The sequence below is a fragment of the Corylus avellana genome, chromosome ca1, assembly GCF_901000735.1.
Source record: "Corylus avellana chromosome ca1, CavTom2PMs-1.0".
Classification (NCBI taxonomy): domain Eukaryota; kingdom Viridiplantae; phylum Streptophyta; class Magnoliopsida; order Fagales; family Betulaceae; genus Corylus; species Corylus avellana.
In genome coordinates this window covers 46,426,817-46,497,110 of record NC_081541.1, presented here as the reverse complement: position 1 = coordinate 46,497,110, position 70,294 = coordinate 46,426,817, and the positions used below count along the sequence as shown (strand labels likewise).

The 70,294-nt window shown below is 34.8% G+C and overlaps 8 protein-coding genes and 1 non-coding gene across 14 annotated transcripts in view; 4 read left to right on the top strand and 5 right to left on the bottom strand.

Moving 5' to 3' along the window:
• Positions 1-842, top strand: part of LOC132161639 (transcription factor MYB83) — a 2,952-nt gene extending 2,110 nt beyond the window's left edge. The window contains exon 2 of the mRNA XM_059571802.1: positions 1-842. This exon is cut by the window's left edge and continues 506 nt beyond it. Coding sequence (XP_059427785.1) covers positions 1-185 — 185 coding nt within the window. The 3' untranslated portion in view covers positions 186-842.
• A 1,469-nt stretch (positions 843-2,311) lies between these two features.
• On the bottom strand, positions 2,312-2,393 carry TRNAS-GCU (transfer RNA serine (anticodon GCU)). The gene has a single exon. It is a non-coding gene; the product is annotated as a tRNA-Ser (tRNA).
• A 2,708-nt stretch (positions 2,394-5,101) lies between these two features.
• Positions 5,102-8,428, top strand: LOC132167740 (uncharacterized). The gene is made up of 3 exons (XM_059578765.1): positions 5,102-5,678; positions 7,395-7,580; positions 8,058-8,428. Exons 1-3 carry the CDS (start codon positions 5,118-5,120, stop codon positions 8,343-8,345), a joined length of 1,035 nt encoding a protein of 344 aa, XP_059434748.1. The 5' UTR covers positions 5,102-5,117; the 3' UTR covers positions 8,346-8,428.
• An 11,687-nt stretch (positions 8,429-20,115) lies between these two features.
• On the top strand, positions 20,116-30,736 carry LOC132164133 (protein DETOXIFICATION 43-like). Of its 2 annotated transcripts, XM_059574574.1 has the most exons (14): positions 20,116-20,172; positions 25,283-25,465; positions 25,573-25,694; positions 26,165-26,587; positions 26,860-27,056; positions 27,293-27,428; positions 27,912-28,008; positions 28,097-28,197; positions 28,838-29,001; positions 29,120-29,191; positions 29,460-29,576; positions 29,680-29,775; positions 29,899-30,020; positions 30,443-30,736. In XM_059574574.1, exons 2-14 carry the CDS (start codon positions 25,383-25,385, stop codon positions 30,495-30,497), a joined length of 1,785 nt encoding a protein of 594 aa, XP_059430557.1. In that variant the 5' UTR covers positions 20,116-20,172; positions 25,283-25,382; the 3' UTR covers positions 30,498-30,736. The 2 variants fall into 2 exon arrangements, with proteins under 2 accessions (XP_059430557.1, XP_059430549.1); XM_059574566.1 differs by lacking the exon at positions 20,116-20,172 and having other exon boundaries at positions 25,188-25,465.
• Positions 30,737-36,592: 5,856 nt separating this feature from the next.
• Positions 36,593-40,537, top strand: LOC132173641 (protein DETOXIFICATION 43-like). The gene is made up of 13 exons (XM_059585197.1): positions 36,593-36,735; positions 37,107-37,228; positions 37,419-37,643; positions 37,883-38,067; positions 38,666-38,801; positions 38,901-38,997; positions 39,085-39,185; positions 39,298-39,461; positions 39,653-39,724; positions 39,829-39,945; positions 40,045-40,140; positions 40,250-40,371; positions 40,483-40,537. The coding sequence occupies exons 1-13, from the start codon at positions 36,593-36,595 to the stop codon at positions 40,535-40,537; spliced, it is 1,635 nt and encodes a 544-aa protein (XP_059441180.1).
• A 2,408-nt stretch (positions 40,538-42,945) lies between these two features.
• LOC132183558 (zinc finger CCCH domain-containing protein 30-like) lies at positions 42,946-47,205 on the bottom strand. 3 transcript variants are annotated; one of them, XM_059596903.1, is made up of 3 exons: positions 46,967-47,205; positions 43,442-45,537; positions 42,946-43,145 (listed from the first exon to the last, which is right to left on the bottom strand). In XM_059596903.1, exons 1-3 carry the CDS (start codon positions 47,011-47,013, stop codon positions 43,138-43,140), a joined length of 2,151 nt encoding a protein of 716 aa, XP_059452886.1. In that variant the 5' UTR covers positions 47,014-47,205; the 3' UTR covers positions 42,946-43,137. The 3 variants fall into 3 exon arrangements, with proteins under 3 accessions (XP_059452886.1, XP_059452874.1, XP_059452877.1); XM_059596891.1 differs by having other exon boundaries at positions 42,946-45,537; positions 46,967-47,203; XM_059596894.1 differs by having other exon boundaries at positions 42,946-45,556; positions 46,967-47,201.
• Positions 47,206-56,467: 9,262 nt separating this feature from the next.
• On the bottom strand, positions 56,468-58,243 carry LOC132162130 (UDP-glycosyltransferase 89B2-like). The gene has a single exon (XM_059572392.1). It carries the CDS (start codon positions 57,993-57,995, stop codon positions 56,619-56,621), a length of 1,377 nt encoding a protein of 458 aa, XP_059428375.1. The 5' UTR covers positions 57,996-58,243; the 3' UTR covers positions 56,468-56,618.
• Positions 58,244-58,425: 182 nt separating this feature from the next.
• LOC132167298 (uncharacterized) lies at positions 58,426-59,961 on the bottom strand. 3 transcript variants are annotated; one of them, XM_059578218.1, is made up of 4 exons: positions 59,825-59,961; positions 58,963-59,190; positions 58,693-58,859; positions 58,426-58,568 (listed from the first exon to the last, which is right to left on the bottom strand). In XM_059578218.1, the coding sequence occupies exons 1-3, from the start codon at positions 59,885-59,887 to the stop codon at positions 58,704-58,706; spliced, it is 447 nt and encodes a 148-aa protein (XP_059434201.1). In that variant the 5' UTR covers positions 59,888-59,961; the 3' UTR covers positions 58,426-58,568; positions 58,693-58,703. The 3 variants fall into 3 exon arrangements, with proteins under 3 accessions (XP_059434201.1, XP_059434200.1, XP_059434202.1); XM_059578217.1 differs by lacking the exon at positions 58,426-58,568 and having other exon boundaries at positions 58,581-58,859; XM_059578219.1 differs by lacking the exon at positions 58,426-58,568 and having other exon boundaries at positions 58,581-58,847.
• A 1,251-nt stretch (positions 59,962-61,212) lies between these two features.
• On the bottom strand, positions 61,213-69,544 carry LOC132166915 (cellulose synthase A catalytic subunit 3 [UDP-forming]). Its single transcript, XM_059577773.1, has 15 exons — positions 69,097-69,544; positions 68,639-68,795; positions 68,037-68,232; positions 67,465-67,685; positions 67,231-67,348; positions 66,944-67,142; positions 66,311-66,577; positions 65,824-66,169; positions 65,596-65,733; positions 65,281-65,406; positions 64,965-65,177; positions 64,513-64,777; positions 63,943-64,145; positions 62,490-62,840; positions 61,213-62,090 (listed from the first exon to the last, which is right to left on the bottom strand). The coding sequence occupies exons 2-15, from the start codon at positions 68,660-68,662 to the stop codon at positions 61,506-61,508; spliced, it is 3,252 nt and encodes a 1,083-aa protein (XP_059433756.1). The 5' UTR covers positions 68,663-68,795; positions 69,097-69,544; the 3' UTR covers positions 61,213-61,505.
• Positions 69,545-70,294: the final 750 nt, after the last annotated feature.

Below are 70,294 nucleotides of genomic sequence, written 5' to 3'. Positions count from 1 at the left end.
GCAATATTAACAACCACTTCAATAATGGTTGCTTCAACAATACTGATCAGAGCTTTAAAGTAGAAAACATGTTTGGGTTTGGAAATCATGCACAAGGAGAAAGCTTAAAGATGGGAGAATGGGACTTTGAGGGTTTAATGCAAGATTTATCCTCCTTCCCTTTTCTTGATTTCCAAGTTGAATAAAACCCACCACTCTTGACCGACAGAGATTCCTAACAATTTTGCTGCTTAAATTGTTAGCAATTCGGACAGCAAATGTGCGAGAGTCTCTATAGAGCCTACTTACCCGAGACTTGTTGGGACAGGTAGGCCCAATAGAAACTCTTCATATTTGTTGTCAAAATTGCTAACAATTCGGACAGTAAATTGCTGGGATCCGGATCCACCCTTGACTACCCTCCCTCCCTCCCTCCCTCTCTCACAAAACCACCCAACAAGCCAAACCCTAGGAAATTTTTGGGGAAAATATTCTTTCTTTCAAAACCATCAACTCATACACATAAGTCCTTTATCTTGCTTAATTTTTTCTTTTTGTTCCACCAATATACCTTGTTGTTTCTTTTAGCCTTCGAGAAAAACGTATCCACCAATGGTCCTTGGTATTTCAATTTCCTTGTGAGGCACTTTGGTCGATTTGCGGGAACAGATTGGTGCAATAATCATCGTCCCATGTATTATTAGTGAAGAGAAATGTGAATAGACATATAGCAGTCGAGAGGAAAATAAAGATTAATAATTAGATGGTAGAATAATATTGTAGTTTTTTGTGTACAAAGGAGAAATAATTTGGAGCTACATCAAGTGTTATTATATATAGTTTAGTGGAAGAAATATCATGTAACACCAATTATGTGAAGTACTCATGTTAATAAGAAGCAAAATAGAAACTTCTATTGTTTTTATACACATGTATATGTACATGTTTTGTTAATTAAACTAGTATATATCAAGACAACATGGCCCAACTGCATGCATGTGTTTCGACAATCTTGTTTGGCATTTAGGAAATCTATAATTTTTATCCCACTTAGCAGCCCAATTAACTCTTAATTTTTTTTTTAATAATGAATAATTTAAGAGTTGGTTAAAACAATCACATCAACATTATGAAATAATTGTGTAATAAAAATGTGGCATATAATATTTCTCTTAATCTTTTCATTGGCTACTTGGGATAGACTTCCCACCATGGATTTCTTTAGAAAGCTGGGCTCTCATTCGATGTGGGAAAGAGGACTAGTCCTTTTGAATATCTCCTTTAATTTGTCTTTCTTCATTTGGCTCTTTCTATACAAACGATTCAATATTCCAGTGCTTGCTTTGAGTTGGGAGGAAAACCTCTGCTACATGGCAATCAGGAATATTAATGGTAAATAGTGATGGCCATTAACAGGGAATACAACGAAAGTTACAGAAAATATATAACTACAGAATTTATTGAGAGAGAACTGGTTCGTCTTCTACAGAGCAGAACCTCTAAAGCTCATGTTTGTATTGAGATTATATATATATATATCGTTGCATGGATTCCTTTCCTTTCAGGAAAATAGTGGTTTCTCGAGATCTTCTGATAACTTTAGCTCATAATTAAGCTCATGGTTGATATCTTTTTTCCTACAATAGGAATTAATTGTGGAGGAAAATAATTATATTAGAATATATAATATAATTGGAATATGAAAGAGGCCATGCATAATTTGATGATTTAACGTGTATTTTGAGGTTACAATAAATTAATTTGCCTCCGGCCGGCCTATCCGTTTGGTGCAACAAGAAATCAATGTCTATCACTTCTTGTTGCGTCTTTTGGCAGCAAAATCCCCAGCAAACGGTCTCTAACTAATTATGCCTTTAATTAGCTGTTGACTTAATGACTAATCTATAACATCTTCATTCATATATATATATATATATTGGCTTCAAAAGTAATATATATGTTGGTAATGGTGACTTAGCTTGAAGTTTATTACTTTTTAAAAAAACTCAAGCCGACAAAAAATAATAGTATTTATTTTGAAACGATTTTAAATTATGACTTATTTCAAAAGTTAAAATTATTATAAAAAAATGATAAATTTAGTACTTAATAAATACTTTATTAACTTATTACCTATCATTTGCATGAAAGAACAAACAGTAGTCATTTACACATTAATTCTCTCTTCATTTCCTTGTCAGAAAACATCATGTTCACAACTTCTTGATCAAGAAGTGTGTAATGATTTGCTAAAAGTTATATTGGATTGGATGTGAATTTTATCTGTTGCAAAAACTAGTGAAAAAAAAAAACAAAAAAAAGACTTTGAATGCGTCGCCTGAGAGATTCGAACTCTCGCGGGGAAACCCCATGTACTTAGCAGGCACACGCCTTAACCACTCGGCCAAAGCGACGCTGTGTGACAGGTTCTCGTTGTTAGTACAATTTAACAGTTATATGACTTATATCTAATTCATTTCCATCCCTTACATTATTTCTTAATAGATAAAAAGTACACAAATAACATGTATTTTATGAAACAAAAACTTTTTAATCTTTCTGAAATGCACCAAACAGAAAATCAACAACAACGAAAAACCAAGAGATCAGGGAAGGAGATCGAAGAGAGGAGAGGAAAGGAGGAGGAATGAAAAATTATTACACGTGATAGTTTCTTCGTTAAGATTTTGGATTTAACAAAAAAATTTGAAGGTGAGATATTGCAATCTCATTGGTAGATTGGAGAGTATATTACAAAAATTGACAAAATATTGCAAGTAAAGTGGCTTGGTAGAGAGATAAATATAGTTCTTTTTCAAGAATGATATCCACAAAGGCTTTAAAAAAAACTATGAGCGAGGAAGCACTGAAAATGCAGGCCAAGAGGGGGGCAGCCGGGCAGGATTTGTGGAGAAGGTGTAGTCAAATCCATTTTACGGCTCACTCCACGCCCATAAATTCTCTCTACTTTCCCATTCCCCTTTTGGTTGTGCTGCTTTACCGTTATATATAGTAGGCTGCCCTCCATCCTCGTCATTCCTTTAAGAGGTTGACAAATTTCTTGTCCTTTCTCCTTTCTCATACAAATTACAGAATCCAAGATCACAAATGATAGCAAAATGGTACAATCTTTTCTTCAGTCTTTCTTGGTCTTTTTCTTTTAAAAAAAATAAAACATTTTGGGTTGAATAATGAATTAGTCTCATATTTACCATTAAACTATTAAAGTAGTGATAATCTTAGAGATGGACCGTCGGGATTAAGACTTAGTCTATTTTAGCACAAACCTACTTAATGTTTAGAAATGTTTTGTAAAGGTGGTAATTTGTGTTCGCATATCGGGTTTAAGTAATGTCGAAGGAGGCAGACTCATAATCTTATTTTACGCCGTTTGAAAAGAAGAAATAGGAAACATTACTTAAATTGGTGATGAGTCTTGAAGTTTAGAAGTCCCTTTCTAATGAAAGGTGTTGAGCTGTTTTATGCATGCGTTACTTAGTGCTTAGTCTCAAGGACCCATGCTAAGGAATATATAGAAAACAAATTGGAAATGGCCCCTGTGCAAGACCCAGTTGGGAGCAATAAAGGAAACGTAATTGGTGATGATGCTATTGTGAGAAGTGCAGTTCATAATGTCTCTTTGCATAAAAGCGAAAGCTATATATATTCCCCTTACATTATTTCCCAATGGTTCACATTGTTTCCTTTAATCATGACCATCTATGCTCACCCTTGTATTTCAATCTATCACCTTCTTCAAAAGCAAGCAATATTCATATCAAATTGCATCTCTATCGCTCATTATAATTAACTCTCTCTCTCTCTCTCTCGATCTATGAGCATCAAGTATTTTAATCTTGTTTGTCACACATTACTGATCAATATACAGCCAAACAAAGGCCCAAATAAGATCTAGTGCGTAAATCTAATCGAATCATTTAAAATTCTTAAATAATATAGCAAGATAATATACTCATCGCCACCATTAATAGATCTGTGGAGATGAATATTTTACATGACATGGTCTTGACTATGAAATAACTCTTCTCCATTTCAATCTATACTTCTCTAGGCGAGTTAAAACCGGCCCATTAATTAGCATTTAAAAACTAAAGTTGAACCATTCTTTAAGACAATTTTAAGGATTAATTACTGAGACCAAGAGAATAATAAGAAGGGTAAACACAAAACCAAATCAACATTAAAGTACCTTTTGGGCTTAGATATGAGTCTTTTGAATTGAAAAGAAATCAAAAGAGGGAAAAGGAATTGCTAAAGCGTGCTTAGTTCGTTATCATTCCTCGGATGTAAAAAGAGAGACAATTCGGTGTAAAGCATGTGCTGGTCTCTAGGGATGAGAGGCTCTTCCGTAAATATCGGATTAAGATTTAATGTAGTATATTCCAACCCGGCTCGGCTTGCACAAACAAACTCCTAAGTGACATGGGAGGTGGGAATTTTGTGCTGTCAAAAGAAATAAATAAGGAAATTTTTAATTAGATAGATTATGTCGCGTGTTGGGTTCAGATTATGTTAATATTTAGTCAATCTTAACTCGAACCATTTAATTAAATAGATCAGACCCATCAACCCTAACCCACTTATTTGACTGCGGGTAAATTTAATTATTCATAGTGACTGATGTAATAAATGTGATCACTATCATGTCAGTTTGTAATTAATTTATAATGAAAGATGTAGTGTCATAACAACACTATTTGTAATAAAAACTATTTGAGAAATGCTATACACACTCTCACTCCCACTCCCCCTCCTACTCCGTCTAACGTACATTAAAAATCACTATTAGATTTAACTGCCTCATCAAAAAATATATATAGAATCAAAGTGTTTGTAGCATTTCTCGATCTATTTATTAGTACTAGCAATAAAAAAAGCAACTTAATTAATACACTTAATTAATTAATATGGTCCCTAATAGAGAGTGTATTTATAGACTAATAGTGCATCAAAGCTTTGGCTCTAAATGGCTAAAAGTATAGTCATGGAGGCAAGCCAGCTTCCTCGTCTCAAAAAAGCAACCTCTCTTTTCCAGTTTAAAAACCCTACCAAGTTCCTTTCCCATGTCGTCAGAGAACTCTCTCTCTCTCTCTCTCTCTCTCTCTCTCTCTCTCAAAATGTTGAACCCTAGAATGGATGACGTTGAAGAGCAAGAAGGTGGATTTCATTCCTACCCTTGCGCATACTACGTCCAAAGCCCTTCCACTATCTCCCACGCCAACAGCGCCGATATCCGAAACATCAACAATGAGTCCCCTCCCCGCTCGGAAACCTTCCTCGCCAACGGTGCCCCTCCGAACCCCAACCACGTCGAAGCCTCACGCTTCACTCTCTCCCGCTACTCCTCTCGCGGATCCAACAACTCCTTCCTGCATGAAAAGAAGGTTCCCTACGATGCTCGGAGCCACGGAACGGGGACGGAGAATGGCGAGAACCCTTTGATAGTGGTTGATGGCGGAGTACTGCTTGGTGGTGATGATGAGGAGGATGATGATGATGACAAGGAATATTATGGGAGAAAAAGAGGGTGTTGGAGAAGGTACTGTACTTATCGTAATTCTGATTCGTGTGTGTGGATTTGCTTGCAAATATGTTGGAGAGCATTGGTGAGCTTGGGAGTTGCATTGATCGTCTTTTACCTTGTTACAAAGCCCCCACCACCCAATGTCTCTGTTAAGGTATATATTTCTCTCTCTCTTTCAAAGATGAGACCTTTTTAAGATTATCATTCTTTGCATTTATATGAGTTGGTAAATTGATACACTAGTAAGACTTCCTAGAAACTATTGTGATATAGTTGAGGTGAAGTGATAATAAAAATTAGTTTTTATTTTTTATTTTATTTTTATAATTGTTAATTTAATAATTAATTTTTACTATCGTGTCATCAAGTTGTATATCGTATATTAGACTACTAAATATTATTATTCTTTTTATCTCACCGGTACTAGCACACATGGTTGATGTGGTAGTGCCAATTAATCTAATGACTAATTAGCACTACCACATGTACGCTTACACTTTTCTTGCCACGTTTTTTCTCTTTGATTAATAATATATGATATATGCTAGGAGTTAATATTTTATTCATATTTGATCCATCTCATTTTACAAATCAACCATTAAATTTGTAAACTTATGTAGACTCTGGCCTACATAAGTCAATGGTGAACCCTACAAATCTAATGGTTAATCTATTAAATTTGTAAGAGAATATAGGTCAAATATAGAGAACTTATTGACCGCTAACATTTCTCTAATAATATATATGATAAAGTCATTACTAGTTGTTATGAGCTTTGATACTTTGCTTCGCATGCTCTCAATAAATTCTTTTACTTAATTTATTTAAGTTTCATTGTTAGGAACGTTTGATACACTTGTTTTAGGAAGTGCAATTAATAATAGTTTCATGTGCCTTTTCTCCACCTTGAAGATTATAAAGGGTTCTTATAAAAAGCATCGGAATCTACCTCGGATTTACGAAAAGTAAATATTTACTTTTAATGCGGTGGCGTGGTGGTGGGGAGTGGGGTTAAGCAAACATATATATAGTAATAAGAAAAAAGAAGGGAAAAGAACACACACATATATAAGCTCTCTCTTAGAGATCTCAATAGTTTTGCTTTATTGAACATGCGATAAAACTCTTATGAGATCTACATGTTGGAACATGTCTCGGACAGTTTATCTACTAACTCAGATAACTTGAATCTATAGGAGCTCTCTCACTAGCAATTCAGTAGAAAATTATTAGGGATCTAGCTCCCTTTCTCTGTGTAAGAAGTTAGGATAGAAATTTTAAAATTTTTGTTGTTCGAATTGCTAACAATTCAAATAACAAATATAAGAGAGTTAATACAGGCTCTACCTGCCCAATCAAATAAGAAACTCTACAACTGGAGATTTGAATTCAAAAAGTTATAGACCAAACATGTCTTTTCCCCTTTTCTCCGTTGTAGAGCAAGGATCAGCCCGTTCCTAACTATGGGCCTAAATTGAGATTATATTGCAGCACACCTCCTCCACAGTAGACACTCTAGGGACCCAAACTTTAGGCTGCATGAGTAAGCCTTGTGCTTTGTGGCTCAACTAGGCCTAAATGCTATCATCCAATTGTGATAAGTTGACAAGCGACCCAAATACCCAAGCCCCATGATTGAAATGCTTTTGGTTGTAATGATCAAAAGAGGAAATGTCCAAGGCCCTAAGCTTGGCAACCCCAAACCAATTCGACTCAGGTCTCCTTTCAATTGAAATTAGATTTGTTGAAATTGACACACGTATTTTTTTTATGTCTTGTGGGACATATATACCAATTCTCATGAATCGAAACTGGACCTAAGCCAAATCCTTTCCTTATGATGAATTTACTATATATTTGCTCTATACAGATCGCTGGCATTGGGCAATTCGTGCTAGGGGAAGGAGTGGATGCCTCAGGTGTTTCAACAAAGATACTCACCTGCAATTGTTCCATCGATTTGGTGACAGAGAACAAGTCCAAGCTCTTTGGCCTTCACATTCACCCTCTAATACTCGAAATGTCATTTGGTCGCCTCCCCTTTGCAATGTCATATGTAAGTAATTCATGTAAAAATGATAGCCTTTTTATTTTTATTATTATTTTTTTTAAGCATATAAGTTACCACATCAGCCCAATTTGATTGGGGTATACGAAGTAGTATATAACATATTTTAATGAACAAATTTTTCCTTCAAATTGGGTCAAGGGAATTTCTTGTAACTCAGTCTATTAAACTGACATATATTCTTAGAATATGTGATATTCACATACTTTTTTAATAAAATTAACAGAACATGTGAGAATCATGTGCTTTAAAAACAAATGTCAATTTAATAGACTGGGTTAGAAGAACTTTCTCCAACCCAATTTATAAGAAAACTTTGTTTGTTCTAAATTGTTGTTGTGCATTTCTCTAACAAATACCCACCAATAATTAATATATATAAGTAGTATAGGGTCATATATATATTGTTGTTGTTGTTAATATTAATGTGGCTGATCAAATATTTTATAATTGGATTATATGTAGAGTCCAAAGCTATTTGCTGAGAGGGGCTCAACATTGTACAAACTCTCTGTCGGGACAAGGAATAAGCCCATGTATGGTGGGGGAAGAAGCATGCAGGACATGTTAGAGTCTGGAAGGGGATTGCCACTAGTGATTCGCATGAGCATGAGCTCAAGCTTCCGAGTTGTTTGGAACCTTGTCAGGCCCAAATTTCATCATCAAGCTGAATGCCTATTGGTCCTTCATAGGGCATATGATAAGAAACATAGAACCCAAGCATATAATAGCAGCTGCACAATTACTTCTTAATCAATATATTCTTCATCCTTGTTGTGCATTTTTCGAAAGGGGAGGGAGAGTACAACAATGGGGAAAGCACAAAGCTAGCTACTTCATGTATAAGAAGACAATCTGATAGTACTAATGCCTTTGCAAGATCTCAATATTGAAAATTTAATGATGTATCCAAAATTTTCTTAGGTCTTGAAGGTATCATGGTTTATTTTTTTTAACCGCTACAATAGAAGGGGGCGGGGGATCCCATAATAGTGCAAAAAATAAGACATGGATCTAAAAGTTCCAGTCCCATAATTTTATGACCAAAAGGCCGAGGAGAGGGCCGCCATGATAGCAGTATGTGCTGAAAACAAAGACAAGAACAAATCCGTCTGAACAATAGAATTCACAAAAGCCAAAAGAATATCCACTGTCCCTCCTGTCAAGCACAACATAATTAAGAATCGGTTGGCCAACAATTAGTAGGAATTAGTAAAGATCACTTTCACAAAGAGGCAACATGATATCTTGTGTTGTTTATATGGTAATCCTTAAAAGAAGAAGTATCCAGCTAGCTAGCCTCTTTTCAAATAGAACTTTGGGGTTGGGGGCGGGGATCTAAAAAAGAGTGATTCTCTAACTTCTTGTGAAGAAGAATGGTGTCCAAACAATTTCACTAGAGACAGAGAGGAAAGAAAACACAAAGAAATTAATATAGTAATCTCACATTGTCGAAACAATGCAGGAGGTTTTTGTTTGTACTGTTATTTGGTGCGTTTTAATTAGTCACGAGTAAATGTATAAATATATTCACACTTGCATGAAAATATATAGAAGTTAAAGTAATAATCAACTTGTCTTGTGTTTAGCATGGAGGGACCAATTGGTGAGTGGGCAATGCGCACGCCTATATATCATTAATTATTAATTAATTATCCAACTAATCTATTGTTATAAGCACTACATCTCATTAAGCATGCACTTATCGTATCATATATTATTACTTATATTCCAACAATATTGTACGTCACGGCTTATTTAATTTCGTTGGGGGTTATCTTAAATCAAAAGTGCGCTTTTAAAATAAAATATCTAAAAGTCCGCTTCATGAAGCGTGATTCACAGCGGATTGAGCTATCCTTCGAGGACGGTTGATCAAATTTTCTAAATGCAGCTAAACACGAGAAAATACTGAAAATGCTATAGAGAACAAATAAAATGAAACCCAAAATTTTCAAAATCGAATAATTAATGTGATCCAAATGTTTCAAATTAGGGACAACATTATTTTGTATTAATGCTTAAGAAAGGAGACATTTGAGGGGATTCCCATCTTTTCATATGGCTACATCGTACGTGTACTCCTCAAGTACACGAACGTGGAGTCCAATATATTTATTTTCTTTATCGAAATTGGAATGATGAAATCGTGCATTCTAAACGAAAGTGGACTCCATTTTCTTATTTCAATTATTACACCCTAACTCTCTTTACTGAATCCTGTTAAATCATTCAAGCTCTTGTCGAGTGAGTCTAGAAGAGATTGCTACGTATCTTTCAACACCTTTCTTTGAATTAGGGTTACACAAAAGCTTATTCTAGAAGATATGGTGGTTGTACGTACGTACAAGCTTATGATCAACACCTTTTTTTTTTTTTTTTTTTTTTTTAAAGAGAAATGCTATAAACTGCACATTTTTATCAATCGGCCATTGGATTAATCATTGTTAAAAAAAAAAAAAAAAAAAAGGACGAATAAGCATTGTCACATTAGCTCAGTAAGATGAAAGTATAGTATATATATAGCATTACTTTTCTTTGAATTAAAAATTAAAGATAATAAAAATAGAAAGCCAAGAGAGTACGAAGCCGTCGCTAGTTATCTTATCATGAAACAAACAGGAATAGCCACATTCAAATTGTTGAGATGAAATCAACAAGTTTATTGCTCGGAGATCTGTTATTGTGGTTCAAATCGACTGTGAAGATTATAAAAATGGAAAGAACTCAATAAATGTTATAATTCTTCTTGCAATCTTCACGGTCTATTTAAACTAACCACAAGAATCTCTCGTTCTTTAATCACATGAGGCAAGTTGATGTAGGGCAAAGGAATTGAGGAGAAGAAAAACGGAGAAAAGGGAAAAATATAGGAAGGGATAGAGTCACACAATTCAAAGACCCCAATTAGGGTTACGATTTTATCTTAAAATATAAAATTAAATACCTAGATTAAACTAAAAGACTCGGTTATTTATTTTTCATCCTCATCGTTTTCTCCTTCTTCTTTGACAAAACTCAACCTCGAGTTTTAAAAAACTCGAAAACTTTATGCTGCAAATTAATGCTTAGGGTTTCATATCAACTTGATTTTCAATGGGCTCTTCTCAACTCAACTTAACTCCCTCGAACATATCTATAGTTTGAAAATCAATTAATTAATCATTCACCACTATACTATTTTTTTCCTTTTACATATATTACCCAATTGTATGGAGGCAATGTGTCGCACATTCAGGATCATCTCCATGCCAACAGGCCCACTACACCACCAAAACCATAAATGGCGTGCTAGCTTCACGTACTGCATTCCCACTAGGTGTTTGATGGAATTTCTATGGATTTCCTGACTGAATCCATCAAAGAATAATAACGCCCCAATCGATAAAACAAGCTGTACAGAATGAAAGCTAGGGAGACAAAGTCCTAACAAAATCATAACACAAGAGCCTTCACCTATTACTAGCACGATCAAATTTATATATACAACACTCATGATTCGTTGATTTGCATGGCCCTATATAGGACCACGGCTAGATCGTCGTATTGTAAGTATAAATCCGTTAATTGTGTTTGAAAAGAGAACTCTTGGGCTCCAATACCATCTAGATTCATCACCAAATTGTAGGTTAAAAAAAAAAACAATAGAAGAATGTATATCTTTCATGGCCGACAACAAAAAGGGAATTATGAGGATCACTTTCTAAAAGGCTCTAAGATATCCAAATTCCAATATACTCATTGTACGATCGTCCGTAAAAGAAAGTGCATGTTTTTCTTTTGAAAATAATGGTACGATCGATCCATTTGAACTCTGAAAAATCATAGAATTCATTGAATATATACATATATCACGTCTCGATCATGAAATGAATGAAGATATTAATTATTGTCAATCACCAATCGCGCAAACTTACAAAGTGATAAATATCTAAGAAGTAGATTCTTATAGAATGTAAGAATTATATACGCATAAATTTACTCTACTTTTAAAATGGAAAGTAAGGTTGATTATGAAGATTTTTGTCCACTTCAATTAGTCGTTGGGTTCGTACAAAACAATTAGGAGAAGGTCTCCGGAAAGACGGGTAGCCTATGATGCTTAAATTGGTCAAGTATTTTCAAAAAAAGAATGAAATAAAGAGAGTTTAGGGTGAAATAAGTCATTATTTGTTTTTAAAGACAGCAATCCTTTTTATGTACGTAAGACTCTCGAGAGATAGTCTCTAACATGTCTTGAATGATTCTTTACCACGTAGTGGGCTTGTAGCTATGCAATAGCCGTATGATTATTTGCAACGTAGTGGGCTTGTTTGAATGGAGTCTTTATCTCCATCTCAAAAAGTAAAAGTTATGTTATCATCAGGAACATGGAGAGAGCAATAACAACAGAATGCACAAGCTTGGAGTGTGTATAATATTTTCTTAATTAGGCTTCAATTGATTGTGGGTTTTGTTTTGCTAAAACGGATTGGACACAACTTAGAATGATAGGTCCAAAATGTTATTGAGTAATCACTGAATTATTAAGCTTTATACACCTTAGCTGAGTAGGATACGATAGAAATTATGTAAGCATGTAACCCTATTAGGGTTAGGAGTCTGTGATGAGTAGACTCCATATATATATATATATATATATATATATAATAATGCTAGGTACTATCTTTTTATTCTCCTAAAACCCTCTTAAAGTTGATGTGGCTTTTAAAATTACCATTTAATGTTAAATGAATCGTACTTGAATTTTGATCCAATGTTGATTTTGAAAACCACATCAGCTTTAAGAAGATAAAAAGATGGTACCTAACATTATTCATATATATATATATATATATATATATATATAAGCCTTGTTGTTTGTCATGAAACGTGGCATTGATCTAAGCATGCACTTATCGTATCATGTCACTCAGATGATCACAACAATTCATTGACATCCTTTTTCCCCGATATACGGTTGTGGCTTGCGTTCTTTATATATACACATTAATTAAAGTTTTAATTATTGAAGCATCACATGCAGCTTCTGCTCATAATTTAATAAATACAACCATGATCGTGGGGAATATATATGCTGATGCATCACCGAAATCTCCCATTAACTATTTTTTTTTTTAACAAAAATATTGTTAAGTTGATCGTGATTTGAGGTTGTGACAAAATAACTTATTGGGGTACTTTTAAAAGTGACAAATAACTCTGGGATATGCTTATGTAACAAATAAATTTTTCCGTAATATTTTTCTGACATGGTTATTATGAAATGATAAATTTACCCTCAAAAAATTATAAAAAATAAAAATGAAAAGAAAAAAAAAGGGCTAGCATTGGAATGGTCGGCCACCCCAGATAATAATGATAATGATAATGAACCATTCATACTTTTTGAGTTGGTTGAATGAGATTTCTTATTCAATTGGATTAATATAACATAGGCATGATAAAGACACAATTTTTTGGCACAACTTTGATCCAACCTTTTTTAAAAAAAATAAAAAATAAAAATAAATAAATATGAAGCAATAACATCCTATGTGGTCCTTTTTTTATTTGGTATTTTTTTTAAAAAAAAAATGGTCATTATTAAGAAGAAAAATACCATTTTTTATTAAAAAAAAAAATACCAAATAAAAAAAGATCACATAGGTTGCTATTGCTTAAGAAATTTTTTTTTTTTAAAAAAAAAAAAAAAAAAAAAACCACATAAAAGAAAAATTGAGTTAAAGTTGTGCCTTTATTATTTCTCATCCAACAATTACCAACCATCTTATACATCCTTAAAAAATGATTAGTGTGGCCGGCTATTAAAAATAGCATTAAAGGAATATCACTTTCTAGATATTGGAAAAATGATATCTGGAATTGAATATTTGAATACCTTTGATCTCTCTGATTAATGTTATTTCATTATTATTTAATACTACTGAAGTAACTTTTATTAAAAAAGAAAAAATCAATAATTGATTGGCAGTATTGCCGCATCAACAGGGTGGCGTAATGATGAGACACAAGTATGGTTTAGTATTACTCTCTCTTAAATTATCGATTGCCCTAAAAACTTAAAGTCGACACTTTTATCTAATGCTATGTTAATTTACAAATTGTCCCAAAAATTTAAATTGATAAAAAAAATAATATATTTAATTATTTAATTAATATTCTAAAACACATTTCAAACAAAAAAAGTGATTGCTTTCCATCCAATTCTCATATATTTCCAAATGGCCTTGCCCTAATCTTTTGGGAAGAATAGTGTAGCTGACGAATTTTACTAGAAAGTCATGTTAAAAAGTGAATAACTTTATCTGTCAATTTATGACTAATTTTCCATGAAAATGCCAATTAAAGTATTAGAATAATGTACTTGTACATCATGGAAGGAGCACTAGCTACTACTTTGTTGTGTTTCTTCCAGGATTTAATCAAACTTTTCTTGTTAAACATCAGTTCATCTCATTTCCACTGCTCTAGCTTCTAGCTAGATGGGCCTGCCTTGCATCCCATGATATATACACGTTAAGCATGTAAAGCTTTCCAAGCACCATTTGTTCTTCATCATCATATTTGAATATTTAAGCTGGCTGGCCGGTGATCGATGCTGACTTGGGGTAAAGCCACATGGTGTCATGGATCCCAAAGATAATGTATATAGTTCCATTGAATACTTGATAATCTTGGTACAATAATTAAGGAAAAAAATAGCAGTCCACATAATTGGATGCATTTGAATTGAGAAATGTTATTCTTCACATTTATTTATCACATTAATATTATATTGGTTGACATAACGTATTTTAAATGGTTTTTTCTTCTTTTTTGTAAGTATCTGACATGGAAAACCATTTAAAACACACAACGTCAACCGATACAAAATGGGTATGATGAAAGAATGCTAAAAGTATCATTACTCATTTGAATTATTCAAGACAAAATTTTTTGCCAATTTAGGAAGAATAAATTTTTCATCTAATTTGAGTTAGCTAGAAGAATTAAATTGACATATGTTCTGATCGAGGACAAATGTCATTAATTTAATAGTTTGGGTAGGATAAAATTCTTCCAACTTAATTTGGAGAAAGTTTTTGTCCATGTTAGTACAATGACCACGCGCCGCTCACTAGCTAAGGGGAGGGTTTGCAAGAGAACAAGGAAGTTAGAGGGTTCGCTGCTGGTGGATTTGACGAGACCACGCTAATGCTCAAGTCAGTTTAGTGAATGTAGGAAGAAATTTTGACAAAGTGAAGTGATAGTAAGGTTAACTAAGCATATATTAGAAAAAAACTAAGCATACCTAATTGAAAGGCCCCATGTTCTATTTAATTATAGGCCGACTTCCCCCCTCCCACTCCCCCCGCCCCTCCTCCTTCCTTCTAGGGTTTCGGGAATCCTCACCAGTAATTTATTATTGACGTTGAGATTCATTCCTCAAAAAAAAAAAAAATTTTGGGGGGGCGGGGAGAGCGCATGGCGTGAGCACTCTATTTGTCTTTACTTGCAGGCCATTGAGCCTTCCTGGTCCCTTGATGGGCCACTGACTTCCATGGCCCTTCAACTATGGCCTACAAGGTCTTTTAGCAACATCGGTGGATGACCTACTAGAAGCCCGTCTTTTCAAAGTATATGGGGTGGCAATATTATAGTGGCCTTAGTGCCGCCGTGGAATCCATCTTCTTCTTTAAATTGCTAAGATAATAATTCATGCAAGTAGGTATATATGAAGGTATGATCCGAAACGTGGCTTCCACACAAAAGTGCATTTGATCTTCTTATTCAAATATGACACGGCATTAGGAGACCGTGGCCTCCACATCAAAGTGATCAGCTCCATCATCATCTTTGAAACTTCTTAATTCTTTAACTTAGAAGGTTGCTTTTTCTAATTAAGCCCATATCTAAAAAGTTGATGACCCTAATTTTGTTCTTATTTTGTGTTTTAATTGGTTTTTTTGTTGTTTCTCTACGTACAAAGATCCCACTTGTAAGATGTCTTCTTCTTTTTTTTCCCCCCTCTTTTTGACAATTCACAATTTAAAAAGAAAAAGGTTAAATAAAGTTGCAAGGAAAGGAAATATGCCATTTGGATGAATACTAGCTGAATATCTTATAAATTATTGATGCAAGGTGACTATCATGGGCCCTCCATTTTCGTTTGCTTTGTGTCCCCGCAGTACAAAGAAAAGTACAAACATTAATGGGTTGGACAAAGCTGGCCAATATACCATCCAAAGACTCTCTCTCTCTCTCTCTCTCTCTCTCTCTCTCATGCTAATATTCAACCAAACACATAGAAAAATGTATTATATATTATCAACAATATTAATTGTTCACTTTTGTTGTGAGAAGCTCTAATGAGAATGAATCTTATATACTTCCTTGTGATATTATAATATTATTCAATATTTTTCTATCAAAATTTTGTATTTTGTCAATTGCTTGTTAGATTAAATGTCTTCCATATGCTAAATTTCATCTTAATATGACGTCATTGACTATTCAATCAAAAACCTATTTGCTTAGTAGATCTCTAAAAAATAATTTTTTTTAAAAATGGAATTTGATCGTTTCAATAATTATATTGTAAACTAATCATAAATTAGTTTAATATTTGGTGAGTATTGTAACATTGTAAAAGAGTTACATAACAGAAAATCTAATGTAATATTATTTGAGTGCGCGCAATTTACTGTACACCGATAGGTCAACAAAATTGACAAAAAGTAAGCAAAGAGTCTTGCTAAGTGTGTGTGTCAACGGGGGACTTATGTGATGTCTAAGTCAGTAAATAATTTTGAATTGAATAGGAAAGAGAACGCAATGCATACAAGTGATGAAGAAGAATATTTGTGATTATACCTACTACAGTGGTTGCTCTCGTTATAGAGATAATTAAGAGATTTTGTTGTCATGTAACTGCCTGGCTACATGGCACTCTCTGGTTAATTAGGGAGTGCCCTAACATGCATGAAATTCTCTCGGCGTACATGGGTGTGGGTAGTGGGCAAGAAAGCCAAGGATGCGCACAAAATTGACAAAAACTAACAAAGAACCTTGCAAAGTGTGCCGACAGGGGACTTCACTAATGCCTAAGTCAGTAAATGGTTCTGAATTGAATAGGAAAGAGATCAAAAGCAAGCAATAAAAGCGATGAAGAAGAATTGTGATTATACCTGCTAAGGTGGTTGCTGTCATTATTGTGCTGCCTAAGAGATTATCTTGTCATGTAACTACTGCTACATAGCACTCCCCGGTAAAGGGGTGCCCTAACATGCACGAAATTCTCTCGCACGTGGGTAGTGGGCAAGAAACAAATTAACTTTCTGTTTTGAGGGTGACCGGTAGCCTTGTCCATTAGCAAGTAGGTATGATGACATGGTGGGGGTAAATATATTCTCTACTATGTGAAGAAATTCGTGAATCTAATTCATCTCATAAAATCGTCAAAGGTTTTGTCCACAAGCAATGTAGGATTATTCATCAACACCCTCCCTAACGTGCAGGCCAAATATTTTTTCTGATCCTTGTCAAGGGGTAAGTAGTGTGGGACCCATTCATCTTGTCTTATGGTAGGCTCTGATACCGTAAAAAAATTTGTGAGCCTAACTCATCTCATAAAACCGATTCAATAAGAGAGGGTTGCACATTCCTTATAAACATGTCTAAGATCTTGTTCACAGGCAATGTAGAACTATTTCTCAACACTATGCTACTCCATATGCCTATTGTATGTCTTCCAAGGGTCACTGGGCTCAGATACATGTTTGGATTGATTATCAGCTTTGGGCGTTTTCCCCTTATTGGCCCATCTTGGCCTAAGTGCGCTTGGGCCCTCTGTAAAATGATCCCTACCATTCTTACATTTAACGATGTAAATGATACCATATCATTTAAATTTTTTGAATGTTGTGCCAACAGATTTATATATCATGTGACATTATCTACACTATTAGATACAACAATATTAAATCGTGATCATAATGATAAAATATGCATCGATTGACTTAGCAAGCTCGGGGGTCTTACTTCAGTCTTTGGTGAATTTCAGTCATCAAAAGACGACATGAAGGGGTCCAGTGACATAACTACGTACATTATGATCAAGGGGAGCCATGGCCTCCTTCGGTTTTCAAATTTTATTTTAAAAAATTATTATTAAATTAAACATATATGTATTTTTAGGCTTAAAAATTAAGCTTGCTTCTATCAAAATTAAACTTGACTGACTCCTCATTCATATTTTGGCGCCTTCGAATGAAAAAATTTTCGTTTGGTTCTTGCTAATGTTTTTTCAAGTATATTATAAATTAATCTTCGAAGGCTTTCTCCAATAAAGAAAGAACTTGATCTTAGATGTTAATCTCGAGCTTACAATTCTATACCTCATGGATTGCTAATAGTGCATGAGAAAAAAAAATAATAATATGGAGAAAAGGACCAAATCTTCATAATTAATTAATCAACTTTCTCCACACGAAAGGTGCCTTCCTTTGATCCTTACTTAAATTTTACATATCTTTGATGAAACTCTTTAAATCTAAGAACATGACCCAATTAATTGCTCTTTACAACTATACATTAAAGATTCCATCCTTTTTTTTATTATTATTTTTTTGGGGGGAGGTCATGCAAAATAATGCATGCACCATAGATTTCCAAGGTTTAATACCCTTGAAAACCAGAAGAAATCTGGCCATATCTACAGTAATGGTGCCCCTATTAAATAACTTATCATTCACAATCAACGCAAGCATTGGTCCCTCCATTTTCAATTGCACTCTTTCTTTCTGATAATATGGAAAGTTACTTTGTCATTATGTTAAGTAAGCTATAAAAAGTTGAGACAAAATTAAAAAATATATTTAAAGTTTGTTTTTTACTGATAATTGACTTACTTTTTTCAATTTTATTACCTACAATTTGATCAGACTAACTCTGGCTCTCTCTGAGAGACACACAAAGAAATGACCTAATTGGTTTGAGTGTTCTTATCAATAAATGCGACAGGCCAAATAACTAAACCGATCACAAAATTAAAAATTATGGTTAATTAGGAAGTGACAGTTGACGATCACATTCTTTGTGATTTTGACAAGATTAAAATTCTTGTGTCAACTTCGGTTGTAAATCAAATAGTGTTGAATGATTGTGTTTCACCAATTTTGGCTATAAATTTTGAAGAAAGAAAAGAGTGGATGTTAAGCACAATCTTAAATCCACTTAGAATATATATTAAATGACTAAATTTACCTCTTTCTATAAGTTTTTGGGACAAGTGGTAATTTACATAGTATCAGAACAGAGGTCTTGAGTTCAAACTCTGACTCCGTTAATTTACCTCACATTTTAATTAAATATTCCAAGTGTGGAATAAGTGGTAATTTAACAGTACTCTAGTTCCCAAGGTAACTTACTCTTTAGCATGACGTGAGGCTTTGCCCGCACACTGAGGGTTTTCTTTTTTACCCAAGTAAATATGAGGTAAGTGGATGATACCCATTAGGTATTATCACAAGTTCATTTCTCACCTTAGGTTAGATACTTCATAATTTATCATCACTGTCAAAGAATTAGCTAAACGATTAAATTCATTATTTTTTATTATAACTAGCTAGTGGTATCAAAGCAAAAATCATAAGTTCGAATCCTAACTCCACGTAAGGAAAAAAAAAATCAAGATTTGTTGATCTATAAAGGATTGAGTGCCCCAAAATAGGGTTTTCTTCAAATCAGTCTTAGGAGGTTTCAAAAGATTGCCGAAATTAGGGAAAACATGCATCAACTTAATTTTTGCTCTTTTTGTTGGGAGAGGCCTTCATGATTGTTGGCAGAAAAAACTTTTCTCAGGGATCTTTTTCTAATGTTGACAACATTATTCTAATGTGATCATTCTTTAATACAAAACTTATGTCATACATATACGGCCAATAGAGTTGTGATGAGCAATCTATTGGCCATGCATTATGAAAATTAACCAATTAAGATCAAGTTAATCCATGACACCAATATCCGACCGGTAATAAAATTAGGTAATGATTAAACTGCAATGGCTTATTGGGAATCCTACTCAGCCCACGTTTGCAAAAGTTTGATCGCTACCTACTTAAAAGCACTTAAAAATATATGTGTAGGACAAAGTAGAACAATATTATCTCATACAGGTTATAGCTTGTAATTGAATGGTGGATTTCCACCTTTGGAGACCATGACAAAAACGACAACCAAATCCATAGATGTTTCATGCAACCTTTGCTGAAATTGCTGTCGTGTCAGTGAGGTAGTGGGGAGTTTTCTTTGTATTCTTTAGACTTTTGAGGTCTAAAGTACTATTTTCTTCTTATGTGTCGCTTTTGGATCCCAGAGGGCTGAAAATTCTGTGCATCTCTCTCTCTCTCTCTCTCTCTCTCTCTCTCCTAGCACAGTAATTGAACTAGTATTTGAAGGGTTTGTGTGAGGTGTGAGGTGTGAGGGTGAGGAAAGAGTACTTAAAAGGCGAAGAGTAGGACGTTGCTTTTGGTGTATGAGCAAAGGAAGTTGGTGGAAAGAGCTTGGAGTTTGTTTCTTAGAGAAAACAAGTGCAAAGGTATGCTCATTTCCCTATCAATAAACATTTCCAAAATTAGATGAGTTGTTGGATATTCGTACGTTCCTTTCATTCTTCAGGATATACTCTATATGCATGCTTTCTCTTTTTCTCATAATACACACAAACACAAACATGCACGCACGTATCATGAGATATGCATATATATATATATATATATCCATGGATATATATGGGCATGCATGCGCTAGTTGATAGTCATATGTATGCATATGTATTATATATGTATATTTCTAAGGTGAGTGTCTCAGTCACACGTCAAACTCAGTAACATACATCCAAAAATTGCTCCCCATTCATGAGAATTTCTGTGAGTTATGTTTATGTTTTTTCTTCCCTTTCAATTTCGTAGTGTAATTGCAAAATGTGGCTCTTTTTTAAGTTATCTTCTTGGATTCCTCACAAATCTCTCTAAATCTAATTAATGAGAGATCAGAAGATCAGAAGTACGTTTTATTGTATTAATTAATGTTTTCTTTATAAATATATGTGTCTTTTTTATTTTTTTTATTATAAGTGAAAATTTATTGAAGAAATTCAATGAGAATAGAAAGAATTTAAACCATGAAATCCACCTATCGCAAACCACTTTTTTACATATTTTATTTTTCTTGGTTATTTTTGTAATATTTAAGTGGGGTGTTGGATGGATAGCATTATAGCAATTAGCTCTCACCTTTTCCCGACAAAAATAAACGTTATATGTTGAGATAATTATCCACAACTCAACCAACCGAATGCAAGAGCAAAATGTGAGTAGGCTTTGAAGCCCTCTAAGAATCATTAACTCTATGAATCATAAACAAGTACAGATAGTTATAAATATATAAGAATAGTAAAATTCAAGTGACTATCTTGTTAACGTTTGAGTCATCAATTTAACAAATGATTTCAATTAACGAACATTTCTTAATTAAGCCGACTTTATTTGAGTACTTCAAGCTCTTGAGACTCTTCAAAGATAAAAAGTAAAATGAATTGAGGAGTCTCTTGATCAAGCTTAATCTCATAACTTTTCAATTTAAGTTTAGAGCTTTTATAATTAAAGCTAATTAATTAAGTTGGGTTTTTTTCGATGTAAAATATCAATATATTTTTCAATATTTAATTAGCATTATAAAACAATTGACCTCCGCAATCCGCATTGAGGATTAATGCAAGCCACACACACGCACACACACATATATATATATATGGGCTACCCCTTCAAGAGTTTTGGAAATAGTCCGACCACCTTAAAAAAAATTGGTTTATATATATAGGAATTAGTAGACTATTCTTTGGGTGGCCAATCACTTATCTTTGGCGGTTGATCATAGAAATTGTTTTCCTATGATAACATTTTAGTTATTTATTTTAAATAAACGGTCACAATTTTATAAGTTAGGACATGATGTCCGTATAGTTTCTAATATGTCTATATATACCCGTTAAGAGTTTTGAAATAGTTTAACCACCTTCGAAAACTTGAAGAGAATAGCCTATCTTCCTTCAAAGCTTATGGGAATTAGATGATCATTTGTTTGATATATAATATATAGAAGTCATTTTCTGTGACAATTATTTATTTTAAAATGAATGGTCATAATTATAAGAATTAATTAATTAAGATATTACGTAATTAAGTATGTAATATAATTTGTGATAAATCCACAACAAAAGAAGTATACCAACTCCCACTTGAAGGGTTGAAGCACTAAATTAAAAGTATTAGGCCTTCTAAATTGAGTTGGAAGGAAGAAGGACGACGTCCGTACAGGGGCCCATATAATTATACGATGAACTAAAATATTAGACAGATTGGCTAATTAACACCACAGAGAGCAGCAGCTTAGAGTTGGGTGGGGGAAACGCTGTCAGCACTGACCACGCTGACGATGGTGACTGGACTTTGCTCCACCCAGATAAACACATCCCCAGTTAATCATCACAACCGACCTTCAATTCTATATTATATAATTAATCGTTGATGATTTGGTCCCAAAATTCCATTCTCTTTCATGTTTCTAGATAATTGTTTTACTTCTTTCTTCGATGGTGCCAAAACTGCAATACCATGTTCATGGAACAAATTACCATGTTCCACGTGGTAATTTGTTCCGATTTTACTTATTTGGACGATTATACCAAAAACTCAAACTTTATTTATTTAAATTGTCTAAACACTTATTCAAACAAACATGCAAAGAGAAATTCAAGCAAAGCAAACTTTTATATATAGTGTAATATAACGATAGTGTAATATAACGTGTACTCTTCCAAATTTTGATGCCCCACCACTTTTCATATCACATGTATATATATCTATATATTGGTCAAAGAAGTAATAATCTCACGATTGAAAATAAAAGAAGAGTAGTCGTCATCATTATTGTATATATACAAGTTCTCTTTAACCACCCATGTATGTATTATGTATAGGTACTATATATATTTCACGTGAAATATTTAACTAAAAAATTAGGGTAATTTATACAGTCAAGATTTTTAACTCAAGGTAATTAGGGTAATGTCAACTTAATTTTATAGTTTTTGTCCCAAACATGTTGTTCTTAACGTCCTAATTAACCTTCTTTTTTATATATAGGTAAATTAATTGATTAGCCTTTATTTTCAAGTTTAAATAATTGCATGAGTTTTATTTATTTATTTTAATTAATTACTAAAATACAAAAAATGTTCTAAAGAAAAACCTATATAATATTCCTAGATTATTTTAAACCAATAAGAGTCTATATATTTTTACTTTTTTAACTTTATAATTTGGTTCCTAATTATCATTTTATCTTTTCTTCTAATTAAGCTAATTATTATTTTCATCTGAAAATGATGAAATACAACGCATGGTACGTTGTTTGGTCCCTCTACGTACGGTTGTATGTGATGATGTGATAACTAAACAAGAATTTAAATTGTAAACAAATATTATATATAATTCGTAGAATTAATATCCCCCAAAAAGAAATAAAAAATCCTATAACATATTACTGTTATTGGTCATTGTTGAAAAGGACTAACAACAGTATTCAAAAAGTAACTTTGGTGTTGGTTGGCCGGGGCCTTCAATTCATTATTCCACGTAGAAAGTCTCCTTAATTAATGCTAATGAAGAACAATAAAATAAGGGGGGAAAATTCCTAAGGAAACATCTGTAAGATTTCTTGTTAGATCGACCCGAGGATGACAGTGAAGTTTTAATTGAAGCATCTTGGACTTAAGGGGTCCGGTTGGGATAGTTCCAAATCTTACCCATAAAATAAATATAAATATATATAAAGTATGAGGACTAATGAGAAATTGGGGTCAAAAAAATGGTCAATTATCAAAGTAAAGTACAAAAAGGAGGTGGGTATCTCCAAGTCAAAAGAAGGGGCTGGATCTTCGCATCAATTATTATATATAAATTAAAATAAAGTTTTAACAGTATTTGCAAAAAATGCTACATATATTATATGGAATCATTAGGTCTAATACCACTATTTGGGAGATTTATTGTATATTAGGATATGGTTCAATTCAAAAGTTTAAGCCAATATTTACGTTATATTAATCAATTATTCTTAGGATATATTTTCAATATTGTAGGACTTAATTATTTTTCACTTGCACATATATAGTTTACTAATTCTAAGTTTCATTGGATATGCCTTGCATTGCTTTTTGGACAACGTTATCTGTCGCGCCCCATCTCAATAATACAATATTGTCTATTTTAATTCTCTTGAACAAGACTTTTCAGGAGGTCACTCATCCTGATATTATTTTTTAACTAGACTTTATGGACATCACAGCTAATTTAAAATGCATTATTGTCAAAAAGAGTATGAGTATACATATAAGCATATTCACATCCATGCATTCTCAACAATTAGTAGATTCATCGGAGATCCCTCTTCTCCCTATTGAATTAAAAAAGAGAGAGAGATTCACTGGAGGGACACTAATTGAAGTAAGGAGCCTACCAATGACACTCCCATTAGTTTGTTTTTTGGGAGTTTCAGCGGCCAATAAATTCCCATCCCTAAGGCCCGTGATTGATGCTCAAGTTTTGCAGAGAAGTACTATTCTCTTGAGGAGAAAATGAAATATAATGTACACAAGAAACAAATTAAAACAAAAGGGAAGTTTCTTAGTATCTCTAGGTTGAGTTGTTTCAAATTCCAAAAACAGTCGGTGATGTTTCCATCCATTTTCCCACCTTTTGATGTAATATTTTTTTATATAGTATGCTAACTATTAAATCCTCTTGCATGCATGCATGCGCCGGGGGTCCATAAATTAAACCCTATATAGTTTTTTAATAGCTATTTTTGCTTCACCTGGGGAAGAGACGGGTCGAATCTTGTCACAAGAAAGTGTTCATACAGACAAAGACATAGTGGGCGTATTTCTTGATGAAGATATGTTCTTTTGTTTTTACATGAATTTATAGATTCTTGCTGTACGTAACATGTTATGTGGGAATTGTTGTACTAAGGAAGGTTGATCCAATTCCCTTAGTCTCAATCAGTCACATTATTTGTTTAACACATTTGTTGTCTTTTAGTAAAAAAAGAGGTTCATTTCGAGGAAATAATACTTGTTCGTACGTTTAATTTCTTCATTGACTATACTACACTGAGGGAGGCTCCAGCTTTGACAAGGAAATAAGAGAAAAGAGAAAGAAAACAAAAAAAGTGAAAAGCGAAAGTAACGTAAAAACAGACGAACTAAGGGAGGTGTCAACCGTCACTGACTTCAAGAACTTTTGTTTAAATTCACTCTGACTCCTTCGTAGACTGTGGCTTTTCTTCATAGGTGATCTACACACTTGGCTTTTCGATATACATTGTGAGATATCGGAAACAATTAATGCTAAGTGTCTAGGTTAATTGGTAATTAATGTTAGTACTTTTTCTTCTTTTTTTTTTTTTGAATGAACTTTGTTCTTATATAATGCATGTTATAATCGCTTGAAAATTAAGTTTTCATTTCCGTAGCGGTTCTTCCGACAATCGATCATCAGAAACGATGTCTTGGGATCACTACTTGGTTGTTGAAAAAGTTGTTCTTCACATGTTGACAGCTTAAATTATGTTGCAATCTGCAGATTATAAAGCTTGCTGGCATCTTGTTCTCTAGATCGACTGAATCAACTGCACCAGAAATATTACAGCATCTGAGGTTATAATTTGTGATCACTTGATATCATGGATGAGAACAGGAGTTTGCATGTAACAACTTGGGGAAGATGGAAGAAGAAGCCAATGTTTGTTTTCTTTAGAGATTCAAGGTGAAGTACTTTGAATAATACTGTGCTGCATTTGCAAATGTTTGTGTGTTGGAGAAAAGTATATGTGTATTATATTGTGTTTGACAAATGTGAGTACATGCATGCAGGCTTGTTTTTAAGCTGGATGCTCTTGGTTGGGAGATCCTAGGCATTGCATTGCCCGCTGCCCTTGCTGTAGCTGCTGATCCAATTGCTTCTCTGATTGACACTGCATTCATTGGTCATATTGGTAAAGTTTCTTCCCTCTTCATCTTTTATGGCCCGACGAAATTCAATGTTGTTGTATCTAACGAATGTAAATAATATTAAATATTATTTCAAAAGTTCAAATGATATTACATCATTTATACATTTAAATGCAATATAATAATGTCTAATACTTTGATGATATTCTTATTTTGACTCGAGACTGTTGTTGTCTGAAATTCTCGCTTTTCGTGAGAATCTTAGCATAATAAAATGAGATCCGACCTGGTGGAGGAATATTAAATTTGAAGGATAATGTTGGCCACCAGGCCAACCACTGCCTGCCTGCAGCCATCTCCGGCCGACGATCCAAAATAATGAATGATTTTTGTTTTAACTGAAAGAGAAGTTTGTGATAATCAGTTGCCAATGTACACACTTTGCAGTGTATTTTTTTCTTCAACAATTACTAAAAAGGAGATTTTTTTTTTTTTTTTTGTTTGCTCTGTGCAGGACCGGTGGAACTTGCAGCTGCAGGAGTTTCTATTGCCTTGTTCAATCAAGCTTCAAGGATTACCATATTCCCACTGGTGAGTATTACGACGTCGTTTGTTGCTGAGGAAGATACTGTTGGAAAAATGAGCATCAAAGCTGCAGCAGAGAAGTGCTCAGATAAAAATGGTGAAACAGAAGATGATATGCTTGAGAACATGGAAAAAGGTGAAGGTGGAAAAAAGGGTGAGGAGGACTTGGAAAAGGGTTCACCAAAAAGCAGTGAAAAGAAACCGGAAAAAATGATTCCGGCCGGTCAAGATGTGGAAAAAGGTGCAGCAGGAACCAGCAAGAAAGAGTCTATGCCAGAAGATGTGGGAAAAGGAGCAGCAACAAAGAGTGACGCAAAAGAGTCAACACCAGAAGAAGAAGACGAAGACGAAGGTATTCTCTCTCTTTCTCTCATTATTAGAACATGCGTGCCAACGTCAAACATGCCGTACACATGTTCTAATAGTACAAATTTAATACGTAAAATATTTAATTAAAAATAAAAAGGAAGTGGCAGAGACAAAATTTGAATTCAGAACTTTTAGTCTGATATCATGTTAATTAAACTATCACTTATCCTAAAACTTAAATCAATAAAAAATAATAAGTTTAATTATTTTACCAGAAACTGACATCTGAATTCTTGGTGATTCATTAATTATCAGATTTTGATACAACTACGAGCAACAAAGATCCCTCTGATTTTGGATTGAAGAAAAATAAGACCAAAGTAAAAACCGAGAAAAGACATATTGCTTCAGCATCAACAGCACTACTTTTCGGTGCAGTTCTTGGCATCATTCAAGCTGTAGTCCTAGTTTTTGCAGCCAGACCTCTCTTATATGTCATGGGTGTGAAACAAGTAAGCGTCTTCAACAATATATAACTCAGTCTTTTAATAGAATGTTATACGATTGTCATACAACTAAGATAATTGAGCAGTAAAAATCAATAGCCGATTTTTACCATTACGTTATCACAGTCGTATAACAATCTACCTATCAAGTTGACCTTTTATATATTGAAAATGAAAACAAGTGCATCACTCACCTTTGTTTTTTTTTCTGTTTTTTTTTTTTTTTTTCTTTGTCTGAATAGAGTTCCCCTATGCTAGCCCCGGCACTGAAATACTTGAAATTAAGATCGCTTGGTGCTCCTGCAGTTCTTCTATCCTTGGCCATGCAAGGGATCTTTCGAGGATTTAAGGATACTAAAACTCCTCTATATGTCATTCGTACGTAGGCTCATGAGTTTTCTACATATTCTCTAGCTACTTAGTTTTACATTCTTTTTTTCTTTTTTTTTTTCTTTTTTTTTTTGGCATATGAAACATTCAGCAGATCTAATTGCATGAAATACAAAATAAAGAAAGTCCATTTAGCATAAAACAAATGGAAGAATAAACTAAGTAGCAACTTGAGCATAATTGTATATATATATGACCCCTATTTGAACTATAATATATAACAGTCGCATTAATTATAACATGCCAGACATTTTGTCAAGTACTTTTTAGATAAATTACTGGGTTTCTTTATAATTAAGCTGGCTGAATTTTATGCAATTCGGGCAGCCCCACAAAATAGCATAAAACACAGATAACTAATTGTAGGGAATCCTCATCCCAAATTACTAGCAATTACTTGCTTGCTTGATATTGATAGCTGGATATATACCCCCTAATTCTTATTCATTTCTTTATTTGGTCTTAATATAGTTGTGGGATATACAACAAACATCATTTTGGACCCCATACTCATCTTTGTCTTGCGTTTGGGCATCAGCGGTGCAGCAATTGCTCATGTTCTTTCTCAGTAAGTAGTACTAGTCATTCTTTTAATTTCTTTCCAAGGCATCTTCATAGCTGCTATTTTTCTGATGGCTGATATTTGGTCTTTTTAGGTACTTGATTTTGTCAATCCTCTTGTGGATGTTGATGAGAAAAGTTTATCTCCTACCTCCAAGTCTTAAGCAATTGCAGCTTAGTCGATTTTTCAAAAATGGTAAGGGGCTTAATTAAATATTTATGTCTGTCAGGAAAATTGAGACTTTAAAAAATCTTCAATAAAATCATAATATATATATAGCATGTTGGAAGATCACTAAATTCAAAAACTTAAGCCTACGAGGGGGCGTGACTATGCTAACACCTGCCCGCGATAACCGCATAGGAAAAACTTAGACGGTGAAAATTACTAATTCTAGTTTTCTTAAGTTCGATTGAGCTATAGTTTGACCTAATCCTATCAAGATATCAGTGAGACCCATGATGATTTATACTAATCAAGCATAAAAATTCTCATTACAAATTCAAACCCATGTTCTAGCTAGTGTGTACGTAACCACTTTTAAGAATTTTTTTGGGATTACTAAACCACCACCTTAAATGGTCAACTACGTTATATTACCCACTCATACTCATCACATCTTTTCAATACGAGACTTAATTTTTGTAAACTCATACGTGTATACTTGATTGCAACACAACTCGAATATAAACCAAACCATGGTTAATGAGTAATTAATGACGCTTGATTTGTCCTTTTATATGTTGCTTTGCTCTCATTATTGCTTGTCTTCTAATAATTACAAATTAAATGGCTTTTTGCTTACCTTTGTTTATATTATATGCATGGACACCAGGTGGTCTTCTGTTAGCAAGAGTGGTAGCTGTCACATTCTGCGTCACCTTGGCAGCCTCGTTGGCAGCACGGCTGGGTGCCACGCCAATGGCTGCTTTCCAGACTTGCTTACAGGTCTGGTTGACATCATCTCTTCTCTCAGATGGCTTGGCTGTTGCTGGACAGGTAATTATACAACTTTTTTTTTTTCTTCTCTCTTTAATAACAAGGGCGTTATTTACAATATGACGTGGCAATTCATAATTAACAAAATAATTAAAAAATGTCTTAATTATTTTCTTAGGCAATTCTGGCTTGTGCATTTGCTGAGAAAGACCTCAAGAAGGCAACAGCTATTGCAAACAGGGTATTACAGGTAATCAAATACTTACATAATTTTTTCTTTTTCTTTTTTTCTAATCAAAGCGGAAGAGGGGGAAAAGAAAAAATACTTATATAAAATAATGTACATAATGTCATGTCATTTAAAATTTTTGTCACACTACAATGTATATATGACATAACAATATATTTCATAATGCGGCAACATATACACTATTAGATCTATGAAATCGAAACGATCTGAACCCTCTATAGAATGATCACACAATTACTTAATTTGTGAAACGTTTTATGTCATACAGATGAGTTTTGTTCTTGGGGTGGGGCTTGCTCTCGTTGTTGGAGTTGGCTTGTACTTTGGAGCTGGGATCTTTTCAAGAGATGTTCATGTTCTTCACCTCATAAAAATTGGACTCCCGGTACCTACATTTTTCCCATATATATATCAAAATTAGAACATCAATCTTTTAATTTAATTTCTTTATTTTCGACTAATTGCTAATTATTGAATTTATGCACCAGTTTGTTGCTGCTACACAACCTATCAATTCATTAGCTTTTGTCTTCGATGGGGTGAACTTTGGAGCGTCTGATTTTGCATATTCTGCTTACTCATTGGCAAGTTTATTATAAGCTCTTTTAATTTGATCCACTGTCCATATTTATATATGTAGAGTTTGATATTTTCCAACATATTTTCTCTGTTTGATAAAATGTTCTTTGTCAACTTTCTTTCCGCAGGTTATTGTGGCCGCAGCAAGCATTACATCATTGTTCATTCTTTACAAAGACAATGGATTTGTAGGAATCTGGATTGCTTTAACCATCTATATGTTTCTGCGTGCATTTGCTGGTATTTGGAGGTAATTAATATTCATGTTCATATTGTTGTGGGTTCAAGTAAATATCATTATTTAATTTCTAAATTTCCAAAGAATTTTATTGTATCTTTAACTAGTCATTTCGGGATATAGTACAAATACGGCACTACATTGTAAAGTGAATAAGACGAGGACGTTAAAAATTTGAGTGGCGGCTCTACATATATATACATAGGTTGCCTAAACGACCATGCGAGAGCGGGTTTAAGACCTTTCATTGCATTGCATTGCTCTTCGGCCCCTTTTTTTTTGTTTACGGATTTCAAAACAAAAACATTAACAAACAACTAAAAATGTAAAATATTCATAAAAAATCTTACGACTCTTTTATATATACCTTTTATGGTTTTGGAAATTGAGTGGAATTAATGGACTTAATTAATTGCCTCATGTGAATTTTGTAGGATGGGCACTGGAACAGGACCTTGGCGCTTTCTGAGGAATGGGTCGTTGCCCTAGATCGAGGGCCTAGGCATTGCAACCTCCATGGATGTCTATACTCGATCATCAAGCAACATATTTACGATGCTACATTTCTCTTTTTCTTTTATTTCGCCCATGTTATGTAATTGGTTTACAGACTTTTATTTCTTTTCTTTTCTTTTTTTTCTCTACTTGTTTGTATCCGGATTGGACCTACTAAAATATCCTTGTGTTAGAATATTGTTGTTAAAATTTATAGTATTGGTGAAGCCATTCATCATGGGCAGCATAAATTTTATGACTCTTATATATATAGTGAAAATTGAAGCCTCTGGTTTGGAGGGCATGAGATTTTGTCAAGTACATATTAAGAGTTAAGAGTTGTTTTTTTTTTTTTTTTTAATAGTGTTATTACAAGTTCACTTGACACTTATTACATCGGCACTCAACTAACGAAACTATTATTCATGTAACACCCAATTAATGGCATCTGGGAGATGGTTTGGCCACCTCGATAATCGGCCAAAATGGGTGGCTGTCACCTCTAACGGCATTAGGGTACAGTGGTTCTACCACCCTCTAGAATGGATAGTGGAGTCACTTTCAATGGTCTTGCGGGTGGTTCAACCCCCCCATAATCAACCTAAAAGGATTTCGTAGATGGCTCAAAAAGTTGCAAAATGAGTAGAGATGGAATTATCTGTACTCTGTTCAGATGGATATAAAGCAAAAGGGATTTATTTGAAGAAAAAAGTGGGATAAGAGGAACATTACTTGTTTGAGAGGATTGATCTCCTGAAGGAAGTGAAGCAGCAGCCTTATCGAGTGGAGGAAATTAACGAGTTCTCATCAAAGACAACATATTTTGATATGTATATATACATGATTGAAAGTTATGTGTAGTTGAGTTCTGATCTAAGAGCATATTTGGATGTGCGTTTGATGGGCTTAAAAGTACGTTTAATACTCAAAAAGTCCGTTTAAAAAAATTACATGTTTGGTTAAAAAAATTGAAAACACTTTTAAGGGTCCAAAAAGCCTAAAAATAACCAAAACACACTTTTGACAAAAGCTTAAATTAAGCTTTTGCCAAAAAAACGTTTTTTTGACTTAAAAACTCTATTTCTCAAATGCAATCTCAAACATGTTTTAAGTACGCAACAAAAACTCACATTAAATCATCGCCTAAAATCCAAGCTCACATGACCTCTTGCGTCTCAAAATAAATTCAAATATTTTGTATTTCCAAGAACAAGATTCCAATGTAAATGTGAATTCAAACTGAATAAACAACAGAAATTTACAACCAAATCTAACATCTTTAGCCTAAAGAACGAAAAAAAGCTAATACAGATATTTAATTTAAATAAGAGGTAAACGATGAAGTTAGAGACGGATCTGGGGGGACTGGGGTCCCAGTCCCCCCCTCCCCCCCTCCCCCCAAATTAAGGCAAAAAAAAAAATTAAGGTATTTTTTGTCAATTGGTTCCTCCTCAAAAAAATTTTGGCCCTTAGTCCCTCCCCAAATTGAAAGCTAGATCCGTCTCTGGATAAAGTCAAGGTTTAAACTCAAAACATGTATTTAGCTTTTATTCCAAAAACTTAAACTAATAAAAAGAGGTTAATTTAATCATTTAATTTATATTTTAATTCTTATACTGAATTGATAGTAAGCAAAAAGTTAATGAAAACAAAGAACATAAAACGAGATTTCATACTTTAGCTGGAAAGAAGAAAGCACTGTTCTGACAACCTGATCAAAACCCACCCTCTCGCTTCCTTGTCTAACTTCACACGCATACAAACCCACCATCATAAAACTTCATACAAATAAATAGACCCAATTCATCAAAAACCAAGACACAGAAATCAAGAGAACACACGGCTGTAAAAGATCACTTGAACTTTGAAGCCGAGGTTAGAAGCAAGAGCTAGCCATTGATGGCTGCTTGGTTGTTCTGCAACGGCAAAAAATGGATAGAGACAAGAAAAAACACCACATCTGTGTCTTTGGAGCTCAAATTTTCAACAGCATCTTCTTCTTCCGCTTTTGTTTTGTTGTTGCTTGACATGGCAATGGCAATGCAACGTGGTACTGTCACGTCATAGAGTAAAGAACTAGAAGTGATAATGGAGTAAATCACTCTAGCGTTACTCAATTGCAAACGAAAACGAAGAAATTTTCCTAGCTTACAATTTTAAAAAAAAAAAAAAAACAAAACAAAACAAAACAAAACAAAGCAAAAAAATAGAGAATATTTTGGTCTCAGAAAGACCACACCAACTCAACCCCTCCTCCTAGTTTTCATGATAAAAGAATGTATATAGATACTTATACGCAATTGCTGTACTAAGATGCAGAAATATTTATTTTTATTGTATCCCTCTTGGTAATCAACCGGGGATTAAGGAACTAGGGATGGAGAAGAACTTTATAATGCAAAGTACATATATATGCATGTACTTGTCACCTTATAATATCTTTGTATTTTTCATATTAATTAATTGGACATTCAATTCATGCACGTTTGTATCAAAACTTACTCCTATGGTTCACAACTCTTTGACACTTGTCAATTCTCGTCCTTCCCTTTCTCGTCTGCATCTTTGATAGCATGCCACATACGAGAGACTTATCCTTAATTAATTGGCCCCCCAAATGCTGCTCCTTCTTTATTTTTCTATAAATTCATGCCAAACATGCATGCTACTTATATATAAAGATTTGAGTCGTTTTCTACTACTAAACCAGGCATCCTTAATTGTTCATTGAATAGGATTCCCCAGATATCCCCTACATGGTTTTCTTTTGTCGTTTCCCATCGAAAAGATGTGACTGGTTGTATTATAATTAAAGGTTTACCGAACCGTTGGAATCGTGACATGTGTTTTACACGACACAAATAACACTTATTCTAATTTCGACGGATTCAATTCAAATTAGAACCTGACCAAGCCGAATTTATATCAACTTGGAATGACGGGAGTTCAATAATTGATATAGCTGAATACTTTTGTGCTCTCTTTAATTATTTCTCTAAGCCCAGGACATATCTAAGTCATAATTTGTGTAAAGGCCCCATAAAACCCGTTCATCCCGGGGTTTTTGGACCCGACGATAGCTGAACCACCCACCATGTCCTCCGCTGATGCTTGGCGTGTGGTCAGTAGACACAAACAGAGAGTTATTTTTGTTTGATTTCCAGAAGTTTCAATAAATCCTTGTGTTGTTCTACTTCTAGTCGTTTTCCTGTTTCGTCTTGTTCGGTGAAAGCATGCCGCACGTTACATGCAAGACCAACCCCTGATTGGCACGCATTGCGTGCGTTTCATGCATGCATGCCAGACTGCATATTTTGTGCATGCAGCATGCTATATATATAATTATATATGGATGTTTATAGAGATTTAAGTCATTTTCTGGCAAAAAATCGGCCGTCCTTATATTGGTTATTAGGTATGCATTGTTCTCCAAATATCCACATGCCTTGTTTGGAAGTGGATTAACTTAAATTTGGATCTTAAACTTAAAAAAAAAAAAAAAAAAAAAAAAAAAAAAAAAAAAAAAAAAATTCTAGTTATAGATGTTTTGGGCTTAACTTTGTATTAGACTAAATGTGCCCATGCTCGTTTGGTCACGTCTCTCATTTGTTTTTTGGTTTAACATTTTCAAAATGTATCTACGATTTAAAAACAATAGTTATTTTAAAACTCAGCTAATGATAATGTGATTTTAACATAGTCAAGTGTTTGGTAAAATCTAAATTTGACTTTCAAAAACACACTTCTTTGTCTGCGATTTGAAAATGTGGATTTTTCACTTTTTTAAAGCGCAATTGTTTTAAAAAAATATACTCTCAAACGAAATACTTTCTACAATTTTATTTAAAAATATACTTTTGACCTGCAACATTGTAATACGAACGAACTTATAGTTGTTTATGCATATAAAAGTATATGACATGTATATATGATGTGTGCATGACGCTTGTCAACTTAATGATTACCATGCACCTCAACATGTCTTATTAGCTATGGTCACTTTATCGAATGTATCTAAAGAGAGTTACGTGGTATGGAAAGCGCCAGTTTTAGGAATGTAATGAGGGACGCCAATAATGCTGTGCATACACTAACAAAATTGACTACTGCCCATGTCACTATGTCTACTTGGTTGGGGATGTCCCACCTAGTGTAGGTGATATTGTATGGAGGGAACTTTCCTTCCTGCTTGTTTGATCTGTTCACGGATCTTTTAAGATAATAAATATTCATAATATTCTTAAAAAGAAAGTCTGATTGGCAAAGTCTTTAATTATTTAATACACCTTCAAGCATTTCTACAATTATAAGAGACATATATTAATGTATATTAAATAATAAATTAATTGTTCACATATATAGAATACCTAATGTATCAATTATACTAATCCTACATGACATATATGTGTCATCGAATTTCTGCCTCTTATGGTAATCCACATGATCCCAAGGCATGAAGAAAAAGATTTGAATAATAAAAAAAGAGTTAAAAACTTAAATAGCGGCAAGCTAGTACTATCGGCTCTTTCACTAAGCGAATGAGGTGGTCGTTTAAGACCCACAATAGAATAAGATTTTCAGATACTATTAGTTAAAAATAAAAAATCAAAATCAAATGCATGTATTGCTTATGGAATTTTATTGACAATACTTAATATAGTTGCTTTTATATATATATATATATATATATATATATATATATATATAAGTTTTTTAAAATTAAAATTGATAAAATCATATCATAGATCGACAATGTCGTAAGGAAGATTAAGTGGATTAGTTATTTTATCAATTAAAAATATTAGATATTAGAAAAAAGTTGAATATAAAAAGTTAATTAGTAATTTTGCATCTCAAAAAGAAAGATGAATGATTTTAAAATTAAAATAAATATTATTTAATTAATATTTAAATATTAGAAAAATACCCCACTTAAAATTGACCCCTAAAACTTTAAAATCTATCCGGCCGACCATGTGTTAATTAAGCATTACTCGAATGATGATTGAATGCTTGATAATTTTCAATTTACATGTAATTTTTGGAGTCCAAACTTTTAGGAAGATCAAAACGGAGATATATCAAGAATATTGAACGTCTTTCTTGACATCACTAATATAGAGTGTGTTTGGCAATCGAAGTTGAAAGTCCATTTTTAAACAAAATTGTAGAAAGTGTCCCATACATGTAGAAACTGCTAAACTACACATGATCCAAGAAGCAGCACACCAAATTAACAGCATTGATCATGTCTTTCATTTCATACTTGACTAGCTTAGAAATTTTAGAAATTATATATATATATACATTTGTTTGAACGTGAAGTTGCGTATATCAACTTTCCATACCAACCTTGTGTGAACATGAAATTGCGTGTCTATTTTCGTTTCCATGTTCCTGGGGGAACATGTAACTAAGGTTGATTCATGCTCTTTTTTTAGTTTATTACTACTAATTATTGGCTGCCCAACAATGACATCTAATAACTAATTAAGATTTTCTTATGTTACTTGATGTGTGACTATGGTCTTTGTTTTTTCTCTAAACCCAGGTGACTTCTATGAATACTTTAATTTTGTTCCTTCATGTTGCATATGAAGTTTGACCAGGGTATTAATTTGTCAATATCCAGGTGACTTCTGTCTTGGCTTGTTTTTTATTTTTTTATTTTTTCTATTCCTGTCTAGTCTTGTGTTTAAGTTATAATTAAGCTTGATTTCTTCTATAATTTTTTAATCCTGAGGCTTCTATATATATAGCCTATGAGTTCATTTCCACTTCATCATTCAGCAATCAGTTTAATTCTCTCACCATTTCTGCAGCCACTACTATCCTCATTGTGATCATCTCAGCAAAGAGGGGTAGTAATCCAATGAATATTTCAATTTTCTAAGCTTCTCTAGTGATCATATATATTTATATATTATATGTTGTATACGTTAAAGTATTAATTAAATAATTAAATTTACTATTTTTCTGTCGACTTAAATTTTTAAAATAATCAGTGATTTAAGAACACTTCAACCATAAAGTAATTACTTTTAGTTTTGTTTAAATTTTTTTTTTTTTTTTTTTTTCCATTAGTTATCATGGCTCAGAATGGTGATTCGAATCAAAATGAGAACCTGAATGGTGCTGCCCAGCAACATGAGAGTGACCTGCAGAATGATGATTTGCAAGAATATTATCGCACCTCAAAGATACCTTTCATCATTTTCTTTAAAGACTTGAGGTATATTCATTTGTTTGTGTTACTTCTAACTTTTTATATTTTTTTTTATTTTTGACTTTTAAAAAAAAAATGTCAAAACCATATCCCATCCCACTGGAAAGGCCCGAGTTGTAGGTCACGTCATGACCTGCATCGAGTCGTTGGCTGACTATGCCTTTTCTTGGATCAAAGCAATTCAGCTCGCTCCATTTCACTGGACTGACCTAATAGTGCTGATCAGCTCTCTTGAATTTTGATTTTTTAACAATGACTAATTCAACGGCTAATGGATACTGGCTCGTCAATCAAGTGAGATAGAAATAGAACCAGAGTGTGATTATAAACATTTCTAACCTAAGAGATGGTGTTCTTTTTTGTGAATGTAATTGTAGGTTTGTTTGCAAGTTGGATACCCTTGGCAAGGAGATTTTATCAATTGCAATTCCTGCAGTCCTTACCTTAGCAGCTGATCCTGTTGCTTCTCTCATCGATACAATGTTCATTGGTCGTCTAGGTCGGTCTGCTTCTCTCTCTATTAATGTACATTAATTTAAAGCTTATAATTTGAAAAAAATAGTAATTTTAAAACACAATTAATAAAAATACGACTTTTAAAAATGAAGTTAAACATTTGGTAAAAGTGAAGTTCGACTAACATAATTATTATACATTCCGTTTTTTTTTTTTTTTTTTTTTTTTTTTAGGTGCAACTGATATTGGTGCCGTTGGAGTTGCTATCGCCATATTTAACCAAGCTTCAAGGATTACCATGTACCCTATTGTGAGCATTACCACTTCTTTTGTTGCTGAGGAAGACATTATGGACAAAAGTAGCATTGAAGCAGAAAAGGTTGAGGGCAAGAAGCTTGAGAACTTAGAAGAAGCTTCTCCCAAAAATGTTGAAATGAAAGAGCCTTCCCCAAAAAATGGTGCTCTCTCCCTCTCTTTCTAAAATTTAAGAGTCGATAGGCATTGTCACGTCAACACGGTGTCATAGTGATAGGATAGAAGTGTGATTTCTAGCATTATTCTTTAATTAAATATTTCACGTGTTACTTAAGCTTTTAGAATAATTAATGATTTTTTTAACAATATAACAAGCAATGCTTCAAATTGTCATTGTTCTAACATACTATCTTTGGTAATTTGCTATTGGATTCCAATGCAGCCGGAAGCAACTCTCCCTGTGTTACTACTCCTAAGGGAAATGAGCCTGCAAAACGCAAAAAGGTGAAGAGAAACATTCCCTCAGCAACAACAGCAATAATCATGGGCACACTTCTTGGCGTGGCACAAGCACTACTGCTTATATTTGGGTCAAATATTCTCTTAAAGTTCATGGGTGTGTCGGCTGTAAGTATCTTCTTCTCATACAATGGAGATTGACACCTTTAAGCAGAGTCTTTTAGTAAAGTTATAATATAACATGTTAGAGCATTCTCATCCGGCTCACCAATTTATATATATATATATATATATATATATATATATATATTTGTTGAGCCTGATATGAATGCTCTAAGGCCCAATGACGAAACTGGGGACTGGCATAGGCCAAGCCCCCCAAAATAAGGAAAAACAAAGAGTAAAATAGGGCCAAATTTGGCCCTATTTGGCCCTATTTTTAAATTTTTTGGCCCTATTCTTAATTGTTTTTCATTTTTGGCCCATACTTTTAAATGCCCACTTTTTTTGGCCCTTACAGTTGTCTTTAGTTCATAAAAAACAACCAAAATATTTTTTTTTAGTAAAAATAAAAATTTGGCTGGCCCTCTCCCATAAAATTTCTTGATTCTGTCCCTGCTATGGCCTATGGATTTTGATCCAACTACGCTATATTAATTGCTCACACTTGGAACACCTTTTCAATATGGGGTTCAATCTTATCTTTTTTAGCAGTTTCATGATTTCGTAACAAACATATAATAGTAATCTCTCTTGTATTGAACAGGATTCCCCTATGTATACACCAGCACGCCAGTACTTGACAGTAAGAGCACTTGGTTCTCCTGCAGTTCTTCTCTCCTTAGCTATGCAAGGGGTCTTCCGAGGCTTTAAGGATACCACAACTCCTTTATATGCAACACGTAGGGAGTCTTGTTAATTTATTACCTTTCTTATTTGATATTGTTGGACACATTCCACCACCTCATCTTCTTTTGTTTTTCTGGTTTAATATAATGCAGTTGTGGGAGATGGAACAAATATCATTCTGGACCCAATATTCATCTTTGTTCTTCGTTTTGGAGTCAGGGGTGCAGCCATTTCACATGCTCTTTCCCAGTAAGTTGTATAAAAAAAAGGTTGTATATATACATACATGTATACATGTATCCGAGGTGATTCTCATATGGTTCATGTTCCTTCTAGGTACTTAATTTCTCTGATCCTTTTCTTGAGATTGATTAGAGAAGTGAATCTCTTGGCTCCAAGCTTCAAACAATTACAATTTGGTCGGTTCATCAAAAATGGTAAGAGGGTTAATCTCCTCCATCAATGATTCCTTCAAAACATTGGTATTACTTGCTATTGGATACTTATAGCTCTTGTTAATTAACTTTCTTTAAAAAAATCTTGATGCAGGTTTCCTGATGTTGACCAGAGTCATAGCCGTGACATCTTGTGTGACCTTTGCAGCAGCATTGGCTGCAAGGCAAGGCCCTACTCCCATGGCTGCATTCCAGATTTGCTTGCAGGTCTGGTTAACATCATCACTTCTTGCAGATGGTTTGGCTGTTGCTGGACAGGTAGGCATTGCTCTTCTTCCTTTTTCACCAATCGAGTTACTTAAATCTGCAATTTTTGACACGACCCACGAATCTAACAAAAAAATTAGGCAACTTCTAAATCATGCGGTATGAAAGCTTCCTGTTCTAACTAATTGCTTTATTCCCAACATAGATTAATGGCCAATGACTTTACTTTCTCCATTCTTTAGGCAATTCTGGCTTGTGCATTTGCTGAGAAGGACTACAAAAAGGCTGTGGTGACTGCTCTCCGCGTAGCACAGGTATTGACATTTCCATACTCTGCAAGTAAATTCAGTCCTCTTCATTGCTTTTCATTTGAAATGCTTACATACCCTTAATTTGTCAACCACCTTTTACTCTGCAGATGGGTTTTGTTGCTGGTATAGGGCTCCTTGTTATCGTAGGAGCCGGTTTATACTTCGGAGGCGGCGTGTTCACAAGTGACAAACATGTTCTGCACCTTATGTATATTGGCATACCGGTATATATCCCAAATAACAAGCACAAAAAGTTTTGAAGAATCAAATCTTAGTAACTTTGTTCAAGTATAGATAACTGAAACTTTTCCCTTTTGGCTCAGTTTATTGCTGGTACTCAACCACTGAACACCTTGGCTTTTGTTCTTGATGGTGTGAACTTTGGAGCCTCTGACTTTCTGTACACTGCATATTCAATGGCAAGTTTACTAGCAGCCCTCTTTTCCACAACACTATAAACAAGCCCTCAAAGCTTTCTTTAATTAGTATTAATTCCTTGGTAAATTTCTTCTTCTTATTCTTCTTCAGGTGATGATGGCTGTTGCAAGTATTTCCGCAGAAATCCTCCTTTCTAAAGCCAGAGGCTATCTTGGAATCTGGTATGCCTTGATCATCTACATGGGTTTGCGCACAGTTGCCGGTGTCTGGAGGTAATGTTTCCTTGATATATATCCATATTCTTGTGATTACCCAATGAAGGAAACCATGGAAACTGAAAGATTCTGAAGGAATTCTTGTTTTCTTTGCAATTACAATTGCAGGGTTGGAACAGCAACTGGTCCATGGCGCTTCCTCAGGGGAAAAACCTCGTCTTAAATTATTATCTAATAAGACACTTTTGGACCACCTGGATTATCGATCGTCTAAAAGTTTTAAGAAGTGTTTGCCAAGAAAATGAAGCCTCAGGAATATATATATTTTCTGCAGACTTATATTCTGCCTCTCTTTTGTGACGAATTTTGATTTCTGGATTCAGCCGCATATGTAATGTGTCTTGCCTGATGGTTGTAATAAGATATGCTTAAACGCTATTATATAAATCATATTGCTGTTTACACCTCTTTCTCTTGAAATCATAAACTATTTTGACCGTTGTCTACAACTTTTACTATAAGTCTCTTACAATCTGATATGGCCTGGCATTGCTATGCCAGAAAATCAAAGTTAGCTGTTTAGAATATGATGCGTTAAAGTGTTAATCCCCAACCATGTTTGGTTACCTAAACCCCTGCTCAAAGTTTCCTTTTTTTTACTCTTCCCCCTTTGAATTAAATAAAAAATAAAAAAATAAAAAAGATGGTGAAACCAAATCAAGGCCTTTTTTTGGAGACAGGTCCATGAGCAAAAGGGCTGGTAACTGAGAAAACGCCATCTTTTCTTGTGGTTTTTTGGCTATAGTCAACAAAAATGCTGCTATAAACCCCATATACGGTTATGGGCTCCTAAAACTATTTCTTTATCTTTCTCAATGATAATAATAGAACAAGTATTGGATATGTTAATCCGCTAACCATTGATCCAAAAGCCTTAGAATCATTGGATATTGATTTAGTTAAACCCTTAACTCTTAAGATCGTAACACTTCATGACGTTTCTGAATTCGACGTCCAAAGCGGCGTACTCTATTCGATAATAACTCAATTGTAACAATTTCTCTTTTTGGCAGTTTTACTTATTAGTATTCGTTTTTTATTTTTAAGTACTTATTAGTATTCATTTACTCTATATCCACACATAATACCAAAACATTTTAATCCAACCGCCTCCTCTACAATTCAAACTCATACGCCTCACCCGCTCTCCCGCTTTGTTTGGGAAAAAAAAAAAAAAAAACCCTCATACGCCTCCTCTAGTCCTCTTCCACAACTCGAACTTGTACCGTGGTGCCACCTCTAGTCTTCGGCTACCAATTGCTAAAAGCCTAACCACTAATCTAGAAAACCTAAAACTATTGGATATTTATTTGATTATACCTTTTACCCTTAAAATCATAAATGGATTTGCATTGCTCAGGCAAATAATATACAAGTGAGACATTTTCTCATTTTCAGACTCGCACCTACTTTTCCAAAAGGGATTGTGTTGTAAAATACAATCTTAAAGGAACCCTTTATTATACTAGTACGGGTAGACATCCACAGCTCTTGTAAATTCCTTTCTATTTTAAAAAAAAATACTAAAAAGCATACTTTTATCTCTCTTCCCTTTGTATTAATCTTAATTGTGCTTATGGCAACAAAGTAGGAATATATGCTAATAGATTTTGGAAGATGTTTTGAAAGGCATCAATCGCATTGCATGGTGGAAATCATCAACGATAATGAAAGCTTAGGGCCCGCAGGCACCAAGCTAATGATGATGCGAATTTTGATATGGGATGATGCTCTTTAACCAAACCACCATGACTTCGAAACAAAGCATCCAAATTCTCAACCGACCAAATAAAAGCAAACCCATGAAAGTCCTACCACATGCCCCCACAGATCACCATCCCAAATCGAACTATGAAAACAACTATTACTTTCTCCTCTCTTTCCGATAAACACCCCCACCCACCCACGAGTGGTGGGCATAAAACAAGGTACATGATATCCCAACTCCTCAAACATCATTCACATCATTTTCAAAAAGTATACCCCTATTGAAGGATCAAATCCTTCTATATTTCATGCTCCTGATTAAATTTAATCCATGGTGTGAATAAATATGTGACCATGTCATTTAAACTGACGTACTACCATACTTTTAAATGTAACAAAACAAACAAAATCTACACCGTGGAATAGTCACTCTCCATGAAGATTGAAAGAATCCAAAAATATATATCCATTCAGCCAATTCCCATCTACTGGCAGGACCCACCACAGCAGGGTTCCCACATAATTTCTCAAATAAACAAATCCACAAACTAAAATAATCAAGAGAGAGAGAGAGAGAGAGAAAGGGAATACAGGAAAAAGATAAGAGCAGGACAGCCATTCTTGGAGAACAAAAAATAAAGGTATTGATATAATAACAACTTTAATTCAGTTTTACAACATCAAATAAACATATTGCCTTCCCCCTTTCTCTCCCTACCTAACCACCCACAAAATACGAAGTCTCTCAATGGAACACATCCCAAGAACCAATTTAAACCCTTCTTCAGACCTAACCCACCAAACCCCCCCCCCCCCCAACAGTCTGTCTTTGTTCAACGAGGAATGGTACAACCCAAGAAAATATTGAAGAAAAATTGATACATTGAAGAGATACAGAGCTAATGATTTCGTTGGCAAATTAACATACAGCTTCCTTTGAAGAGGAAATGAAAGTTCAGAAAAAAGTCTAACCCTAAAAACAGATGTATTTTAAGAGAGATACCTAACCTGGACTTGGTTTCTTTAATATTAGCCCAGAGTAAGGCTTCCTTCTCTTCAGACTTCTGCTGTAAACAACAAATGGTAAAAAATTGAATCATATCCCTTAAACTTTATCCAGCCATTCTTCACTCTTTAGACCTTAGCCACCATTTTCCAACTTCCCCCACTTCACCTTCTCCACCAGCAAAAAGTAACCCACAAAAATTATATGTACCCTCCGAAACTCTTTAATCATCTCAGTGAGTCAAAAAAAGAATTCGCTTTCACTAAACTACGAGCTGATCAAGCTGCATCTGCTCAAGCCAAGCTCCTAAAACAGAATGATCAATGGATTCAATTTGAGAATTAGAATTCAAACCTTCACCGGATGCTGCAGCCCCTGAGACTGGAACTGGCAACTTTTCTTTCATCTCAGTGGGTGAATCCTTAACTAGAGATTGGACCCATGACAAGTCAGGCTCCTCCCCATTGTTAGCAAGCTCAAACGATGATGATCTTCGCAGTCGCCCCACTTCATCTCCATTAACCAACGAATCAAATTTTCCATTTGGGGATCCCCATTTCACCCAAGAATTTACAGGAGACCCAACAATGGAGGCTGGGCTGTTGGTTGCAAGATCCCGGGAGCTGAGGCTGCGCAGCTGTTGGTGCTGTTTCTCACGCTGAGCAAATGCAGAGAGTCGAGAGCCCATTGGGGAGATGGGTTCCACACTTCTTGGTGACATCCTTCCTGGGGATGGCACACCAAATGAAGCTTGCAATAAAGGGTGCTCGACATTTTTTGGGGAGAAAACATTAGTGTTGATGGGTGATAGCATGCTCTGCTGCTGTTGGAATTGGTTGAGAACAGCAGATTTGTGTGTAGGGGAGAAAACAGCAGAAACAGCTGCATCAGAATATCGGGGAGACGAAGAGATCTCAGCAGAAAATAGCTCTTCCAGGTTAGAAGGTGTTAGTGTCTTAGACCGAGCAGAACGATTCATAGAGACAGTATTGGTCCGGGACTGCGAAAAACAAGTCAAGTCATTTAGAAGCTGTTGTTGGGCATCAAAATCGGATAACAAATTTAAATCCTCAGGTCGGATGTCTCGGGCACAAAGCGAAGATCTCAAGCGACTGGATTGAAGGTTGTTTCCAGGAAGATTAAGGGCTGGTACATTTGGCTGCGGCCATGGAACAGATGAGTGTGAAATGCCATTATTTGCAGATGGAGACATGGGTTGAGCAAATGGAGAAGGAGGCATGGCAGACATTGATGAAGGAGATCCAGGAAAAAGGCTCATAGCAGAAGCCATGTCCATAACACCGTGAGAGGCAGATGAGCGGGGTGATGGGACGGCAGATCCAGTTGATACATACAAGGGACGGAGCTCCTCAGTAGTGTGTGCAAAAAAGCAGACCCGCCTATTGCAGCTTGTACCATCCTTGCAAAGCCGAGTCCGGTATTGAGCTGGGTGGAGCCAGCACTCAAAAACTCCATGAGCATATTCACACATATCTCCACGCCTACAAGCCCCCTTTCGGAAATCAGGGCAAGGCACACAACTGTAATGGTACTTCCTTGGGTCTCTTCTACGAGCATTTTCTCCAGGGTGCACAAAAGGGCACTCAGTCCAATCATGGGAGTAGGCTCGTGAACAAGGACGAACCTTGAATGAGAACATGCGGAACTCATCCGTTGCATAGATACTGTTCTTAATGTCAGGTAGCGACGGATCAACAGGGTATTCTTTCTTCTCCGATGCAGGATTAACAGGTAAATCATTAAACTTTGAATACATTGGAGAAGATACCAACTCCAAAGGAGAAGAAGGCAATCCATCTTCAGGTGACGATGAAAGGGTTGATGAGTCAGAACCTGAGGAACTGATGGATAGCCGTAGATGACGCTCACCAACAGTGCCATCAGAAACATTGATGGAGAGAAGCCCTTCCAGCGCAGCTCTCAAGCTTTGAGACTTTGGAGGAACAACAACAACATCAATAGGGCGAAGACCATTAGCATCTCTACGATCTGGATCAGCACCCACTAACAAAAGCAGCTTAACAACATCAATTGCATTAAGAGATCCCCCAGAAGCAGCACAGTGAAGAGCAGTGGTATTATCTTGTCCACATGAGAAATTTACATCAGTTTCAGGATGCATGAGTATAAATTTAAGAACATCAACACTGCCATAGGTTGCAGCAACCATTAATGGAGTTCTATGCTCGAGAACAATTTGTTTTGAGCCTTTCTGACGGACATACCAGAGTCCAACCTCATCAATTGAAGAAGCAACCCTCACGATGGTTTGCTTAAAACCTTCAACATCATTGTTAGCAGCAAGATCAAGTAAGCTGGAAAAAGAATCTTCAGTCTGAACAGTTAGGTTATTCATGTCTTTGTTGTTAGATGTGGTTTCTACAGTAGATGCAGCCGGAGTTGATGATGATTTAGATTGCTCTGGACCACTGCACATGCTTCAATTAGCTAAAACTCGGGAGCCAAAAAAACAAAAGCCTCTATTAGATTTTATATAAGAATCCAACCCACTAAAATTTTTTGTTCATAATAAAACAGACCAAATTAATGGATAAATATCAATCCTAGACAAAAACTTAAAAGCAAATGGATGCATGGCCATGTCACAACAATCATATAAGTGGAACAATATAGCAACAAATTGCCAAAAAAAAAAATTACAGGAAAGCACTCAATAAACATCATCAGAAACGCCTAAAAAAGCTACTCATTTCTTGGGGTAACAAAGCGAAAACATGAATTCAGAATTTCATTGTTCCTTTTCCAACATTTTCCCAGTTAACAAACAATGCTAAGCTAAAAAAGGAGGGGAAAACACGGAAAGCCATCAAACACTTCTGAGAGCTCACAAACTTGTAAGTATCATAAATTAGGGGGGAAATGGAAAATCAGACAATACTCAAACTCATACAAAAATCTGAACACAACCCATGAATCATAACAAAGTCTTTATTTTCCTGGGCAACGAATCATAACTAAGTTTAAACACAATAACCTATAACGCCAAAATAAGCATAGCAACAATAATGCATAAAATCAAATTTCCCAAACCAAAGAACAAATTAGAAGATAAGCCGTACCAAAAGCATCAACACCCAGCAAATGATCAATAAAGAATCTTTATCCCAGGGCATATAGATCTGCTTGTAATCTAGAATCATCTAAAGTGAAATCTAACAGTCATTTTCCTTCAAAGAGAAAATTACAAGTAAATAAAAGAAAACAGAATCGTATTTATTCTTCTCAAACCAAAAAGGTACAATCTTCCCAATATTCACTACAACAAAATAATAATAAATAATTACAAATTTATATTCCCTTCGAAAACACAACATTTGTTTCTCGAGTACTGTAAAAACAAGATCATTCAGAGAGTACAATCACAAAAAAAATCATATATTTGACTCATTAACCAAAAAATCACCATAAATTAGAGAAAAACACTTACAATAATGAAAAACAGTTATCTTTGAAGAAAAAATAAACAAATAAACAATTATCTAACAAGATTTCTCTAGAATCAAAGAAACAAAATTTATTCTTTCAGATTTTCTCACTTTCCACTGAAGTGGACTCAAAGCAAAGACTTTATAGTAGAGCTCCAAGACAATAAAAGACAAAAAAACAAAGGTTGTGTAAACCGTGTTGCATCTCCTCTATTCCTCCACTTTCTCGGCAACCAAACAGCAAGAAAAGAAATTCAAAATCAGACTAAAAAACACACTCAATCACAGACCACAACTTGGACCAAAAAGGGTAGAGCAACTAGAAGCCAATCACTGTCTAAAACATTGTTTCTGAGCAAATAGACCCTCAAGAAAATTCGAAAGCCACAATATGACGCAGTGCAAAACTCACCGAGTATCAGTATCAGAATCAAAGATTAGCCAGAGATCTAGAGGCATGGAGAGTAAGATTCACTCGCTCATCGATCGAATAGAGAGCGATACACCAACGAAGAAGATACCGAAGAGCAAAAGCGCAAAGCTTCCATTTCTATCACCGATTGTACCGAGGAAACATCGAGAGAGAGAGAGAGAGAGAATCTGAAAGAGAAAGTGACGTCTGGGAAAGAGAAATGGAAATGAAATGCAGAGAAATTTGGAGTGAATTTAAATTTAATTCCCGGGGACGTCTGGAAATGAAATTGAAATGAAATGAAATGAAATTGGCATTGAAATGCACGAGAAATGAAGTCCATGTTTGAAATGGTGGGTGCTGACCGGCTTAGCCGGTGAGAGGGAAAAGGGCTTGATTAGTGGGATTGCCACCTTCTCTGTTCTCTTCCTAGTTTTGTCAGAATAACCTTTGTAATGATTATTTTAAAATTACAATTATTATTCTAAAATAATTTATTGCAAATTTCAGGAATTATATGTTTTTTATATGTTTTTGGGTGTTTTTTATATGTTTTTGGTTTAAAATAGTATTCTAAATGATATAAAGCTACAAATTATTTTTGAAATTTTAAATAATATTTTTATGTTTTGAATTGTTTGGAGACGTGTTTATTTTGAAAATATAAAACAAGAATTTTCATAATCATTACCTTAGATTTTTTTTTTTTATTCATCATTTCAATTATAGTAAGAGCGTTTTTGTCTATTTGTTAATGCATTTTGATGTGACATACATATTAAAAAATAGTTTTATATTTATACGAGTATTTTGTGTTGTTTTTATTAATACATTTATTTTGACATTAAAAAACAAAAGGCAAAATAAAAAATCTTAACAAACAAAACTATTATTAAAAATAAAAAGCCTAGAGTTATTTTAACCTTTTATTTAGTTTCAATAATGCACCTTTTAGATGAGAAAAATAAAATCATCTATTTTTCTATTAAAACTCAATATATTATTATATTTCATGACATAATAATATATTGAGTTACGAGATTTTTTTTTTATCAAGTTTTTTAAAAAATTAAGTCGGAGGAATTTTCTTCCATTTAATTTATTAAATTGAAGTGTAAGTAAAATACATATGATTTTTGATGTTTAAAAATAATAAATAAGATTCAAAAATATTGCTTTATTCTAAAAAATATAAAGAATCATAATATAGTGTAATTAAGTAGAGGAGAGTGGATCACCGGTTGAGAAGGTGGACGGTGGAGTGGACGTGTGGGGGGTGGATTGAGGTGGATTGGAATATGGTGGGTTTGGAGTCCGCCAATGAGGGGCTGCGATGTGTGTGAAAAACAGAAGAGCAGTGGTCAATTGTCTGATGTTGGCGTCAAGTCGAAGGAAAAGGCATGGAGCACCAAAGACGGGAACAAATAGGTTTCATGTGAAAGTTTGTTTTGTTTTGTTTTTTGTGTTTTTTTTTTTTTATTATGTTTTTTCTTTTTTTTTTTTTTTTTTTATTGCATGTGTTCATTTATATTATATTTTGTAATATTTATAGGTGTTCTTAAGGCCACATATTTTAAATTTTTTAAATAATAAGATAGATATCATAAAATTTAATATAAACCATAAAATAATCCATCTTCGTTTTACTTGAAAATAGAGTCGATCATGTTTCCCTTATATTAAAGGTGACAAATTTTGTCCATCCCATATTTTATGAAAATTGGTATAGTGACAACTGCCAATCTATGTCTTAGTGCTTAAGTGGTAAGTACCACGTAGACTGTCACGTTATTAATTTTTTTTTTTTTTTGACATGTCCACACAAGAAAAGGGAAAGAAATGATTCGAACTAGTGATCTTCGCTTTATTAAGCGTAGTCTACAGCCGATTGAACTACATAATATAGTAAGTATTATGTTGACAATTACACGACAATTCACAATTTAGTTACTAATGTAGTCCGTGTTATATATATATTGGGTTGTGGATGTGAATGTTATCCTAACTTTCGGATTAAGGAGAATGAGTTTTGGGTTGGGGTTCTTTACCCTCAATACCGAGGAATAAGAGCTACATATGCATTGGTTTGAGTATGTTTGGCGCAGATCTGCTGTTTAATTTAAAAATTAGTCATAGGTTAGCGAATTTTGTATGAGTTTATAATGTAATACGTCATCTTTGACATTTATATCCTCGTAGCTTCGGCTATAGTTGCTTCAGAACTTTTGCTCTGTTTTATTTAAGCTTTATGTTCGTTTATCAATGAATGAAATTGAACTGTTTCCTTTAAAAAAAAAAAATTAAATCACATCACATTTGAAAAGATTTTAACCCTCCACTAAACATTACTGAAAAAATTTAATATGACGAAGAGATATTATAAATATAATATGGCAAAATGAGTAAATTAATTAATGATATTTTGAAAGGCTCCAGTAAAAGAATGAAAGTTTTAAGGAAATTATTTATAAAGAAAGAAATTATGAAAAGTAGATAAGTGATTGAAGTGAATTAATGTTTAAGAAAATCAGAGGGTCATATCGATTAGGGATGAAGTTATTGTTGTTGAAGATTTGCTTTCCAGGTAATAGTGATGTGGCAAACGGATTGTTTATTTATTAAAGTGCAGAAGCAATAAAAGAGTACTTATTACAATACCAGAAATGGTGGAATCCAATATTTAATGCACGTTTTCAGGATAAGGATTTAACACGCATTAGATTAGTTTGCCATACGGCTTGGAGCGGTAGCTTAATTGGGTGTAGTTTACGTCTCATGAAGTAAAAGTTAGGAGAAATTTTACTGAAGATTCTCGAATTTCTACTCGTTTTAAAATATCTCTTATAAATTTTAAAATCTCTCAATTTAATACATTTGAACTTTCAATTGCTCTTAATTTAGACCCATTAGTCAATTTTCGCCGTTAAAAATACATAAAAAAAATAAAAAATTAAAAAAACTAAAAAAACTAAAATATCCATGATTTTTGTTTTTTTTTTAAATAAAAAAACGTTTTGAAAGTTGAAATTTTATACAAAAGTCAGGGGTATAAACGTTATGTAACATTTAAAATCTGACAGAATTGTCCAAATTAAGAGCAATTGAAAATTCAAGGGATTAAATTGAGAGATTTTGAAGTTTAGGGGGTATTTCAAAACGGGTAGAAGTTCAGGAGTCTTCAGTAAAGTTTTCCCTAAAAGTTACTAGTTTGAATTTTTTTTTTTTCTCTTTCTTTCCTTGTGTGGACATGTCAAAAAACATTATCTTTCTAACTTAAGTTATTAATCAAACTATTATTTATTCTTAGAGCATATAAAACGCATATGAGAATCAAACGCTCAATTAAAAATGCATGTTAAAACTTTTGTTGTTATGCTTGTTAAAATGTTTATCTTGTCTTTTGTTTTTTGTTCTCAAAACAAAAATATTAATAAATACATAAAAACATAAAATATTCTGAACTTTTATGTTAACTCAACAAAATAAATTAACAAACATACCAATATGCTTTAAAGGTAGCTATCAATTTAATATATATATATTGAATTAAAATAATTTTTTCTAACCCATATTAATAAAAAAGTATTATTACATTAAAATAAAATAAACAAAAGGTTGAGCCAAAATAGTAGTCAGAATCTCTCACAACTCAATCAAAGAACATTGTGTAGTATAACAGGCCAAACCTCAAAACTCAATCAAACACAGAGAAGTATTATTAGAATCTTAAAGTTGACATCCATATATTAATTAATATAATGACACAAAATATATATAAAATGCCCATTATATAATTTATATTATGTGGTAATAAGAAATTATTTGTTCATTAATAGTATTGTGTTGCAGACATTGCAGATGAGGTTTTATAGTTCCTAATCTGGCTTCTGACATGACTTGCCACCAAATCTAAGTAATTAAATGAATAAAATTTTTAAACAATTGATAAATTAATATGATATCATAAGTAATATTTTTAAGTTATAACATTATCTCCATAATTCACTTTTTATTTTAATTAAATATTTGACGTAATAGGCCACATTTATCGAAAGAGTATTTGAACATGCACGTGAAAAAAATGCTAAAACATTAACTAACTGTGAATGATAGGTGTTCTCCTAATGTTATTCTAGTCTAATGTTCTCATGGTCCTACGTGAATATTATTTTATAAAAAAACATAAAAAGAAATTGGCTCTTATTTCATGTTTTTAGAAAATAATATTCACTTAAGGCCAAGAGAACACCTAATATTTTCTAAAAACCATGTGAGAGAAATAAGAGACCGGTGAGATCAGTTTCTTTTTCAGAAAATATGATACACTGATAACTAGGAGAACACCTAACATTTTTCTTAACTAAATACTTCAATATTTAAGATGCCTATTAATTTAACAAAATCAATGAGTTTTTTTTTTTTTTTTTTTCCTTCTTCTTACATTTGTTTTATACATATTATTCATTTCCAAACAAGCTAAAAAGATGCCAAAAAAAAGAAGGGAAGAATATTGACAAATGAATACTGTTTAATACCACATGAGAAGGTATTGAAGATGTATATTATAAGATTTAGTTCAATTATGGGCTACCACTTCATTCCTAGCAGAAGGTACCAAACAAAAACAAACACAAGAATGGAAGAAAAATACCAAAAGCATCTTCTATGACACATAATGACAAAATCAAACATCCAATTAAGTTAATTAATTTACACAATTAAGCACGGGATTGAATTATTGGAATGGTTGGATCTTGGATATGGATTATTTTGATCAACGCGGGCGTGTTGACTTTGTTCTATTGACTTGTGAAGGTGCTCAAAACATGCCCCGTGCCCTAGGGTAAAAGGGCAACCCCGATCGTTCATGAATCAGAAGAAACTCTTTCAATTTAATTAGTTTATTAAAGTACTGACATGTGTTATGAAAATTACATGTTCTAAGTATGCATATTAGTTTAATATACATCACATTAAAATGTATATAAAAACCACAGGACTTTATGACACATCTTAGTTTGAACGAAAACTGACATTATAATTTTTTTTTTTTTTTTTTTGGGGTGTTGAGAAAGATGCTTGATTAATTTGGTTCCACAAATAGTTTTTAAATAACTTAAAATTGAAGAATTTGAATATAAGCAAAAGTTGTTAGCTTGGCATTCATTGTTTTCACTATCAAGCTTACATGGACAGTGAAGGAAAAACAATATTAACCTCCTCTTTGATTACAAAATCATACCATATTTCTCTGTTAATTTCAAATTAAAAGTTAATATCCCTTAAATTGAAGAGTAATATACACGTACCAACTACTATTAAGTGCTAAAATCTATTGGATAAGCTAACAAAACCTTTTCATAATATAAAAATAAAAAATTGGAGATTAATTAAATGTATAAATTAATATTCTCATCATTGCACTAGCTGTTGGAGGCTTAAAGTAGTTAGTAGAGTTTATTCTTTAAAATTATTGAAAGAGTAGATAGTTTCTTAAAATTAGGCTAGAAACTTGAAAGATTAGAAATCAACTGTCTAATGAAAAACACTTCGAAAAGTAAAAGTTAATGTCTAATTTGCACAATAAAAATATAGTATAATTCTGCCAAAACCTCGTATAATTTTACCAATGAGAAGCACACTTGGTATTTGGACTTGAGTTGCGACTTGGGTAAGTTTAAAGTGGATTCATTGAAATTGGGATATCTAATTTCAATGGGTTTAGACTCAAACCAAACCCTTTAGATTTGAAAGTATGGGTGACAATTCTTGTTCGCGTGTTAAATACGGGTTGTGTCGAGACATACATATAAGCTTGTATAGGTCAGTCATGACTTAACATATTTAATTGAACAAGCCAGACCGTTAAACCCTAAACCACTAATTTCATATTGAGTTTGTTTTCTTCATTGCGCACAATCGGACGCTAACGTTGAACTGACCCTGTGTCATTTTTGTAGGTCGTGTAAACAATTGCCAGCTCTTCATGTCATGTATCAGGTTTGTTAAAGTATTGATTAAGTGATTAATTTTATCTCTTCTTATTAGCTTAAGCTTTCATGAAAACTAGTGATTTAACATGGTATCAAAGCCAAAGGTCATGGGATCAAATCTTGACTCCGTCAATTCATCCCCCATTTAAATGAAATATTCCACGTGTTGAGCCTTATCTATTAAATGAGAGTTTGAGCCCACACGTGAGGGAGAGTGTTAAAGTATTGACTAAGTGATTAAATTTATCTCTTCATATCAGCTTAAGTTTTCAGGAAAACTGGTAATTTAACATAAATCATGTCAAAGCATGCGTATAAAACTATATAAGCCAGCACTAAATCGACCCATCTAATTAAACGAGTCAAACATCTCAACCTTAATCTATTAATTTTATATCAAGTTTATAAGTCGTATAAAAAATTTTCCGCTATATTAGAAATGCGACACTATTCGAGAGTGCACAAAAAGAAGCATTGTAGTAATACATGCATACAGTTGAAATAGAGATCTAAACGAAGGTGAATAGTTGTAGGGTTTGGATAATGCCACCTCAACTACCTTTTAAAGAAGCTATTTATACAGATTAACAAACAAAACCCAATTGGGTCCCCTTTTGAAAAGCAATTTTTGGTGCCATAGCATCACATATCTAAAATATATAAAAAAGACCCATTTGGGTATTTCAATTAGCTCCCTCGAATGGGAACCAATCTAACGTGGACCCCAAATGTTGGATTTTTTTATGTACCCTAATCATTGTACACTTGGCATGCTCATAATTCATCAACGGTTCCCATCATGTGATCACATTGTGTGTTTGTTAGTAGGTTTTCTAGTTCCTTCACCCATCAATTTTTAGGCTGAGGAAAATGATGCTTCTTTGAGAACAATTCTTTGTCCCTCTTCTGATGAAGATCAAAAATGGGTGGTTTATAGAGAGTGGTACACAGTTTGGTCCCACATAAAAGGAAGAAAATTCTGGATTTGTTGCTGACTAGATGGGGCAATCTTGGCCGTCCGATTTGCCGAAAGTATTTTGAATCATTGTACCATCAGACAGAGTTGTCTACGATGGGTCCCATCTATAACTTTATCTCTGCCACGTGTACAGCCTACAATTAGGAGACATTCAAGGCTATAAATAATTGCGTTTTTCATAACCTTTTCAATGCAAGAATTTGGTCAATTCAGATGGTCTGTGACTGTACTCTGTATGGCTATCTTGTCAATCACATGGTCATGTGTGGCCAATAACAGGATTGAGATTTTCCCAAATATTTTGTCCTAATTTTTAATTAATTAATTAATTTTTTTTTTTTTTCAAATTTCAAAAAATATTCGATCCAAATAAATTTTAGACAGCTCGAAATACAGGGTCTATTTGCTCGATTGCTCGAGCAGCCCTATACTCCTCTCTCATTCAAAGAAATTTCAAACAAAAAATTCAAGAAATTGATGCTTGTTTGGAAGCAAATTTGTTATTGTTTTTGTTTTCGGTACATATTTATATGCAAATTTTGGATTCGATCATGTCTATATGCAAATTTTTGCCATGGAAAAGTAAGAGATTTGAAGTGAAAGAAAGAGAAAGTTGAAGTAAAAGTTTGAAGGGCATGTGTGGAGTGATTAGGAGGATTTTCAGCTTCTCAAGGCATGCAGATTATCATGTGTACTATGACTTTCAAGTGCCAATTAGATAGAAAAAGGCTATCATGAGGATTACTTGCTGTGTGGGAAAAAGAGACTTTCCCAAGAAAAAGAAGAAGAAGAAGAAGAAGCTGGTGAAAAGATTTAGCTAATGCCCTTCCCCATCGGATGAAGAGTTTCCCAAAGATCATAACAATACAAAATTCTTTTTGTGCAGTAAAACTTTACCAACAAATGTGAAAATGATTAGGAATCTGCAGACTTATGACAAAAATGATTAAAACTCTGCAGTGTTTTATTACAAAAATAAATAAATAAATAAATAAAACAGTTTGAACGGATACAATAAACTTAGTGAAATATAACAAATATGTTAAAATATTAATTAAATAATTTAATCAATTATTTTTTTTGTCGAATGAAATTTTTGGGACAAATTATGATTTTAACGTAATATTTATTGAGAATTATAGTGTGTGCTACAAGAATAAATAACCACTATACATACCATGACATAGGATACGTTCCTTATTTAGGGAATACCCAACACTTAAATCTAGGCCATCGTGTGGAAGATGGAATAAGGGATAAAAGTAATTTTATGAGAACCACCATAAAAGGTAAGTCTTGATCGTTTTGACCCTAACTCAAAACTTTGATTGTAAAGCATTTTACTATTCTTCTTTCTCAAACGTTTACTAACTTAAGCATCGAATTATCTCATGCTAGCACCATTGACATGCAATTTGGTCACTATTGAACATAAGAAAATTGTTCTAACTATATCATAGCAAATTGCTAGGTCTTGAAGTCAAACATTTTTTTTGTCATTCACTTTTTATTTTAATTAAATATTATAGTACACGAATCAAATATTAAACTAAGAAGATTGGGATCTTGATGCCCCACTCATCCAAAAGGAAGCCCTAGAGCCAAGAGAGTTGGGCCAAGGATATAGGCCTAGGAGGCACCTATAGCCTACTCCTTTTGATGGACCAAAACTTGGGAAGTTGCCGGCCTATAATGCCTCTACCAATATCCTAGGAGGCACCTATAGCCTACTCCTTTTGATGGACCAAAACTTGGGAAGTTGCCGGCCTATAATGCCTCTACCAAACTCATTGACACCTCTTTTACTTCTTCTCCAGCACCATGGACCATTTCAACTTTTCATTGATTATGTCCATTTCATATAATTCTTCTGGGAATAACTTTAATACGGTATTGGCATAAAATTAGGGTTTTATGCCCTTCATTCACAAACTGACATCTTAGCTTAGCATACAATAAGAAGAAAATTAAAATAAAAAAAAAAAAAAAACAACCACACCTGATTATCAAGTTTTATTAATTAAAAAAAAAAAAAACAAATTAGAAAATCACCCCAACCACCCAAGGTGGCCAGCAAGTCACCCAAGAGGAAGGTGGAGGCGGCTCGCGCCACCTTAGATGTCACGAGGTGGCCACGCCAACCCATTTGGGCTTTGTTTGGTAATGGGGATGGGGTTGGTCAAAACACTATTCATCACAATTTCTCAAAAAAATCAACATCAAAACATTCTAACTTTTTTCATTTTTAATATCAAATCATTTACTTTTTATTATTATTCAAATAAAAAAATCACTACAAAACAAAACTTTTTCACTTTTCTATACCACTTTTTTTTTTTTTTTTAACCAAACATTCTTACTTTTTTTCACATTAATTTTACTGTAGCTGCCCTCATTTTGATTTAGTGTTTTGTTATAATTTTAATTTTTTGCATTTTTTTTAATCGCTGATAAGTCACATTGTGATTGATTGATTGATTCTGCCACACGACCGTATAGAAGCAGCAAGCCCTCTTCTCTCTGTTTCTCTCTTGTTCCAAGGATTTCAACTTTAGCAATATTTCACTTTAATTTAGGGCAAGTCTCGTTACAAAACATAAGGAAGATTCAGTGGCAACTGAAACTAGAGACACAAAATCCAAAAAAATAAAAAATAAACTAGCTAAAATACTAAAATAAATTACTTCTTATAATCAACTAATAGCTTCCCCATTTCTTCCAAAGCTTGATGTGAACTTCCCCCTCTACCGGCAGCCAGGGCTGCATCACTTAGCTCTTTGGCTCGGACCCTCTCCGGCCTATCTCTGACAACCGAGATTCTCAATAGTCGAGCCAACTCGGTGGACTTCGGGATGTTTTGAGTGGCCCCACCAACTGGGATTCCCACCCGTAATTCGTCCACCAACAACTTGGCATTCGAGAACTGGTCTGCACCCATCGGCCACGTCAGCATCACAACGCCGGCGGCAATCCCTTCCAACACCGAGTTCCACCCGCAGTGAGTTAGAAACGCACCCACGGCTCGATGCCTCAGAATGGCCACCTGCGGCGCCCACCCATTGATCACAAGACCTCTGCCGTCCACACGATCTTTGAACCCATCAAGAATCACGCCGCCGGGCTCCTCGCCATGCGCATCCGGAAACTTCACGCACAAAATGAAGTGGACCCCGCTAACTTCCAGCGCGGCAGCCACCACATCCATTTGCTTGCTATTCAACACCGCATGACTCCCAAAGCAAACGTACACGACCGAGTTGTCGGGACGAGAGTCCAGCCACGTCATGACCTCGTGACGTGGCACAGAGCTGGCCCCACCTCTGTTAGCCACCTCCTCCAGAGGCAATACAGGTCCGACTGCCCACACCCGATCATTCCCCAGCTCTCTTTTCAAATGGTCAAAGTAAACGCCTTCCAACTCCGCGAACGAGTTAAACACCAATCCCCAACTCACGGTATTGGCCAGCATGTTGCTTTTGTAAAATTCCCAATCTGGGTCTCCTTCTTGGCCGATTCTGTACTGCTGGGGGACCTGCCACCAAGGGTAAACAGGGGAATTCGGGATTCTCGGAAGCGAAACTGGGAAATTGATGTTCTCCGGATCATCGTTTTTCGGTTGGTCGCGACTCATGGAAAAAGCCACCGACATCCCAAAGGCACCGGAGGGAGAGAAGACGACACGTGGCACGCCGAGCTCACGCGCGAGGTGGTGGGTCCAGCCGAGGAAGAAATCTGAGAGAATGGCCACAGGCGGCGAGGAGTGGGACTGGAACCAGTGGAGGAGGATAGGATAGTGAAGGTCACGCAGGGCGCGCATGTTAGCGGAGAACCTCTTCTGTTGGGGAGCGGCCATGTCAGGGGATGGGAGGATCAAGTGGTTGAGAGAAGATGGGTGGGAGGAGAGGTAGGGGTCAAGCAAAGGGAGGTTATCGTGGGTGACTAAAACGGTGACGGTTAGGCCACGGGTGAGTAACCGATAGGTGAGGTCGAGGAGGGGTATGATGTGGCCGGCGGCTGGGTAGGGATAAACGGCGATGTGCACGCCGGGGGTGGACATGGTTGAGCTTGAGAAATTTGGGAGGCTATATATTCCTTGGGTTTTTACTTTCACTTTTCAGTGTTTGCCGGGCAGTGGGGCTAAAATTGCTAAAAGGGTTTACTGCATTATCTTCTTCCTTTATGCAACAAAACACATGCACTCTTGCACACGTCTCAATGGCTCGAGCGCATAAAAAGGCTCGGGTGCAGCAACAAAACACATGCACTCTTGTACGCATTCGCATGATATTTAATTATTTATTATTGATATTTCTCCAAAAATTCGTTCTATATCAAATAATATTTATTATTGATATTTTTACTACGATCTCTTCTCTTAATGTTCTAGTTGTATTTGTTCTACTTGTTTGTTTTGAATTAGGTCTCCTAGTTTTTTTTTTTTTTCAAATTTAAGTTTGTCAAACTTGATTACAATTGTAACTCTTTGCCTATATATACAATGAGAAGGAAACTGAGACTTCATTCCGCCAAAAGCAAGTTTCTTTGCTTTCTTTCACTACTTCTACACCTTTACATTTACTTGAAACAAAACCACGATCAAGCACTTCATTGGTGCACCTTTGCAGAGCAACTACAAAAACAAGGCATGATGCATCAACTCTTAGCATTTATATTACATCAAAATACATTTAAAAAAAAAAAAAAAAAAAAGTTCTAAAAAATATTAACATATTAAACAAAGCCTATATGAACACCTCATAGAACACTAATCACTCCTTGATTTATTATGTTTTCCTTTTCCCGTCACACAATGTTTGACGAGTTGCTTCAATCCCTCCTTGGGACGACTCTTCTTCTTCACACTTTTCGCCTCCAATATTTTCCTCTCCGCGTCAAATTCCACCTCCAACTGCAAACACAGCTGATACAATACATCAGGCTCATCAGATTAACATGCTCCTTACCCTCTATATATCATTCATCAAACGGTCATGATTGGTTCATTGTTGTGGTTTTTCTTTTACCTTCAGTACACGGTCCTCTACTTGCTCAAGCCTCTCAATAAGCGTTCCTTTCACCTCGGTCTCCATTAGCACGTGGTTGAGCGGACGGCTGTGCTTCTCTAGGCTCTTTGGGGAGAAATCAGTGGACGACCTTTGCCCATCGCTCGTCGGGGTCCCGCTTGATCCAACGGATGCACATGAGCTCTTTGGGGATCTGTTGCACCCTTTAATTTCCTCCAAGTGCCTCAACTGATGCCATGTATTAACCAAGTACATGAAAATTTGTACACAAATCTCATTAGAAAAAAAAAAAAAAAACCCTTAAAAAAGCCATCAATTTTATTGATAGTGTTATCCTCCATTAGGATTTTCATTAAATATCTTGAATTTATTATGTTTAAGAATTATAGTTTTTCATTAAATATCTTGAATTTACTAAGTTTGAACCTAGAGATCATAATGTCTTTTTCAAGCTTTTTAGAAGTACAAAAATATCGATAACTTTTCTAATATTACGAATCCGTCACCACAACCCCACTAAAGTACAAGTTGGTAGTACAAGTTGGTAAAGTCCCTTTTTTGGGACATCTGATTCGCAGACTACTACTGCAAGTGGATTCAAACCCATAATCATTAGAAGAAAGGAAGGAAAAATTGAATTTTATCCTATGATGCTTTACCAACTCTACTACCACCTTAGTCGTAGTCCATATCAATTTAATAGATTAAGTTGGAGAAGTTATCTGACCTGACCCGAAGAAAACTCTAAGAAGCAAAAAAGAGTTTCCAAAATGTTACCAAAATATAGCTTGGATATCTATATCAAGCTTTCTATCATAGGGAAATTAATACACAACACACCCATATATATATAGATACTAACCATGTGATCCAAACGATCAAGCCTAGAAATAATGGGTTCCTCAATGACGAGAGCCATTGCCATTGCCAATACAATACTTTTTCTCAGGAAACAAACTGATCTTTGTGTCTTTTTTGTCTCAGAGAAGTGGGGAGGTCTTGTTTGGGACTATAAGAGTTCTAAGAGGTTCCTTTAAAAGGGTAACATACGGTGAGAGACAAAAAAAATTGTCGAGTCCTGATACAGAGTACGCGGCGTGCAAGGCACGCCCGTACAAAAATTTTTTTTTTTTTTTTTTTTTTTTTTAAAAAAAAAATTTTGCACGCGGCGTGCACTGTTTGCATTTACCCAAAATTGTCACAAGCTGCCACGCGTCCATCATCTAGAATAGGTGTCGATATGAATGACGGACACGTGTCATGCCAATGAGGGGTTGTTCGGATGAGGATGATAAATGATTGTGTATGGGCAGTGGGCCATGGCAATAGATGAGGACTGAGGAGTGGGCATGTGTGCTTCATGTGGTCGTATGTCAGAGACATGTTAAAGATAATGATGAGAGATTGGAGAATTAGTTGGAGGGAGCATGTGTACGTAGGTTGTAGTAACTCATAAGACTTTCTTATATAATAAAATATGAGAAAAGTTAAAAAAAAAAATATCTAATGGTACTTTAATCTTTTTAGTTAGAAGTTAATGGATGGAAGGCAAATTGAATTAAATTAAAAATTCATGAGGTTAAATTGAGAACTTTTGAAATTTGAGGAGAATCTCTCAAAACAAGTGATGGTTTAAAGTAAAATTTTTCCAAAAAAATTCTAAGAAAAGATTGGATCCTCACGGATTTGAAGGTAATTTGCTGATAGTTTCTGTCAAAACTTCAAATAGAAGTTCATGATGAAAAATTATTTGTCATTCATGCTTATTACATAAATTTTAAAGTCATATATTATTAGTACCAAACAAAATCAAACCATAAATAGTAAATGTAAGTAATTTTAGGAGGCCTATTTGTGTAATACTAAGAATGATGTGGCTATTAAAATCATCTTAAGCTTATAATTAATCATTATTGAGTTTTAATCCAAAAGTGATTTTAATAGCCACACCATTCTTAATATTACTTCATTTAGCGAAGAATGCTCTTTTGAATACTCAAGATAGGGTTTGGATGGAAGAATGTCCTCATTGTATTGCTCCTATTATTTCTTTAGAGCTTGTTGCTCTTGTTATTTAGAGTTTTCTAAACTCTGGTCTATTTGATTATGAAATGAGATGAATCTTTTATCAAAAAAAAAATAGTCACATCATTCTTAGTAGAACACAAATAGGCAATTTTGAATTACCCTAAAGGTAATGAAGATGGATCGATTCAACATTGTGTTCACCATAAACTTGGGAGATATATATAAAAAGAATAACTAAATGGTTCCATAAGCAATGTCCAAAGTTTTGAGAATAAGTTATGTTCAAAATAATACATAATATCACTCCTGTAACAACAAAATAATTTTCTTTACCACCTATGATCTGCACTGCACTGCACATGGTGTAAATTTCACATGGACAAACAAGCTCACAGACACAAAGATTACAGCAAAAATATGAGGCAATTACACAACTCTCCCCACCTCTCAAAGCTTTAGTTGGGCAAGGAGAATAACTTAAATCGAATTTTCAGTCTTCCAGCAGTGTTTCCCTCTTAGCAGTTGATTCCACACAACTGCACATCTGGTCCAGTAACTCTTGTGGTGAACGGGTCTATCCGCACCCATAACAAAGAGAAAATGGAAGCGAGGAGAATCGACCAGACGACGACAATGGTGGGTGTTCGGTTCTGGCGACCCATCAAACCTTTGAGGAAAGGGTACAGATGGACAATCACCCAGAAGGCAAAGAAGAGCTTGCCGAATAGCGGACCCCATGATTGGTAACCGCTGTTGATGGCGTAGGAGATCCCGGCAACGACACCAACCAAGTTTATGATGAGGAGAGTAGTTGGTGGGATGAGAAGGGTTGTCCACTTGAACATGTACAGTTCAGTAAAGTCTCCGTCTTCATCCGATGCCTTGGATGTAACAGTGAAGTTGGTGTCAATTCCGGCGAGTACTTTCAGCAACCCTTGGCAAACGGCAAAGAGATGGGCTGAAACACCACCAATAACCCAAAACTGTTCATTTCTCCACCACTCGTCGATTCCAACACCACTCCACCTCATCTCTAGGATACCAGTAGCAAAGATGGAAAGAAAGAGTGATATAAACCATATACTTGCAATGTTACTGATCTGCAAACGGAAAGAGCCAAGCAAAAGAATTTAGCACATTCATTTTGAGACAATATCCATACTATACACCAAGCTGGAACATACTAGAGCCAATTGGTACGTTTCATCATGGAGAAAGTTTCACCCGATGCACACGAAAATACAGACAAGTTTTTTTTTTTTTTTTCTTTTTTCTCCAAGCCCTTTTTATTTTGAAAACAGAAACTTGTGAGAAACATGCTAATTTATGGATGTCGTGCATGTTATTTGGGGAATGTTAATTCATAACGAGGAATTTCATATTCCGAAGCCAAACCACGACTAACTCCCCAAATAACACGACACAGTAAGCTGTTGTAATATGAAGGGACTGCACTAGTGCCCTATTAAGATAAATTGAAAAGCAGTGATATAACGAACCTGTGGAATGATGAACTTGTTAGTAAGTAGACAAACGGCTGGCAAAGTACAATACATAAGAAGAGGAATGGAAGTGATTGGATAGATGGTGGTGTTCACATATGCGAATCTCTCGAGCCACTTAAGCCTGCCACTATAACCATACCAGATAGGGCAATGTCTACTGAGAAGAATTTCCACAGAACCTAGAGCCCATCGAAGCACTTGGTTGAGACGATCTGAAAGATTTATAGGAGCAGACCCTTTAAAGGCAGGGCGCTTGGGCATGCAGTAAATTGACCGCCAACCACGAGCATGCATCTTGAATCCCGTAAGAATATCTTCTGTAACAGAACCATAAATCCATCCAATCTGCAGAAAAAAAGACATATTAATGATAGAAAATAAAATAAGATGACATTTTATCAAATATGAGTCATCAAAAATTCAATTTACCATATGTTCAGAAATAATACAATTTATCATCAACTTATCCTAAACTGGGAAGACCATGCACACACAATAGGTGGTGCATGATAATGTCTTGTTTGTCAATTAATAGATAATTACTACAAGCACCAACTATCAGCAAAATTCCACCCATCAAGAAATTTCAAGTAGGTAAGAGGGTGGACTAAAAAAACAGGAAGAAAAAAATTCTGTAACAAACTTTTATCAGGTTCCAAATTTCATTAAAAAAAAAAACCTGCTACCAGTTGGGAGTATCTTAGAGGTGGATATTTATTTGAACAGAAGTTCTAGGTTTTAACAGTCTCCTCCCCATCCAACACTGCGGACTATGTAACCCAGAAAGTAACAAAAGTTGATTGATTGATATGATCCCGCAAAAAACAAGGACTCTATATGGATGTGGAAAATGTCATTTCATGTAGTGTGCACACATCCCCAAACAAATAATCTTAGTACCTGACTCAAAGTTAGGGGAAGAAACAGGCATCCCAAATTCCCAATAACTTGCAGTTGCATACACTAAAAAATATAAGCATACCCTACATCTAGGACTGACTCTTCATTCAGACTTCTATGGGTATGGGAAAAGAACTCCCTGCACCAACCACTTTCCTTCAAGGTACATTTGTTTCTTGAGAAGACAGAAAAAGGGGTCCTGTTTATTCCTCCTATGATCTAAACACATCATGAGACTAAAATTAGGTCTTGTTCCTCATTCTTTCAAACATACACGACAATGATGCCAATCTGTAAAGCGAGAGGCAGAATTTGGAGTATAGCAGTATTTTACTCAACCAATTAATTTTATTGACAAACCAATTTTTCACTCATCTAAATGCCATCCTGCCTGTTTTGATATTCATCCATAATACTGGTAGCAGTCTTTTCATCCTGAAGTTAAGGTAATACTTTGTAGAAACAAAATTCCTAATGCAGGGAACAATAAAATAAAAATAAATAAATAAATGACAAAAGAAAAGCATTAGATAAAAAGATAACACACCTCACGCCCCCAGTCTGTTTTGTCCTCATACCCACAGCTGATGACATGAATAGCCTCTTTAAGAAGAGTCTCTGGTGTTGCAGATTGTGGAACACCACCATTCTCCATAAGTGTAGAGGCAACAAAAACAGCAGACTGGCCAAATCTTTTCTCCAGGCTCATTTGTGACATGAGTAGCGACTTTTCATCATCAAATCCAGCACCTGAATTTAAAAATTAGTAAGAGAAGGTTAGTTCATGTCTAACTAAATTAAATGAAAGGTACTAGATGCCATGGCCATCATACAAATATAGTTTCATGAAGACTAAGTTGATTTACTTACAAAAAGCGAAAAAAAAAAAAACATGAACCAGTCGATTTTAGATATTAGATATTGTTTATGTGTTAAGGTTGACGTCTCAATAAGAATAAAAAGACAAGAAGCATAGTCGTCTCCTTTTAAACATGTAAACGAGGAATATAGAGTATTATTAGTCAATTTGCCACGTTGACAGAAAAAAGGGATGTTAACAGCTATATTTATAAGTGGAATATGGAAAAGAAATAAAAATAGTAATCAAGCAATGTACCTTCCACACCCTCTTCTATATCGTCTAGACTGAAAATAGGTACGGTGGGATCCACATTCTTGCTAGATTTCTTCTTGTCGGAACCTCTGTTACTAGACTTTGAACTCTTCTTCCGTGATCCACCACAAAGTGAAGATAGAATTCCAGCTTTCTTATGCTTAGGTTTGAGAGGTGGCTCATAACCATACAAAGCCGTTCTGTTGAAGACACATCCAGTACCCACATACACAGGGCCTTGAATGCCATCCAAACCTCTCAAGTTTATCTGAGATTCACAATGAAATAGATAAGCATCAAAAAGATAACAAATAGTTTGACAAATTTTTGAATGTTCGTCCAACCACTACGAGATAGCAAACTCAAAACACATGAGAACACACAACTAAAACCATTCAGTAACATCAGATAGAAACAAAGAATCCATCGCCTAAATAGAAGGATGTACAACTTACATCAAAGAAAACAGTATTACGGTTGGCATATCGGTCATTTCTATCAATACCATCAAATCTCTGTGGAAACTGAACGTAACAAACTTGTTTGCCAAGGTTTGGATCCATTAGGAAACACATGGCTTCCCTCAAGGCCTTGCTGTTGTTTACGTAGTGATCACAATCAAGATTCAACAAGAAAGGTCCATTGGTAAGGACTGCTGATACTCGAACCTGCAATATAGTATAGACCACTAGATATTAGATAATAAAAAGAAGATAATCCTAGACATCGAGAGAATGAAGAACTCCAAATCTCATATTGTCAACTACTCACAAGTGCATTCATAGCACCAGCCTTCTTGTGATGTTGAAAACCTGGGCGCTTTTCTCGAGAAACATAGACTAAACGTGGCAGTTCATTGCCCTCAGCATCAAGCCCTCCACTTTGACCCAAGAAAACCTTCACATAAATGAAACAGATACTTAGTAACCAACCAAATGATAATCCTGAGAGAGCAGATCTACTAGAATTACTTTAGAACCCAATGACTGAGAACCCGCCAAATAAGAAACAAACTTAAAACCACAAATGAGCAGTAACTAGCAATGTTCAGCACAAACAGATCCAACAATTTGGAGGAGAAGAAACCTGGATCATTCCTGGATGGTCTCTGGTGTTGTTTCCAGGCCATGGTGTACCATCTTGCATAATCCATCCTTCTTCGGGAACTTTCTGTGCTTTAGCAACAAGCCCATTAATACGGACTTTAAATTCTTCATATTCTCTCTGCAATATGAGACAAAGAAGTAACATAAGAAGGACACTTTAAGGTAGAAAAACGGAGTTGAAAGGTGCATTGGGATAGTAAAACCTTACTTTCATAGCTCTACGATCTTTGACGAATGATGGTTGAACCTTATCTTTCAAGTAGTCAATCTTTTGTGCAAAGTACCATTCTGGGGCCCGAGGCTCAATGTTATATTTCTTGGAGAAAGGAACCCATTTCCTTGCAAATTCAGATGTTTCAGACAAAGCTTCAAATGTCAACATAGCAGCTCCATCATCAGATACATAGCAAGAGACCTTGTCAACTGGGTAGTCAACTGCAAGGATGGATAGCACAGTATTGGCTGTCACAAGGGGAGGCTCCTTCAATGGGTCAACAGTACTGACAAATATATCAACCGCAGCTAACTGTGACATTTCTCCTTCTCGGTCATATCTGTAATTCATATAATTTGGAATTAAAATCATACATAAGGATGACACCAAGACTGAAATGACACATCCTCTTGAGACACATAAATGCAGATTTAATCACTAAGCCTGATATATGAGCATAGACTGCGATAGATATTCTTACCTCAGAGAAAGCCTGTCAAGATATGTTTCACGGTTTACTGGCAGCCACTTGGGGAACTGATCCAATATCCAGGATATTGCAAACCAAATCTCACAAATCACCGATATTAACCACAATGCATAGGCATTGGGTACAGGATTTGTAATTCGATAGTGCAAGAAAATGGAGAGAACAATGAGCCGCAGAACAATGACCATCCTATAAGGATTTATCCTAGAAGATGGAATAGAAACCTTTCTTGAGAGAGGTTGCCGAGCTTCATCATTCCTGCAAAACAAAAGGCGACATGGCATTAATTGCAGCCCTTCTCTACACAGGAATTAAGAAACAAGTGAAAATCATAGAAATTAAACTTGGGAAAACCAACTGAGTAACTATACTTAGTTTAACATCAGAACTCCATTTGAAAGTACTGCTAGAAAGTAATGACAAAAGGTTGCCCAGTAAAATGCAAATACAAAATAAAGCTGAAGTAATCAAGAAAGCAAATTATGAAGTCTTTTTTTTTTAATAAGTGCAAACTGTGAAGTCTTAAATCCACCATAAAGTGCAAGGAATTCCCAAGTGTAAAGCCTCAGTCAAATACAAAAAGATCAGCCAAAATTTAGTAATTTCAATCAAGAGGGAACCTACAGTAAAGAGTCATCCACAAGCACATCAGTGCTGGCATCAATATCTCCAGCCCCCCTTTCAGAAGTCGCTTGGCCGGTGCTCATTGGAACAACATTCTTTTCCTGCTTCATCTTCCAGCCATCAACTCTCTCTTTCCAGGCTACATTGCCTAATCCTGGAGAACCAAAATCCCTCACTGGATCCATAACCCTAATATTAGCTGCAGATAAAGTATAGCTCAAATCAACATCCGATGGCAACACTTAAATACAAATACAAAGTATATATCACATGTCCGAGAGACGTACGTGATTGATTAACATCAGATCCATAAGGAAGAGGATGGACACGCTTTCCACCACCAGCAACTCCAGGAGAAGCCATAGAAAGACGCTCGGGTGATGCGGCAGACAATTCTCCAGATACCTAAAAGTTGGCAATGGCCAAAAGATTAACTCCACTTCAAAAGTCATCCCCCCTCCCTCTAACCCAAACAATCAAGAAGAAGAAGATAACTAGTATTCAGAAGCTTGTTGTATTACCTCTGTTCCATTAGTGAGCAGGGGAATGTGGTTGTGAGAAACCTCTTTATCATAAGTGGGAGCCACAACATCCTCCCCACGTCCATATGTCATATGCCAGCTCAACATTCGCTCCGCAATCTTCTGCTTTTGGTTTTGATCTTCTGGAGTGTAATTGAAGTCACTAGCAACCTCATCAGCATCAACATCCTCTTCTCTATCACCAAGAATTGCAGAACTTCCTAGAATTAACAACACAAACAGTGACAACATATACTTAGAATATTTTGATTCAGCAAATATTCACGGCTTTTCAGAGATTGATAGTATTGCCAGCAATAAACTGCCTTGAAAGAAGTTCGGGGATGAAAGGAGCATACGACCCAGAGACAAAAGCATGTTTTCACATTTTATAATATTCAATTAGTCGAACCCTTTTTGCTTTGTGTTTGCAGTTTTCACAAAGTTCATGAACAATATCACAAGCTGGTGAATGACACCTAGTCTAGTAGGTGCAGTTAACGACTTTCTGAAAATCATATTATTTTTCATATTTCCCAGTGTATGGAAAAATTTCCACTAATATGACTTACCTTTGTGCCTCTTATATCGGGTTTTGCATTGAGGGCAAGACTGATTTCCATCCTTCCTCTCGTATTCATAGCAAGGCCTGCAAACAGGAAAAGCGCAAACATCGCAGGCAATAAATGGTTCACCATCTACAGTCTTCCCAACATTATCACCGCAGATTTGGCAGACATGTCCACCCAGGTTCTTTGTGGACTTTCCCTGGGTTATCACATTAAAACATATAACATTCAGCAAAACCGGATGCTGATATGAATCAATCGACACAATAATCTAAACCAAACAAGTGTACTCAAAGTTTATGGCTAATTAAAATCTAAAGGGCACAAAACAAACACAGGAAAATGTAAAAGTTCAATCTCTGAAATCTGAATGAATCTATGCCCCATCTGTTGCTGAATAATTAAAAATATTGTTGATTACATGGGACATTTCCACTCAACCGAACCTAGTGTAACTATTTGACTAAGTCGGGAGCAAAAGTTCTCAGTATGACAATCAAGACAACATCATGAATTTAATTTAATCATGATTAACCGTTTACATTCCTCATCAACCAAACAAAGTGTCGATTGCAAGCTAAAGCTGAAGGTTTTTGGACACTCACCACAGTTTCTCCTTCTGATTCCATTGGCACCAGCTTCTCCTAGCCCAGATGTGAACAATGGTACCTTAGTCTCAACAAGATCTATGCATGCCTCAAAGCTCTGTGCTTCAAAAGCAAGCTTTTTTCTCAAATGAAGCCCAGATCTGAATAGGAATACCTGAAGGACAAGAAAAAATACATGTAAGAATCAGATTGTCTCCTTCAACAAGCACTCTCCACAGTCATCAATTGCTCCAGCAAAAGGAAATTTCTAACTCTTAATATTTATGTTTGGTTCTGAAAAAAATATACAAAAAGAAACGAGCAAACAAAGTACTTTCACAAATCCTTAACACACAAAACAGTTTTCATCGTTATCTCAGCACCCCAAATCTTAATTATAAGGCAATACTAGAAGAAACCCAGTCCTGAATTCTCAGTTTCTAAAGCAACAAACAGATCTCAGGAGATGAACTTACCTCAAAACGCAATCTTTGTCACAATTCAGCACAAAACAATGCGATCAGTGGAATTTCCAAGGAACCCAATTGAAATTCCTCTGGAAATGAAAGCCCAATTCTCCAAAATCTCCACCGGATCCCCTTCCAAGAATCCACCCAGAAAGAGAAATAGAGAGAGATCGAAGTCGGGGACTTTAGATCGAACAGACCCAAGTGGGAAGTGGACGAAACGAACAATGTTATGCTAAGCCCACCTCTGTCTCCCTCTTGAGTCTCTCCCCGAGTCTTAAACAGTGTGTGGTATAGCTGTCAATGATTGTTAAAGTAGATATAATAATATTTGGAGGAAATGGCTTTGAGGAGACGAAAGAGACGCAGCAACTGCGAGCTAAGACTTCCAACTCCACCGACAGTCTCTATGCTGTGTGTGTGAGAAAGAGAGAGAGAGAGAGAACCGACAGTCACTCTGATGTCCGCGCGTGTGTGGGAGAGAGAGAGAGAGAGATTGGTTAAGACAACACATCACAGTCCAATCATTTGGTTCTGTAGATAAATTTACAGGAAAATTATTCGTCAAAAAAGAAATTTACAAGATAACAAACTAGAAAGTGAGCAAAAAAGAAAAATAAAACCGAAATCCAATCTCTTACTGAATTATTAACAATTTAAATAAAAAAATTGTTAAAATTTTGATTGAAAAAAAAAAAAAAACTTAATAGATCCAAATCGTTAAGACTTTATATACAGATAAGAGGGCATGTACCATTTCTCAAAACTATATATATATATATATATATTAACGTGTTTTATCAGGTATTTTTGCTTTTGTTTAAACAAATATAATGCGAAATAAAAGTAAAAGCAGTTTTGAATATTTTGTGATCGTTTTGTTTATTTCAATTTTACAGATATAATAATAGATTTGTCCGTCTCTTATACGAAAATAGACAAGAAATTGACGAAATATGAAAATCATATAAGTGTTTTTTTTTTTTTTTGGATTGTTTTGTCTGTTTGGTTTTGTAATTTTAAAAGGTGTGATTTTTAAAAATAAAAATAAAAACATTTTTTAAAAAAAACGTTCACTTATTAATATTACCCATATGATGATGGGGCTGGACATGTTATAAAAAATACATGTACGTACCAAATAAGGCAAACCATCAGCTATTGTTGAACTGTACAATATCTGCAGGTTGATTTGATATATATATAT

What these genes read in the sequence shown, in the direction of transcription:
- LOC132167740 (XM_059578765.1), top strand. Translation starts at nt 5,118, where the DNA reads ATGTTGAACCCTAGAATGGATGACGTTGAAGAGCAAGAAGGTGGATTT. An exon ending in CACCCAATGTCTCTGTTAAG is followed by an intron (nt 5,679 to 7,394) that starts GTATATATTTCT and finishes TGCTCTATACAG; the next exon opens with ATCGCTGGCATTGGGCAATT. An exon ending in TCCCCTTTGCAATGTCATAT is followed by an intron (nt 7,581 to 8,057) that starts GTAAGTAATTCA and finishes GATTATATGTAG; the next exon opens with AGTCCAAAGCTATTTGCTGA.
- LOC132164133 (XM_059574574.1), top strand. Translation starts at nt 25,383, where the DNA reads ATGGATGAGAACAGGAGTTTGCATGTAACAACTTGGGGAAGATGGAAG. An exon ending in TTGCAAACAGGGTATTACAG is followed by an intron (nt 29,192 to 29,459) that starts GTAATCAAATAC and finishes TATGTCATACAG; the next exon opens with ATGAGTTTTGTTCTTGGGGT. An exon ending in GCATTTGCTGGTATTTGGAG is followed by an intron (nt 30,021 to 30,442) that starts GTAATTAATATT and finishes TGAATTTTGTAG; the next exon opens with GATGGGCACTGGAACAGGAC.
- LOC132173641 (XM_059585197.1), top strand. Translation starts at nt 36,593, where the DNA reads ATGGCTCAGAATGGTGATTCGAATCAAAATGAGAACCTGAATGGTGCT. An exon ending in AATGTTCATTGGTCGTCTAG is followed by an intron (nt 37,229 to 37,418) that starts GTCGGTCTGCTT and finishes TTTTTTTTTTAG; the next exon opens with GTGCAACTGATATTGGTGCC. An exon ending in CTGCTCTCCGCGTAGCACAG is followed by an intron (nt 39,725 to 39,828) that starts GTATTGACATTT and finishes TTTACTCTGCAG; the next exon opens with ATGGGTTTTGTTGCTGGTAT.
- LOC132183558 (XM_059596891.1), bottom strand. Translation starts at nt 47,013, where the DNA reads ATGCCTCTAGATCTCTGGCTAATCTTTGATTCTGATACTGATACTCG. An exon ending in GATTCTGATACTGATACTCG is followed by an intron (nt 45,538 to 46,966) that starts GTGAGTTTTGCA and finishes AAGCATGTGCAG; the next exon opens with TGGTCCAGAGCAATCTAAAT.
- LOC132162130 (XM_059572392.1), bottom strand. Translation starts at nt 57,995, where the DNA reads ATGTCCACCCCCGGCGTGCACATCGCCGTTTATCCCTACCCAGCCGCC.
- LOC132167298 (XM_059578218.1), bottom strand. Translation starts at nt 59,887, where the DNA reads ATGGCAATGGCTCTCGTCATTGAGGAACCCATTATTTCTAGGCTTGAT. An exon ending in TTGATCGTTTGGATCACATG is followed by an intron (nt 59,191 to 59,824) that starts GTTAGTATCTAT and finishes ACATGGCATCAG; the next exon opens with TTGAGGCACTTGGAGGAAAT. An exon ending in TAGAGGACCGTGTACTGAAG is followed by an intron (nt 58,860 to 58,962) that starts GTAAAAGAAAAA and finishes GTATTGTATCAG; the next exon opens with CTGTGTTTGCAGTTGGAGGT.
- LOC132166915 (XM_059577773.1), bottom strand. Translation starts at nt 68,662, where the DNA reads ATGGAATCAGAAGGAGAAACTGTG. An exon ending in AATCAGAAGGAGAAACTGTG is followed by an intron (nt 68,233 to 68,638) that starts GTGAGTGTCCAA and finishes GTGATAACCCAG; the next exon opens with GGAAAGTCCACAAAGAACCT. An exon ending in CTGGTGCTATGAATGCACTT is followed by an intron (nt 65,178 to 65,280) that starts GTGAGTAGTTGA and finishes ACTATATTGCAG; the next exon opens with GTTCGAGTATCAGCAGTCCT.